Source organism: Oryctolagus cuniculus, chromosome 12, assembly GCF_051225735.1.
Source record: "Oryctolagus cuniculus isolate XC-2025 breed Fujian yellow rabbit chromosome 12, ASM5122573v1, whole genome shotgun sequence".
NCBI classification, from domain to species: Eukaryota; Metazoa; Chordata; class Mammalia; order Lagomorpha; family Leporidae; genus Oryctolagus; species Oryctolagus cuniculus.
In genome coordinates, this window is record NC_142878.1 from 115,729,829 (window position 1) to 115,801,327 (window position 71,499).

The window sequence follows — 71,499 nt, forward strand, 5'->3', positions numbered from 1 at the left end:
ACAAACCAAAGAGAAATTGTTTATTGATATTTCTCATTTCTAAAGTAAGTGCACTCTGAAGTCCCTTGTATGTTGATTTTCTACCAGTGTCTTGCATCAATCTCTTTGCATGGTCTGAGCATCGTATGCAATGTTCATCTGTGAGACAAAACCTCTGCATCACATGTCTTTGTGAACACTTGACTCTCTTTTCAGCAGGAAGCATGGACTCGTGTGTATACTCTTGTCCATGCTTCTGCCATTCTTTCTTGGGCTCATCCTAATTGGGCATTTACCACCGTTCTAGGGACACTTCCTGTATGGTCACTAGCAACCATGAGTCCCGTAGCACCGCCTCAGCTCCTGACTTGTCCAACCTGCTGCAGCCCTGGAGCTGATGCTAAACTTTTGGTTGCCTAATAGTAACTATTGTAAAGGACTCAGCCTAGGTATTATCCATTGTGATCCAATATTGTTGTTTCAAAATATTTGGCATAGCATTCCGTATGTTTTCCTTTAAGAACTCCCCCTCCCTCAGACCCTTTGAGTGCACCATAGTCTATTATGACACATGTTCAACCATTGTGTTGCTCTACCATTTCCAAATGAATATCATTCTTTACAAAACCTGATTATTTTTGCTTTTGAGATTGCCATTGTCCTGGGGATATCACAGAAAACCTGGCCAGGTGGCCCAAGGCATCATGTTCTCTCCCAAGAGGCCCCTTCTTTTCCTACATGCCCCAGACAGGTTCCAAGAGGCCTGACTGCTGGCCTTGGAGTTGTCACTGAGATCATATGTGAAGTGGGGGCCAGGATGAGCTCATTCTGGTGTTGAAGGTGCTGACCTTTTGAAAGGATGAGAGGTTGTTCTCTAGTCACTGAGCTGCAAGGGGCATCTCTACTCCTAGATTCAATTAATCCATAGCCTGGGGGAGAAAAAAACAATTTCCTGCAGCCTCAGGCCCCCATAGGCAAAAGTCCCTTCTGGCTCAGTCATCCTGCCCTCCCTGTGTACTCTCAGAGCCTCCAGAGGTTTTGTGGGGAGTCTCAGAATATCCTGATGCTGGTCAGTGGTGGTGAGGCAGGCCTGAGAATGGATCTTAGGCACCCAGGGTGTGGGGCTGTGTGAGTGGGCAGAAATGAGTGCAGGCATCCTCAACTCTAGCCAAGTACAAAGCACTAGAGAGAATCCTCTTCCTGGATCCAGGCCTTGGGGAGCTCCGGGCTGGTCTATGTATCAGTGTGTGCAAAGCTCATGAGTATTCACGTGGGGCCCAAATCACCTCATTGTTAGAGAAGTAACACCAGTAACTGGAACATCTCTTCTATGTGGTGTGGATACCTGTTCATTTGTCAGGCACCCCCCAAGTGGCACCTGGAGACCTGGCTTGGACTGGAAGCTGAGTATGAATTCTTGGTTAACAACATCCAGGTGCAGAATGCAGTTTCTCTCTGAATAAAGGAGAGAAGATAAAAATTTGGATGGGGGAATGAAGTAGCAGGGTAAGACCCTTCAAGCTAATCAAGGGTGGGTTATCAGGTAACTAACTAACAGGAGCTACCCTGCAGATTCTCTCTGGCAGGTGTGTTCCTGCAGGGCTCCTGGAGCTACATCCAGGCCTGCCTGTCCTCAAAGAGGCACCCCTGGGCCAGAGTGCAAATCTTGAGTTTTAATCCACATTCTGAGGCAGCCCCTGCTTCCCCCCTGAACTTAATTGTTACTGTGGATTCATTCTGAGAGGAGGAGCGTGGTGGGGGCAAGAGGCACGGAGTCACCACACAGATCCCAGGAGTTGGGTGAAAGCGGGTGAGAGGCGAGCAGCCTGCAGACTTATTTATTTCAGTTGGTACAACAGCTTATATAGTCGAAGCAGCCAATCCAGTCAAGGGGCGGTTTATGCCCTAACCAATCATAGCCCATTGCCAGGCAGGCTCCATTGCCATGTGGTTTCCAAAGCCATCCAATCACAGGCTATTGCCAGGCAGGCTCTGTTGCCAGCAGCCATCTTGGCATGGCCTTCTTGTTCCACCACATTGCCCCCTTTTTGTTTATTTTCTTTTTTTTTTTTAGAAAAACCAAGATGGAAGAATGTTTAATTAAAAATCGCATCACTTCAGATAATACTCAGGCAATTTTTAAAATGTTCTGTTTCTGCCAGCACAGGAGTGTCTCCTTGGCACTAGGTAAGAGAAGGGGCCACATTCTCACCTTATAGTCTCCTCTGTTTGGTCCACTTCACCGACTTAACCAGGGAAGGAGGGGATGGTGACGTTGTCTACTATCAAATTCTCCTCCCCACAGCAACATAAATAATTGCTGTGGGCAAGAGTGAGCACACACCAAGTTCATCACCTGTCTCTATCTTGGTAAGTAAGGCTTAGTCTCATCCCAGGGGCATTGGAATTAAAACAAAATAACAAACAAAAGGAGCAGACCAACTGCCCGCTTCTCTTCAGTGAATATTCTGGCCGGCAAGCCAGGGAAGTGTCCTTGAAGCAGGTGTGCCGGCCCTCTGCCCAAAGGCCCAGCAAAGCAACTCTGACAGACTGTTGAGGCCACACATATGTCCACATTTCTTAGCTATTTTAGAGAAAAAGGAACTTTGGCCTGAATGTTAACTATACCTCTTGTACACATTTCATTTTAACATAAATAGAAATATATTATAATCCATTTAGAAATTCAGAAAAGGTTTAAAAAAGAAAAAAAGAGAAAACTGTCCCAAGCATCCTACTCCAATATAGTTTACACTCATCTCTTGGTATATTTCTTCCAGGTCTTCATACAAGGTATGTAAATATCACAGGGTATTGGCAAGTTTATAATTTTCAATGGAATTTCTATCAGTATTACCTCATAATTATAAATACAGTTATTGACAGTCTACCTAAAGGGTCCAAGTTACATTTTATAATTAATGTAAACATTTCTCAGTTTGGGGGTAAACTGTTTCTAAAATTTTGCTTTAATGGAACTGCAACTTCAGCAGTGTGGCTCTGGGTAACTTTTTAGCTTTTCTAAGCTTCTGCTTTTTTTTTTCTCTTTCAAAACATATAAATAATATTAGTGAGCATTAGACTTTCATGATAGTTAAAATAGATAATGCATTCAAAGCAAGTCATATGTCATAAAACATAGGCTTCTGCTGAGTAAATAGTGGGTACTAGAGGTTAATTTCTCATTGGATTTTCTTGGAAGAAATATCTGCATACAAGGCAGAAACACATGAGAAAGGTAAGGATGCTCCAGTCTTTCATTTGGGAAGGAGATTCCACTGGGAATGTTAGTGGAGAGACAGTCAATACTGCCACAGCGAGAAGCCCAGGCGTGACCAACCTGGTCTTTGCGAGGTCAGGGCCATTTCAATTTTAGAGGTAGTGGAGTTAGAAGTACACTCACAAAAAGTATGGTCTTAGAAACTGTACATTTTAAACATGCACATTTAACAAAGTAACAAATTAAGAAAAACAACAGAAGTCAGAATAAGGGTGGCAGCCGTGGCACAGCGGGTTAAGCCACCTCTGGTGATGCCCACACCCTACATAGGAGTACTGATTGGGATCCCTGCTCCTCTGCTTCTAATAAAGCTTCCTGTGAGGTAGCAAATGGTGGCTCAAGAGCTTGGGCTCCTGCCACACTTAGGCCAACCCTGGCTGTTGGGGACATTTTTGGGGGATGAACCAGAAGATGGAAGGTCTCACCCTATGTGTTTGTGTTTTGCTCTATAGCTCTGCCTTAACAAGTAGATGAAAATAAAAAAATAAGAGTAAAGGCAACATAATAGCTTCTGTACAAAGCACTGGTTCTTAACTAGCACAATTCTGCCCCTTGCCAGGGAATATCTGGCAACGCCAAGAGGTATTTTGGGTTGTTACACCTGGAAAGGAGTGGTTAGGAGGCCAGGCTTGCAATGCACTGGGCAATCTGCAGCACAAAGACTTACTAGGCCCTGCTATGGTTTCTTTTTTTTTTAATCTTTTATTTAATTAATATAAATTTCCAAAGTACGACTCATGGATTACAATGGCTTCCCCCCCCCATACCATCCCTCCCACCCACAACCCTCCCCTTTCCCACTCCCTCTCCCCTCCCCTTACATTCACATCAAGATTCATTTTCGATTATCTTAATATACAGAAGATCAGCTTAGTATACCTTAAGTAAGGATTTCAACAGTTTGCTCCCACACAGAGACATAAAGTGAAAAATAATAGATGATTTTTTTTAAATGATGATGAAATCAGATCAGACCTATTGTCATGTTTAATCCCAGTGAGAGTCAAGTTGGGAGTTGATAATTTTTTTTTTACAGAAGATCAGTTTAGTGTACATTAAGTAAAGATTTCAACCGTTTGCACCCCCATAGAAACACAAAGTGAAATATACTGTTTGAGTACTCGTTATAGCATTAAGCCTCAATGTGCAGCACATTAAGGACAGAGATCCTACATGAGGATTAAGTGCACAGTGACTCCTGTTGTTGACTTTACAAATTGACACTCCTGTTTATGGCATCAGTAATCTCCCTATGCTCCAGTCATGAGTTTCCAAGGCTATGGAAGCCCCTTGAGTTCTCCGACTCTTATCTTGTTTAGACAAGGTCATAGTCAAAGTGGAGGTTCTCTCCTCCCTTCAGAGAAAGGCACCTCCCTCTTAGAAGACCTGTTCTTTCCACTGGGATCTCACTCACAGAGATCTTTTTGCCAGAGTGTCTTGGCTTTCCATGCCTGAAATACTCTCATGGGCTTTTCAGCCAGATCCGAGTGCCTTTAGGGCTGATTCTGAGGCCAGAGTGCTATTTAGGACATCCGCCATTCTATGAGTCTGCTGAGTATCTCACTTCCCATGTTGGATCACTCTCCCCTTTATTTATTCTATCGGTTAGTGTTAGCAGGTACTAGACTTGTTTATGTGCTCCCTTTGACTCTTAGTCCTATCATTATGATCAATTGTGAACTGAAATCGATCACTTGGAATAGTGAGATGGCATTGGCACATGCCACCTTGATGGGATTGAACTGGAATCCCCTGGTATGTTTCCAACTCTACCAATTGGGGCAAGTCAGCCCGAGCATGCCCCAAATTATACATCTCTTCCCTCTCTTATTCCCACTCTTATGTTTAACAGGGATCATATTTCAGTTAATTTTCAACACTTAAGAATAACTGTGTGATAATTGCAGAATTAAACCAGTCATATTAAGTAGAACAGACAAAAAAAATACTAGGAGTGATAATGTATTAAGTTGTCCATTAACAGTCAGGGTTATGCTGATCAAGTCACCGTTTCTCATAGTGTCCATTTCACTTCAGGAGGTTTCCTTTTTGGTGTTCAGTTAGTTGTCACCGATCAGGAAGAATATATGGTATTTGTCCCTTTGGGACTGGCTTACTTCACTCAGCATGATGTGTTCCAGATTCCTCCATTTTGTTGCAAATGACTGGATTTCGTTGTTTCTTACTGCGGTATAGTATTCTAAAGAGTACATATCCCATAATTTCTTTATCCAGTCTACCGTTGATGGGCATTTAGGTTGGTTCCAGGTCTTGACTATTGTGAATTGTGCTGCAATAAACATTAGGGTGCAGACCGCATTTTTGTTTTACATTTTAAACTCCTTTGGGTAAATTCCAAGGAGTGGGATGGCTGGGTCGTACAGTAGGGTTATCTTCAGGTTTCTGAGGAATCTCCAGACTGATTTCCATAGTGGCTTGACCAGTTTGCATTCCCACCAACAGTGGGTTAGTGTCCCTTTTTCCCCACATCCTCGCCAGCATCTGTTGTTGGTAGATTTCTGTATGTGAGCCATTCTAACTGGGGTGAGGTGAAACCTCATTGTGGTTTTGATTTGCATTTCCCTGATTGCTAGTGATCTTGAACATTTTTTCCTGTGCCTGTTGGCCATTTGGATTTCCTCTTTTGAAAAATGTCTATTGAAGTCCTTGGCCCATCTCTTAAGTGGGTTGTTGGTTTTGTTGTTGTGGAGTTTCTTGATCTCTTTGTAGATTCTGGTTATTAACCCTTTATCTGTTGCATAGTTTGCAAATATTTTTTCCCATTCTGTCGGTTGTCTGTTCACTCTCCTGACTGTTTCTTTTGCAGTACAGAAACTTCTCAATTTGATGCAATCCCAATAGTTGATTTTGGCTTTGACTGCCTGTGCCTCCCAGGTCTTTTCCAGAAATTCTTTGCCTGTGCCAATATCTTGAAGGGTTTCTCCAATGTTCTCTAATAACTTAATGGTGTCAGGACGTAGATTTAGGTCTTTAATCCACGTTGAGTGGATTTTTGTGTAAGGTGTAAGGTAGGGGTCTTGCTTCATGCTTCTGCACGTGGAAATCCAGTTTTCCCAGCACCATTTATTGAATAGACTGTCCTTGCTCCAGGAATTAGTTTTAGATCCTTGATCAAATATAAGTTGGCTGTAGATGTTTGGATTGATTTCTGGTGTTTCAGTTCTGTTCCATTGGTCTATCCATTTGTTTCTGTACCAGTACCATGCTGTTTTGATTACAACTGCCCTGTAGTATGTCCTGAAATCTGGTATTGTGATGCCTCCGGCTTTGTTTTTGTTGTACAAGATTGCTTTAGCTATTCGAGGTCTCTTGTGCCTCCCTATAAATTTCAGCACCATTTTTTCCAGATCTTAGAAGAATGTCTTTGGTATCTTGATTGGTATTGCATTGAATCTATAAATTGCTTTTGGGAGAATGGACATTTTGATGATATTGATTCTTCCAATCCATGAGCATGGAAGATTTTTCCATTTCTTGGTATCCTCTTCTATTTCTTTCTTTAAGGTTTTGTAATTTTCATCGTAGAGATCTTTAACGTCCTTGGTTAAGTTTATTCCAAGGTATTTGATTGTTTTTGTAGCTATTGTGAATGGGATTGATCTTAGCAGTTCTTTCTCAGTCATGGCATTGCTTGTGTATACAAAGGCTGTTGATTTTTGTGCATTGATTTTATATCCTGCCACTTTGCCAAACTCCTCTATGAGTTCCAATAATCTCTTAGTAGAGTTCTTTGGATCCTCTAAGTACAGAATCATATCGTCTGCAAAGAGGGATAGTTTGACTTCTTCCTTCTTAATTTGTATTCCTTTGATTTCTTTTTCTTGTCTGATGGCTCTGGCTAAAACTTCCAGAACTATGTTAAATAGCAGTGGTGAGAGTGGGCATCCCTACCTGGTGCCAGATTTCAGTGGAAATGCTTCCAACTTTTCCCCATTCAATAGGATGCTGGCCGTGGGTTTTTTATAAATTGCTTTGATTATATTGAGGAATGTTCCTTCTATACCCAATTTGCTTAGAGTTTTCATCATGAAAGGGTGTTGAATTTTATCAAATGCTTTCTCTGCATCAATTGAGATAATCATATGGTTTTTCTTTTGCAGTCTGTTAATGTGGTGAATCACATTGATTGATTTGCGAATGTTGAACCATCCCTGCATACCAGGGATGAATCCCACTTGGTCTGGGTGGATGATTTTCCTGATGTGTTGTTGTACTCTATTGGCCAGAATTTTATTGAGGATTTTTGCGTCTATGTTCATCAGGGATATTGGTCTGTAATTTTCTTTCAGTGCTGCATCTTTCTCTGGCTTAGGGATTAAGGTGATGCTGGCTTCATAGAAAGAATTTGGGAGGATTCCCTCTTTTTCGATTGTTCTGAATAGTTTGAGAAGAAATGGGATTAGTTCTTCTTTAAATGTCTGGTAGAATTCAGCAGTGAATCCATCTGGTCCTGGGCTTTTCTTTGTTGGGAGGGCCTTTATTACTGTTTCAATTTCTGTTTCAGTTATGGGTCTATTTAGGTTTTCTATGTCTTCATGGTTCAATTTAGGTAGATTGCATGTGTCCAGGAATCTATCCATTTCTGATAGGTTTTCCTGTTTGCTGGCATACAGGTCCTTGTGGTAATTTCTGATGATTCTTTTTATTTCTGTGGTGTCTGTTGTTACGTTTCCTTTTTCATCTCTGATTTTATTGATTTGGGTCTTTTCTTTTTTTAGTTAGTTGGGCCAATGGGGTGTCAATTTTGTTTATTTTTTCAAAAAACCAGCTTCTCGCTTGGCTGATTTTTTGTAGTGTTTTTTTGGATTCAATCCTGTTAATTTCTTCTCTGGTTTTAATTATTTCTCTTCTACTAGATTTGGGTTTGGTTTGCTGCAGTTTTTCTAGGTCCTTGAGGTGCGCTGAAAGCTCATTTATTTGGTACCTTTCCAATTTCTTGATATAGGCACCTATTGCTATAAACTTGCCTCTCAATACTGCTTTTGCTGTATCCCATAAGTTTTGATATGTTGTGTTGTTATCCTCATTTACTTCCAGAAAGTTTTTGATTCCTCTTTTGATTTCTTGAATGACCCAGTGTTCACTCAGGAGCATGTTGTTCAGTCTCCATGTGTTTGCATACTCCCTGGGGTTTTCTGAGTTGCTAATTTCCAGCTTCATTCCTTTATGGTCTGAGAAGCTGCATGGCATGAATCTAATTCTTTTAAATTTGCTGAGACTTGCTTTATGGCCTCGTATGTGATCAATCCTAGAGAAGGTTCCATGCACTGCTGAGAAGAATGTAAAATCTTTAGATGTAGGATTGAAAGTTCTGTAGATATCTGTTAGATCCATTTGGGCAATAGTGTCAATTAAATCTGCTGTTTCCTTGTTGATCTTCTGTCCGGATGATCTATTTCTGAGAGTGGAGTATTGAAGTCCCCCAGTACTATTGTATTGGAATCTAAATCTCCCTTTAAGTCCCTTAACATATCTTTTAAATAGACCGGTGCCCTGTAATTAGGTCCATATGCATTTATAATAGTTACATCTTCCTGTTGAATTGAACCCTTAATCATTATATAGTGTCCCTCTTTGTCTCTTCTAACAGTTTTTTTTTTTTTTTGACAGGCAGAGTGGACAGTGAGAGAGAGAGACAGAGAGAGAAAGGTCTTCCTTTTGCCGTTGGTTCACCCTCCAATGGCCGCCGCTGCAGCCGGCGCACCGCGCTGATCCGATGGCAGGAGCCAGGATCCAGGTGCTTTTCCTGGTCTCCCATGGGGTGCAGGGCCCAAGCACCTTGGCCATCCTCCACTGCACTCCCTGGCCATAGCAGAGAGCTGGCCTGGAAGAGGGGCAACCGGGACAGAATCCGGCGCCCCGACCGGGACTAGACCCCGGTGTGCCGGCGCCGCAAGGCGGAGGATTAGCCTATTGAGCCACGGCGCCGGCCCTCTTCTAACAGTTTTTGTATTAAAGTTTATTTTGTCTGATATTAATATGGCTACACCTGCTTTTTTTGTTTCTGTTGGCATGGAATATCTTTTTCCAACCTTTCACTTTCAGTCTGCATGCCTCTTTGTTAGAGAGATGTGTTTCTTGTAGGCAACAAATAGTTGGGTTGTGTTCTTTGAGCCAGTCAGCCAAACGGTGTCTTTTAACTGGAGAATTCAGACCATTAATGTTCAATGTGACTATTGACACATAGTGACTTTGCCCTGCCATTTTCCCGGAAATATTTTCTAGTATATGCTTTGAGCTTCCCATGCTCTTTTACTGGTAGGTGTTCTTCCTTTAGCTTCTTTCATATTGATGGCCGTGTTTCTGTGTTTCTGAGTGTAGCACATCTTTAAGTATCTTTTGCAGGGCTGGACGAGTGGCCACAAAGTCTTTCAATTTCTGTTTGCTATGAAAGGTCTTTATTTCACCTTCATTCACAAATGAGAGCTTGGCAGGATATAATATTCTGGGCTGGCAATTTTTCTCTCTTAGCACCTGTGCTATGTCTCACCATTCCCTCCTAGCCTGTAGTGTTTCTGATGAGAAGTCTGCTGTGAGTCTGATTGGAGATCCTCTGAGAGTAATCTGACATTTCTCTCTTGCACATTTTAGGATCTTTTCTTTATGTTTCACTGTGGTAAGTTTAATTACCACGTGTCGTGGTGAGGATCTATTTTGGTCATGTTTATTGGGGGTTCTATGCCTTCAGGAACTCCTAGAACTCGAATGTTGGTTTTTTTAATAGTATCCTGTAGATTCCCAACAATATTTTTTAGATTTCTAATTTCCTCTTCTTTTCTTTGGTTTGACTGTATGTTTTCCTGTGCTCTATCTTCTAAGTCCGATATTCTCTCTTCTGCTTCACCCATTCTGTTTTTAAGGCTTTCTAATGTGTTTGTCATTTGATCTATTGAGCTCTTCATTTCATTTTGATTTCTCTTCACTATCACACTTTCCTGTTCTACTAGTTTCTGAGTTTCATTTTGACTCTTCCTTAAAATTTCATTTTCACGAGAGAGATTTTCTATCTTGTCCATTAAGGATTTCTGTAGTTCAAGGATTTGCTTTTGAAAACTTCTAAATGTTCTTATCATAAATTTTTTGAAATCCGTATCTTGCATTTCTTCTATCTCATCATCTTCATACTCTTGGCTTGGGGTGTTTTGCTTATTTGGAGGCATCATAGTGTCATCGTTGATCTTGTTCCCTCGATTTCTGTGTTTGTTACTCGGCATAGTTAATTCTTCTTGTGTCACTGTGAGTTTTTTTTTTTTATTTTTTTATTTTTATTTTTTTTATACTGTGTCCGTGTTAAGTGGACTGCCTGCTATTGGAGGAGCCTTGGAGGCTTGAGATGGGTGCAGCCTGAGAGCTCTGCCTGGTTCTTCCTGGTTAAGGGTGTGCGAAGGTGACACCCTCAGGTTATGCGTGGTAAATCTCTCTCTTTTTATTTATTTATGTATTTTATTTATTCAGGGGGTAAGTAACACCGCACGGCATGGCTGTGCAGAATTGATGGTATTTCGCTTTCAGTCTTTGGCTTCTACCCGCAGAGTCCCAGAGTCCCTTTAGGCTCCTCTGGACTCCCACTGGGTTGCCTAGGCTACTGAATTGTAGTGACTCAGTTCCTTAGCTCTCCCCCATTGATATGTAAATCCAGAGAGGGGGCCTGCTCTTTGTCTCTTGGGAATTCTTCAAGCCTTGCAGCCTTGCAACCTTTGCAAGGTTAGGGGGAAGAGAAACCCCGAAGCTTTTTTTTCCTTCTTTCCGGTAGTGAGTTTGCTGCACTTTCCGGCCCCCCTCTAGATTCTGACCCCCGTTTCCCCACCAATGTCTCGGGTTATTGAGCTCACCTCCCCTTCCAGCGCCGATGTGTGGACTCAGAGCCCTGAGCGTCCCAAGTCTCCCCGCTGTTGTCTGTGTGGCATGCACTCCCCTTCGAGCACTGGCGTGCAGACCCTGGGGCTTCCGCGGCTGGGTCCCGCAGCTTGGCTTCCGCGCGGTGGGCGACCTTGTTCTCCCAGTAGGTCCTCCGATTCACGGCCACTGGATCCAGAAGAGTTTCCCCTGCAGTATTTTCCTGGTTCTTTTTTCTGCGGCTACCGTAACTCCCCTTTTATTAAACTAAATTTTCCCAGACTATCGGTGCGTGCCCTCACTATTCCGCCATCTTCCCCTTTTTGTTTATTTTCGAGCAACAGGAGGCATGATTCTTGGCCATACCATTGTTGACCCCGTTTCCATGTGGTCTCCGTTCATGGCTGTGCCTGTCTTAGGTTGTCCGCCAGGGGATCTTACCCGTCATTGACTAACCAGCACTCAAAACGGGAGACCATAGGAGTGCTTGCTCAGATGGGGGTAGGAATGAGGAACAATGGTAACCGCATGCAGGCTGTGGGCCATTTGAGTGGCTGACCAGAGCTAGTGGGGGTATAAAACAGTAACAAATATGGCTATGGGCAGTTCCTCAGGGTAGGATGATAGGGCAGTAGCTTGACAATTGGTAGCAGGTGCATCCACTAACAAGGTGGACTCTGTCTTGTTCAGCTAGTTCTGGTTGACTATCAGTTGCAGGCTTGATGTTTCTGGCTGGTACCCAAATGGGCTATCCCACATTCTCTGGATAGACACAAGCATATCCTTGGCCCTTGGTCAGCAAAAGCCTTTCTATGGGTGTTGGAATCCAGGGCCTGAATTCCACATCTGCTGCTACATTTAGGGCAAACATGCAGGTGGGATGGGGTCTAGCAGCTGCTCTGAGAGCCTGGGGTACCTGGGAACTGCCACAAACATGGGGACCCTCACTGGGTGCAGATGGGATGACCTCACATGGGTTATTGCCTCAAGGTCATCTAAGTTCATCCCATGGGTATCTGGGGGGTGTCTAACTAGGCATTGCTGCGTTGTCTGCTGACACGTCATTTTCACTGTCAGAGCGCTCTCTCCCTAAGTCATCAACTGATGTCTGTGAGACAGGGACCTGGAGTGACAGGCTCTCATCACTCACAGATTCATTATGTTTGGTCATCTGTGTGGGTTTCTGAGAGGGGGTATCTTTCCCATGTTTGAGTGCTTAAGAGCAGAACGGCACGCCAACTCTAGCCAAAGGAAAGACACGCACAGCACTGCTGCCATAACAAAACAAATTCCTAGCACCTCAGTGGTTGATGGCATTATGCAGGGGTTCCCTACGTTAGACAGACAGACAGTGGTGTATCAGGTCGTACGTTTGTCCTGTGCTTAGTGGGAGACTTCCTTGATTCGTTAGGTCAAGGCCATATGCTCACACGGTGTCTCCGGAGCGTCAACTCTCTCAAGGGAGGGTAGATGACTTGGTTCCAAATTCTGGGATGATCAGTCCCTTATGTGAATTCACCAGGTGAACTGAAAGTAAGAGGAGCTGAGAAGCGGCGTACACTTCTGGGCGATGTGTGCTTACCCTGGGATCACTTAGACCGAGAACAAGGACAAGGAAAGGGGCGTAGGAGGGGGTTTTGTGCTCACCCTCACAGAACCAAACAGCACACAAAACACCGAGGGGCCTACTTGCCAAAATCAAGGGAGGACCTCACCGAGTCCGACACACTGTCTCTCTCTCAGTCACGTTGGTGCCAGATGTTGCTGTGGATTCATTCTGAGAGGAGGAGCGTGGTGGGGGCAAGAGGCACGGAGTCACCACACAGATCCCAGGAGTTGGGTGAAAGTGGGTGAGAGGCGAGCAGCCTGCAGACTTGTCTATTTCAGTTGGTACAACAGCTTATATAGTCGAAGCAGCCAATCCAGTCAAGGGGCGGTTTATGCCCTGACCAATCACAGCCTGTTGCCAGGCAGGCTCCATTGCCAGGTGGTTTCCCAGGGAGTTTCTGAAGCAATTCCTGAGTAACTGATGCTTTCTTGCCAGCAGCCATCTTGGCATGGCCTTCTCATTATACCACACGATCCCTTAAGGGTGCAGGGGCCCCGACATGTGGTGCCAGTGCCCCCCGAGCCATGAGGGTGCCAGCATCCCCAGCCCCATGAGTGTGCCTGAACTACCAACCCCATGAGGGTGGCTGCTGCCCCTGACCCTGTGAGGATGGCTGCCACCTGACCTGGTCAGGGTGGCTGTGGCCACCGACCCTGTGATGGTGCCCATGCCCCCTGACCTGTGAGGGTGCCTCTGTCCCCCGACCCATGAGGTTGCCAGTGCCCGCCAACCCCTGTGGTGCCAATGTCCTCCATCCCCCATGAGGATTTCTGAGCCCACCCAATGGGGAGAGGTTGTCTACATGCCCCCCCACACAGTGGCAGTCACAGCTACCCCCAGCCCTCCCCCACCCCAACCACAGCCCACAGTTGGGCCTTCCTCAGTCTTCCTGGGCAGACAGAACTCCAGGAGGCTCCCGAGCTGTCTTTCAGAATCCCTCTCAGTGCCCCCTGAGGAGAGTCAGCCAAGGTAGGCACCTGCCACTCTACCTGCCTCAGGACCGCATCTGCCCCACTGCACCAGCCCCACACTGGGGGGGCGCCCCTGGGATCTCAGGGCCAGGCCCCTCCCTCTCCCTGCAGCTCCAGACTCCCTCTTTCCTGTTTCTGTCCTTGGGCCAGCTGGCTCTCTCCTCTTCCTTCCCAGGCAGCCTCGGGACTCAGTGTTGCTGCCCAGGGCCTCCGTGGCTGAGCCTGGGGGTTCTCGGGACAGGATCCACACCACTGGCAGAGAGGCCAGGGAGCTTGTGGTTGATGGTGTAGGGGCTGGGAACTTGGGGGGTGTTGTTGTGGAACAGCCAGAGGTCTTTGAACTTCCTCCTGGGCGTGCCACACCTGCCCCAATCTGAGTTGTGCTGCTGGGGGCAGGGGGCAGGGAGTACTAAGCCCCCCAGCCTGGGAGCCCCAGCACAGGCCAGAGTGAAAGGCCGGGGGTCACCTCGTCCCTTGGGTGTGCAGTTGAGAGTGGCCGGGGGTGAAGCCTTCGGTTGCTTGATGACCTCAAAGCCTGAGAATCCTCTGCACCCATCAGCCCAGGTGAGGCGGGGACACACAGCCTCCTGCCTCCCATCTGGGCATTGTCACACCTGCTACTGGCTGAAGGCAGGGTCCTCAGCCCCAGATGAAGCCCCGTAGCCAGGACAGGTCAGCTATTCTGAGTTCCGCCCGGCCGGGCCGCAGAGTTGGCCTAGGGCCCCACCTACCACTCTTTGCTGGCCTCTGACTCTCCCTCTTCTGCTTTTCCCCAGCAGGGAGGGCCCAAACTCGCCTCCATGACCTGCAGCCTCCAGACCAGCCGAGGCTCCCTCTTAGATTTATGAGTCTGTGGCCCCCTGCCCGCCCTGCCTCCTCAGGGTCCCCTCAGAGGACTCCTGGGGTTTTTGAGTACCCGAGGGGCCTCCAGCACCCCCTCCAGCCATCTGTTTTAGCTGCACGCTCCTGGTTCAAGCAGGGTTCTTCCTCCTGTCTTTCTCCATCAGGCCTGCTGGCTGCCACGTGAGCCTCCCAGGCTAGTGCTGGCCCTGGCCAGTGGGTCCAAAGGCAGGGCCATCAGTGAGGAGGGAAGCCCGAGAGGGCCAGGCAGTGTCAGGACTGTGGCACTGCTGCCTGGGAGGTGAGTGAGAGGTGGCATGAGTGGCAGGGGAGGCCCTCTCCAGCCTCGACTCCCCGGAAATTCTGGTCATCTACTCCAGCTCCTCCTCCCATCTTTCTTCCCCTTCCTGTCCATGGCCTTTTCCAGAAAGCTCACCCACATGCCCACCTGCTGCTGCTTCCCACCTCCGCCCTGCCCACCAGTGCCATGGCCTGGCTGCTCTTGCCTTACCACCTGTCTCCCTTCTCTCTCTCTGCTGTTCTCTCTGCTTTCTCTCCCACTGCCAGCCGATTGGGTCAGGCAAGGCCGTCCCATCCTGAGAGCCCCAGGCCCCCCTTTGACATCTAACCAGATCCTTTCTCTTCCTCGGAGACCTCCCTTTGCCAGTCTGTCCAGAGAGCTGTTCTGTGACTTGACAGTGGCCCCTCAGCCCCTAAGCCTCCCCCTCATCTGTGACTTTCTGTTGTCTGGTGAGCTCACACCTCCAGGCATGACCTTGGTGAAAATTTGTGCCCCTCTGCGGTCCTACTCCTGCCCTGTTCTATAAATATAAATACTCATAAATACACACACACACACACACACACACACGTGGCAGTGCCCCTGGAGTTGCAGTGTAAGGAGACCAGCCTGGAAGAGGCCTCTTCACCCCACTGAACGCTCAGCACAGCACAGAGGCTGCCCACTGCTGGCAGGCCCTGCTGCCCTGTGCAGTGCCCACCCGCAGCAAAGTAAACCCTGGGCCCTGTGACAAAGCTGCTACACATGGGCCAAGCAGTATGGCTCTATCTCTTTATTTCAAGATAATAACAGGAGCCACATCACCATGGTGCCACAACCCTATCTCTGCCTCTTTCCTGGGCCAAGTTTCCCAGCCCCAAATAATTATTATGACCTCCTCCTCATTTGCGAGCTCCAGCCTCAGCTATGATACAGGGGAGGCCCTACCCCCAGCATATACAAAATATACACAAGTACAATATGTACGTGGGGGTGGGGGTGGGGAGGCCCACTGGAGGCAGCCTCTTCCCCTCATCAGGCCTAGAGTTAGCCCCAACTGTCCTAGGGCCTGACAGAATGCTGCCTACTGCCCTGCCCCAAAGTGCCTCCAAAGAAAAGGGAGTCCCCTGAATGCCTGCCTAGCCTGCCTCGGCCCTGCCTGGCTGGTGTGCCTCTCTTAGTAAGGGGACAGGCGCCCCTGCATCGCCTGCTCCAGCCTACCCTTTGAGGGCTGTTGACCGTGCCTCCCAGCTGGCCTGCCTGGGGGCACAGGCACGGAGTAAAGAGCTGGACCACGCCTGGCCTACCATGAGCGCCACCTGTGGTAAGCACCCGGCCTCCCATTAGCCTCAGCTTGCCCAGGCCACCCTGCAATTTGGGACCAGGAGCCCAGAGAGGACCCTCATCCTATTGTGCCCTCCTCGCCCATATACCCTTACCCATGATGCCCTGGCCCAGAAGTGACCCTTACCCATGATGCCCCTGGCCTGGAAGTGACCCTTGCCCATGATGATGCCCCTGCCCCGGAAGTGACCCCTGCCCAGCGATGCCCTTGCCTGGGTGCCCCCGCCCAGCAATGACCCTCAATCAGATGCCCTCCTCGCCTGATGCCCTCATGTCCATGCCTGCTGATGCCCCCATGTGATGTTCCTGGCCAGATTATGCCGGCCAGGCTGACACTTAGCCCCAAGAGGGGCGATGAAAACTGCCTGGCTGACTTGCCCAAGTGGTTGAGCATCCCCTGTTCTTGGCTGTTCTGGGGGCCACACAAATGCTGCCTGTGTTGGTCATGGCCTCTAAAGATGGAGCTGGAAATGAGGAGGCCCCAGGAGCCCCCGGGGTCCTCCAGAGAGGCAGCCTAAAGAGGCCTTTCTCTCCCCATCAGGGGTTCTGGCTAAGGAGGGAAGGGAACTGGGAAGGAACGGCAGGGGATAGGGTGGCTAGCAGGGGTGCAGTGGCAAGGATGGGGTTGGGGCTCTCCGGGCTGACGGCATCTGGTGTTTAGACGATAATTTCGTCATGCTCGTCAGCCTGGTAGAAGAAGGGGATGCAGTGGTTGGTGCCCAAGCCTGGGCGCTCCCAGGGGTTCTGCATCTCCTGTGGCTGCTTCCTGAGCTGCTGCACAGTAGGGTGCTGCTTGTGCAGCGCCTTCTTCTCAGAGTGCAGCTGTTTGTAGGCGGCAACGTGCTGCTGCAGGTGGAACAGGCACTGGTCGCGCTGTTGGTGCAGACCCTGAGCCTTCTGGCTCTTCAGCTCCATCTGCGGAAGACCAAGGCGGGTGGGGGGAGCATGAGGGCAGGTGGTGGCTTGCTAACTGATTCCACTGGTTGCAGGGGAGTGGCGCAGAGCCCTGCGTCTCCTGCACCCAGCCTCACACCTCATCCCCTTCTTTCCCATCACTTTAATTTGAGGCCACACACGAGAGGGAAGGCATCATCTTTAGGGGAACACTTGTGCCTAATACTTTACATGCACAATCTCAGCTCATCCTCAACACCTGTGTAAGGAAAAAATGCTAAGTTCCTTTGTCAGGAATCTGAGGCTTAGCAAAGGGTAGCTAAGGTGGGTGAAACGCCTCTCGTGGGACAATGATGTCCAGGCCTGGGAGGATCCCGGGGCTACCAGCCCTAAGAGAGGCAGGACAGTCGATATGGAGGTCACCTGTCACTCCAGACTGGAGCGGCCTCCCTCCTGGGCCTAGCACTGCCCTCCCCAGAGACTTGTCCCCATGGCCCAGTCCTTCACAGTCAGGCTGAGCATTACCGTTTCCTTCAGCTCCCCCAGCTTCTCCTGCAGCTGGCCGAGTTCCCTGGCCAGCTCGTTCTTGATGTGCTGCTCTGACTGCAGCGAGAGGGTGAGCCGCATGTTGTCATTGCTCTGCACAGAGAGAAGCAATCCGTTGCCACCCAAAGCGGCTGCATCCGGATCCCAGCACCAGGTGTCCGCCTCCCATAGTGCCTGGAGGGCTGGAAGCTCAGCCCCTCTCCTCCGACAGACATTTGAGCAGGGTCCTGGCTCACAGGGCACCTGCCTAGGTCATCACCGTCCCCTTTGGTGGCGGGGGAGTGAAGGCCCAGAGGGAAGTGTTTTGTGCCAGAGGCCTTGCCCAGGGAGGCCGAACGCACCAGTCTCACGAAGCCATCCTGCAGCTCAGCCAGCTGCTCCTTGAGCTCCCAGTTCTGCAGGAGCACGCGGCTGATGGTCACGCGGTCGCTCTGCTTGCGCTCCTCGGCCTGGCTGCCCCACAGCTCCACCTCCCGCTCCAGCTGCAGCAGCCGCTGTTCCTGCTGCTGGTTCAGGCGACTCAGGCCTGCGTTGTCCTGCACCTGGGCCTGCAGCTGTCCCGCCAGGCTCTCCAGCTCCTTCTGCAGCTGCTCAGCCTGCGCCTGCAGCTGCTGTTCTGCCTCCGACGGCCCCGTGGGGGAAGCTGGGGACTCTGGGGTGGGAGGCTCAGCTGAGAAAGGAAGCAGCCATCAGGGGCCCTGGCCTCTGGGTTTTCAAAAAGCTCCTGTCTTGGTCCTTAGCTCCTCAGGCCAACTTCTTGCCCCCACCCCGGTGCTGGCTTTTTGGCTAACAACTTTCCATATTCAGATGGTCATTACCCTTCCAAGCCAGGACACAGAGTGCTTGACCGTGCATGGTGGACAGTGGGTACACCACCCCTATTTACAGATGAGGTCACCTATGCTCAAAGAGATAACAAGACTTGCCATCCACCGGCACAGACCTGCTTCCCTCTGCCACAACACCCCTCGCCGGGGCACCTGACACCCATCCGGCTCCCAGGCCACCTCTGCCCCTGCTTACCCATCTGGCTCTTGAGCTCGACCACGGTGGTCTCCAGCTCCCGCTTCTCCTCCCTCAGCGTGCAGAGCTGCCCAGAGCACAGGGAAAAGAGCCATGAGCAGGGGCCACTGCCTCCCTCTGCACCGACGCTGCCCCCAAAACCCAAACACGCAGCCACCTCTGGCTGCAGGCCTCAGCAGGTGCACTTGCTGTACTGTGCAACTTAGGAAGCAGCAGGGGACGGCCTCCTGGGATCCCGACACCCACACAGGAGGTCTGGATTGAGTTTCAATCTCCTGGCTTCAGCCCTGGCTGTTGAAGGCATTTGGAAAATGAACTAGTGGATGGAAGATCTCCCTCCATCTCTGTCTGCCTGCCTCTGCCTTTCCAACGGAAACCGAGATGCTTAAATACACATTTTTGAAAAGCTGTATCACTGAGATTCTGATTGTGTAGGTCCAGGCAGGGACTCTCTCTGCAGAATTCTAGCAATTTCTGGAGGATTCTAGGGCAGGACCAGAATAAGGATTCAGAATTTCCATCTCTTGGCTGGGGGCCTCCCTGACAGTCCCTGGGGATGGTGGCCCCCGCGGGCTAGGGCTGGGGCTCCGTGGGCTGCAGCCTCTTACTTGTTGCAGCAGCAGCTCAGACATTTCCAGCTTCTTCTGCAGCTCCTCCGTGCCCAGCTGCAGGGTCTTCTTTTCGGTCATGAGGACTCGAAGCCTCTCTTGGAGCTCAGAGTTCTGCTGCTTCAGGTCCTCATTGTTTTTGCTGTAGTGAGAGGAATGAGCAAACAGAGTGGACCACTTTGGTGACCAACCCACCTTTTGCTGCACCTGCCAAGAACCTTGGTGTTGGAGGGGTCCCCAACAATCAGGTCACTCCCGTGGCAGGCCAGAGAGAGGACCTGAGCTGCCTGAGGCCATCGCATGAGCTGGTGGCACAGCTGGGACCAGAGCTTGGCTCTGCACACGTCCCAGCCTGTACAGCCACTTCCTCCTCATGCTCCCTGGCACCCCTCCCCTCGTCACCTGTACTAAGGTCCCCCAAACTCCTCCCGCCACCTTCCCCTTCTTACTTGTTCTTGTATAACAGCAGTTTCAGAGCATCTCGCTCTTTGGTCAACTCCTTGGTGTGCTGCAAACACAGAAAAGCTACGTCAGATCTCAGGGACCCTGGAGGGGGAGGGGGTGGGGTGCAGACACAGCAGCCGTGCCATGAGCAGACACAGAAATCACATTACTTTTTCCGCTTGCTCCATAGTTTCTTGGTTCTGTTGTTTCTGTGGGGAGAGTCAAAGAAGGGAAGGTGACTAAGGATGTCCCCTCTACTCCACTCCCAGAGCAAGAGGGGGTGGGCAGGGGGCCAGGGCGGGATGGGCACGTTCTCAGACCCTATGGGCACAGGACCTGTCCCGAGGCTCCCAAGGAAAGAGCATGTGGGTCTTTGCTGGTTTTTGCTCACAGCTGTGGAACCGCGTCTGAATCGGGATTCTTCTTAGGGGACAGTAAGGTGAGCCTCCAGAAACGGAATGTGAGAAAAGACGGGCCTTCCACTAGGTTTGGATTTACAGGGGTGTGCGCATCGTTCGACAGCTCAGCACATGTTACATAGGGGTTGGGGCTGCTCTTAACAGCGGGGATACAGGAATGAAAAGCACAGGTAAGATCCCTTCTCTCCCTAAGGTTGACGTCCCAGGGAGCCTGGAAATCTTGGATTCTTAGAGCTAAAAGAGACCTTTGACAACTGCCATTTCAACCTCCTTGGGAAACTCAAGCCCAGGGTGGAGAGGTGCTTGTCCAAACTCAAAGCTCAAGTCAGGGCCTGAGTCAGGGCAGGGACATGAGGCTCGTGGCCAGCGCTGAACGAGAGGCCACAATCCCAGGGCCAGTGTGGCCAGGGTGCAAGCAGGGGTGTCTGGAGAAGAGAGGAGGCGGAGAGGGCAGTGACAGGACGAGAGCCATGCTGCATGCTCCATGCTCTGGGGTCCCTCCAGCTGAGACCTGGCCCACCCAGCACCCCACTCTCCCTCGGCACCAGGGGGCCCCCAGCCCCTTTCTTCAGAGCCCATGGGGAAGCGGAAGCCCAGGGTGGGCAGCATGGAATCAGGGGACCCCACTGGGCTCTTACCAATTCCTCTATGGTGTTACTGAGCTGTTTGTTTGTTAGATAGCTGGAGTCCAGGGCTACTGCCAGCTCTTGGTACCGGCTCTGAGGCGCATGCAGAGAGGAGGAGTTGCAGGAGGGTTGGGGGAGAGGTAGAGAGAGCAGTCATTAGGGCTGGTGGGGGGGCATGGGCTATCTCAGCTGGCAGTGGGGCACTCAGCCCCCGCTGTGGGAGAAGGGGGGGGCTGGCCCTGCAGAGCCACTCACCTCCAGATCCTTCATGTAGGAAGATGTGAGGCCCTCTCCACCGATGTAGGACGTTGACTAGAACAGACAAGAGCTCCCATGGAGACGCTACGTCCTCTACCGCCAAGTCCCTACCCTTGGACTACTTCTCTACCCCACCTCCACCTGGCAACTCCTCTGCCCAGCTTGGCCTCTTCCTCTCATCACCCTCTATGCCTACCCTCAGACTACCTCTCCACCCCACCTCCACCTGGCAACTCCTCTGCCCAGCTTGGCCTCTTCCTCTCATCACCTTCTATGCCTACCCTCAGACTACCTCCCCCCCCCACACCTGGCAACTCCTCTGCCCAGCTGGGCCTCTTCCTCTCATCACCCTCTATGCCAGCTTCTCCTGGGTCTCATCACCATCCCCCTCCCTTCCCTAGTGATGCTCTCCCTATGCTTCCTGCGCTGAGATACATTGTCACCGTTCTCATGGCCATGTCCTTCATCTGTATGGCTTCCAAGAAGAAGCCATCACCCAGCCTGCCCAACACGGCCCAGCAGGTCAGTCTATTCCAGGATCTCCCCATCTCTCAGGAATCCCAGCCTCCATTTCTGTCCTTTCCTCTCTCTCCTCCCTTCCTGAGTCCCAGTGTCTGGGGTACCTCGGAGACAAGACCATTGAGCTGCTGAGCAGGTTGACACAGGCTCTCCGTGGAGGACAATGTCCTAGGGACAGACACACAGAGGTTAGGGGTGCAGGGGCTTGATGCAAAAGAGGTCCTTGGGCCGTGGCCTGCCCTCACTCCCATGGCTTAGGGACTGCTGCCCGCACAGGAAGACACTCACTTGGTCTCATCTATGAGGACAGGGCCATAGTCAGCATCATGGATCTGAGGGAGAAGAAAGAAACAGTGATCACCTGATTTCCAGTAAGAACCACCCAGGGGTGGCAGGGGCCCAGCTCCTTCCAGCAACCTGCCACTGCCACAAGCTCAAGAGAAAGCCCCGCCTTGGCCTCCCCCACCCCAGTGCCGGGAAGGGTGCTTGGCATTGGGAACCAAGCTGCGGGAAGAAAGGAGAAGAGAAGGCACAGCAGGCGCAGTCCTCTGGGAAGGGAGATGGTGCAAGCATACGGGGGTAGCAGGCACAAGGACAGAGGCACAAACCTGAGTTGGTGCCATGCTAGTTAGACTAGCGCCAGGGGACGCTACACCTCCAGGTAACACGGTGGCATCAGCAGAGGGTGGTGCAGGAGCAGCGCGGTCTTTGGGCACCTGTCAGGGAACAGAGCAGGGGGTTAGGGGGCCATGCAGGAGAGGAGGTGCCTCGCTGCCATGGACACAAGGGCGCAGGGCAGGTAGGAAGATGTTGTAGCAGTCAGAGTGACAGTCACACATGCTGGGAACCACAGGGGTTGTGGGAATGGCTTGCCCAGGCTTGGGGACACGTGGCATCTTTTCAGGTGGCCAAAGCTCAAAGGAAGGGGGGGCTACGACCTCCGTGGACACGAGGCCCTGGTTCTCCCTGGACCTCTGCAAGGGCTCTGACCTCCGGCAGCCACAGCAGGCAGAAGGAACGGGCACCAACATCAGGGAACACGGCAGTGTTCTTCTAGAAAGCCAGTCTCTGCCGCACAGTGACCCTAACTCTAGGCCCCTGCTGGGCCGAGGCTGCTGGTGGTGATGGGGCTCCCTCCAGGTAGCTCTCTGCCGCTGCCCTCTCCTGCTCTCCGCCCTTTCTCCCTGCCCTCCTCTCTGCCTCAACCATCAGCTGCATTTCTCTGATTCAGGCCTTTCCAAGGAGAAATGTTGCCCAAGAAGCCCCTCCCTGCTTTCTGGAGATAAAATCAACCACAGCCGCCTCATGGGCATACCTCTCAGCCCAATCCCGCAGCTCCAGAAACACCTACTCTACCAAAAGAAGCCAGGAAATCACAGGTAAGACATCTGCTCTTTGACTTGGCACATGGAGGTCATGGCGCCTCATTGCCAGAAAAACTGCTAGGGAACAATGTGGGGATCTAGCACTTGGAGCCATGGAGAAGCCTCTCCTCCTTCTCCCGCAGCGGGACCCCCTCCCTCGGCCAGCCCCATCCAGCTTCTTCCCAGGCTCAGGCCTAACTCTCGGTCCAAGCATCTGGCTCTAGAGACCACCTCATGTCAGCAGGCCAGATGGCCTCACACAGCCAAGATGGCTGAACAAGTGACAGTAGCCAGAGGAGCTGAGTGGAGGCAGGCAGTTGCTGGCTGCTCTCTGGACCCTTCAGCCCTGGCCTCTGAAAACCCCAATCGGCTGCCTCCTTAGAGTCCAGGCTGCAAAGCCTACAGATGAGGATGAGGCGTGCTGAGTCTGCAGTTTTACCGTGACCATGGCCTGGAACCCACCGCCCACAGCGATTGTTGTCCTCAGAACCCACTGTTGCCTTGACAACGTCTGTGACTGCATCTATCAGGTAAGAGCAGCGGGCCAGGCATGAGACTTTAGAGAGGCTGCACTCCCAGCCATGGACCCAGGTCCCTCTTAGCATCTTAGTTCCCACTGAGCTCTATTTTAGACACAGAAACAACAGGGGAGTGAGGAGAGCACTTCTCTGAGCAGTTTCCTTGACTTGTTAGGTTTATTTTATTTATTGGAAAGGCAGAGTGACAGAGAGAAAGGGAACTCAGAGAGAATCTTCCATCCATTGGTTCACTCCTCAAACGGGCACCATGGGCCAGACTGGGCCAGGCCAAGCCAAAGCCCAAGAGTCAGAAACACCAATCAGATCTCCCACATGGGTGCAGGGGCCCAAGCACTTGGGCTACCTTGTGCTGATTTCTCAGGCACATTAGCGGGGAAGTGGATCAGAAATGGAGCAGCTGGGACTCAAGCACTCATATGGATGCCAGTATCATAGGAAGTAGCTCAACCCACTGTGCCACAACACCAGCTCCTCTGAGCAATTTTAAATATAGGTACCGTGGCCAGTGCTGTAGTTTAGCAGGTAAAGCCACCGCCTGCAGTGCCAGCATCCCATATGGGCACCAGTTCAAGTCTCGGCTGCTCCTCTTCTGATCCAGCTCTCTGCTATAGACTGTGAAGGGAGCAGATGGCGGCCCAGGTCCTTGGGCCCCTGAACCCATGTGGGAGACCTGGAGGAAGCTCCAGGCTCCTGGCTTCCGATCAGCCTAGCTCCGGCCGGCGCAGCCCTTTGGAGAGTGGACAGCAGATGGAACACTTCTCTCTCTCTCTCTCTCTCTCTCTCTCTCCTCTGTAACTCTGCTTTTCAAATACATAAATAAGTAAATAAAAATTGAATCTATGTATCGTGATTATTTTGTGAACAACCAATTCACAATTCTAAGTCTTAAGGTGGGAGCTTAGCCTAGGTGTCGGGATACCAGATGAGAAGGCTACACCTCGCTTCAGAGTGCCCGAGCCTGATGCCTAGCTCCAGCTCTAACTCCAGCTTCCTGCTCATGCCAACCTAGGGAGACACGGTGATGGCTCAAGTACACTGAGCTCCTAGAAGTCATATACACAGCTGTCAGGACTTCTCCGTGCCTGGGCCCTGCCCAGACTATGCCACTTGGTGTCTCCTCTGAGGCCATAGAGTGAGTCACGGCCCCTGGCCAGACCTAACTGGGTGGGAGCAGCCATGATGGTTGACCAGCCACCTGTCCCTTTCCCCAGGCCCATCTCTGGATCAGCCCTGCTACACTGGCTTGGCTGAAGGCCCTGGGGCAGTTAGACAGGAAGTGCCAACATCATCTGCAGGTTATGGCCTACCTAGCCCCATGTGCCTGTGCCCTGCCCCTCCCCCAACCCAGGCTCCCTGCAGCCCTGAAAGGTGTTCTATGACCTCACAATGCTGCCTATGACCTCTTTGCTCCCTCTGCCTCCCCCACTCACCACGTGGATGAATATTACCCACTTTTAATCTTCACACTGGCCTCAAATGCCACCTCCTCAAGCTGCAAGTCCATTCGGAACCCACCTCCCTCACCTAGCCACGCAGCTGGCCTATTGCCGCCTTTCCCCTGCCCCTCTCAGAGGACTCTGTCACCCCCACGGTGTCTCCTGTCTTGTTCTTCTACTTCCACCACTGTGCAGCCAATGCCTTTGCCGTCCACGGGCCCAGTGAATACGGTTGAGCGTCCCATCTGATTTGTCAAAGAGATGAGGGGCAGGCAGAGTGTCCTAGCACTGGTCTGTCTGGGTAGCCTCACATCCTTGCTGGTTAGTTCCTCTGAAAAGCTGACCTCCATCCTTGCGATTATAAAGCCAATTCATTTTCTCTTAATTCTACCTTCTCACTCTCAAACCAAAATGGAATTCATCAAGTTGAAAAATCACTCACTTCCATCTGGTCTACTTGCCCAGAGGGCAAAATGTAACAGAGTTTGTATTTTTTCAAATATCTCCTGGTCTGACCGCACCGGGCATTCAAAGCCCAAAACCCCACAGACCTGCTCTGAAAGTTATTCCCAAATTACCGAATCTTTGAGGTGTGCCTTACCCTCTCCAAGATGATAAAAGACACGAGGGAAGGGAAAAAATGCAATTAACCAAGCAGGGGAGGAAGCAGACATAAGCAGGCCGAGGGTTAATGGCAGCAACATAAAACAAGCCAGGGGCAGAGGCTCCCCCAAATGAGACAAGCCTCAGGGACATGCACACCTGCGAGGCAGCAAGCCAGAGAGGGGGTCTCGGCACTGCCTCCCCTTCCACTTGTCCTATGGGGCAGCGCTACCCCATCGGAACGGTTAAGGTCAGACACCAGCACCTTCAGTATGGCCTGCATCTAGAGGCGGTGAAAAGGGGAAAACAAGGGCAGGGGAAGACACAGAGACGTGGCTTAGAGAGAGGCGAGGATGTCGGGGAAGGAAGAGGTGGAGTCAGGAAACGGAGGCTGAGGAAGAGCAGAGATCCACACCGTGGCCCCCCAGGCCATCCTCTCAGACTGGCCATTGCTGCCTCACCAGACAGAGGGAAAAGTCCCCAGGCCCCAGAGTCACATGAAGCGCAGTCACTGACCAGCACGGCTCTCAGACCCTCCCCCAGACACGACCCCCACTCTCCATGTTAAAACCAGACTTCTGCAGAAGGGTTCTCTTGAACAAGGGAGGCTACAGCTCAACAATTAGAAGACACTGTTCCAATCCAATAATATCTGACAGCCTGAAACTGAAGCTCAGGGGAGGCTGTGACTTTTCTGAGGTCACCCAGAGCCAAGGCCGAATCCCAGTGCCTGGGGCTTCCTAAGGGGACAGCCTGATGGCCAGGCTGCTCTTGCTGACCTGGCTTTTCCTGAGGCCAGGGATGAGGAAGTCGCAAATACCAGCGACTATGAATGTTACAAGACCCTGTATTCTGGATTAATATGAGAACAGCAAAAACTCTCAAACTTTGTGAGTAAAACATCAGCCCTATCTGTTTCACAGATGTGGAGAGAGAGGCCCAGAAAGCTTGAACAGTTTGCCTTACATCATATCCCTAGCAGAGGGAAAGGGAGCATTCAAACCCAGAATCCTTGACCAGTAGCTAACACTCCCTTCCACCATCTTCCACTGTCCTCTGGATCCCCAACCCCCCACCCCCCATTGCCCCTTAGCCCCCGAGCCCCCAGCAGCCTGTCCAGCCAAGACTCACATCCTCAGTTGAGTGACAACCCCGAGAAGTGGTTGTCTCAGGGCTACTGCCGTTTTTAAGGTTTTTCTTCTTTTTTCCTCCTGCAGGACCACCAGGCCTGTTCTTCCGCTGATACTCTCTTAACTGTGGAAAGGAAAAGCAGTTGATTCTCTGGAATGCCCTAAGCCCCTGCGGTCACATCCTACTTCACAGTGTTCACAAGAACTCTCATGTCCACCACTGACTTCATGCCACTGACAACCCTTCAAGGGGCTGGAATGATCAGTTAACCTCTGAAGAACTGACAACATGGCTTCAATAAAAGGGAATGATGGAATTTAAAATCAGCTTCCAACTCTCACTTCTGGGGTTCTGCCAAGAATCAGCAGCTGCTGGGAGCAAAACCAGAGGTAGAGGTAGAAGGTTAAACATTATGGGGTCAGGAATTGTACTTTGTGTGGTTTGGAAACAAGACATTGGGTCCTTTCTTCCATATCAGAACCTCACAGAACTTCGAGGGGCACCCCGAGGAACCCTGGACACCGAGGAGAAAGAGTAGAACCCAGGCATTATTCCAGCCAAGGGCCCATTATGATGTCTTGACAGGTTCCGTCCCAAGCCACAGGATGGCCTCACCAAGCTGCTCCCTCGCTCCTCTGTGGCAGTGCCCTCACCCAGCTTCAAAAACTCCCCTGGGGAGGGTTCAGGCTATAAAGTTTAGTCTCCCAAGGTCTGTTTCACAGACGGTCACACAGCTGTCACTCCAGAGAGCCTGAGTGTGGGGCACTCTGCTCCCAGGGTCAGGGAAATTGAATGGGAGCCTGAGAACTCGCACACCCCCCAAAGTCTCTGGAGAGTAGAAACCTGGGGGAAAACCAAACCAGTTTTCCCGCGGTCACCCAGAAACACTGCCCACACTTCCAGCTCCCCGGGAACGGGACACATCTCACTGTCAGTGTCCGAGCTGAGGAAGGGGGTCCCCAAGTCCCCAGTCCCCTTGCAGGCGGAAGCCGAAAGGGGGTGAGGACTTAGGGGACTGGGCCGGGAGATCAAAGCCCGAGCTGGAGGTAATGCCAGTCCCCAGGGGGATTTGACCTCACTACATCCCACTCTGCCCTACCCACGCTCTGCGCAGGGGGAGGTGGGGCACAGGGTAGGGACCCGAGTCCTTGGAGACTGAGCCCACAGACCCCAAGGAGGTCCGGCTTCGGGAGGCCAGAGGTGAGGTCTGAGGCTGGGCCGAGGAGCCCCAGGAGCCAATGGCCCAAAGTCACCCAGGGGCGACAAGCCAGGGCGGGGGCTGGGTGCTGAGGGGGTGGTGCTGGCTGAGAGGACTTGGGTGGGGGAAGCCAAGGGGCGCTCGGGCTCGACCCGAGTGTCTGAGGAGCCGCACAGACCCCGCCACGGACCGACAATCAGACGGGCAGTGGGCTGGGCCGGGGGGCGCGACCCGATGTTTTACCTTTTTCTTGGCCGCAGCCAGTTTGCTCTGTCGAGTTTCCTCCGACATCGCGGGGCGGGGAGGGGTCGGGGGGAGGGGGGGCCACATCACCACGATCCCGGCAACCAATGCGAATTGCTCCCAGCAGCTACCGCGCAGATGTGTGACTGAGCCAGGAGACGCCCGTTCAGGGCAGAACTAGGCGGGGCTGGGTGGGCGTGGTCGCCACACTTCAAGCCCATTGGTCAGTGAGAAAGATGAAACAAAGAAGGGCGTGGTCCGAGGCGTCAAAATGGGAGCTGCGCGTGCAGCTGTCACCGCCCACTCTGGGGGCGGGGCGATTTCCCTTGGGTGCGCGCGCAGCTTTCTCTAGTTAGTCTGCGGACCCCAGAGGCCGCTCTCCGGCCCGCGCCCTGGACCCCCTTTCTCCACAGGCGCCCCCGAACCGGGGCCTTCGGAACCCAGGGCTCAGGAGGTGGGCGGAGCGCAGAGCAGGGGACACTGCATCAGTTCACGAGCCCTTTCTGACTCCTCCCAGATGTGCCCCAGACGTTCTGTTTCAGAAATCCCCTCGGGGGTCCCTTTCACGTCCTCCATACACTGCCCCTCTCACACCCAGCCCTTCCTCGAGGGGCCCCACGCTGATCCCGAAAGCGCGTCTGTCCCCGCCCAGCTGGATCCAGTCGGGTGCGCCCAGTTCCCGGCGGCTCCTCCTCCCGCGCCCCCACGGGCTCCCTTTCCCCTCAGAGCAGCTCCGGGGCCTCAGCCTCTCCCACGCTTCCCTCCAGGGCTGAGCAGACCCGGCCGCAGCTGCCGCGGGGCCTTCCGGTCACGGTGAGTAGCCCGCGCCCCCCCGACCCTGTGCGTGTGCCTGCGCCCCCCGACCCGTGAGGAAGTCTGTGCCCCCGACCCATCCGTGTGCCTGCGCCCCCCGACCCGTGTGGATGGTTGCAGACCCCATCCCGTGAGGTTGTCTGTGCCCCCCGACCCGTGTGTGTGCCTGCACCGCCCAACCCCATGAGTGTGCCTGCGCCCCCCTATCCGTGAGGATGTTTGCGCTCCCGAACCGTGAGCATGGCTACGGACCCAGACCCCGTGAGGATGCCAGCACCTCCCGACCCCGTCATGGTGGCTGCACCCCCGGACCCGTGAGGAAGTCTGTGCTGCCAGACCTCGTGCGTGTGCCTGCGTTCCCAGATCCGCGCGGATGTCTGCGCCCCCAACCAGTGAGGGTGCCTGCGCCCCCTGACTCCGTGCATGTGCCGGAGCCCCCGGACCCTGTGAGGATTTCTGTGCCTCCCGGACCGTGAGGGGGCCTGCGCCCCCCGACCTGTGAGGAAGTCTGCGCCCCCCAACCCCATGAGTGTGCCTGAGCCCCCCGACCAGTGAGGATGTCCAGGCCACCGAGCCGTGAGCATGGTTGCGGACCCCGACCCCGTGCGGGGGGCTGCAGTAGACATCAACCCGTGAGGGTGCCAGCGCCTCCCAACCCCGTGAGGGTGCCAGCGCCTCCCAACCCCATGAGGGTGGCTGCACCCCCGACCTCTTGAGGTTGCCTGGGCCCCTCGACCCGTGAGAGTGCCAGCGCCCACCGACCAGAGAAGATGCCAGCACCCCGACCCTGTGAGTGTGCCTGGGCCCCCAACACTGTGAGAATGTCCGTGCCCCCCGACCTGTGAGGGTGCCCGTGCCCCCTGACCCGTGAAGTTGCCAGCGGCCTCCAATCCGTGAGTGTGCCAGCACCCCCGATTCTGTGTGGGTGCCAACGCCCTCCATCCCGTGAGGATTTCTGAGCCCACCCAATGTGGGGAGGATGTCTATGTGCCCCCCCACACAGTGGCAGTCACAGCTACCCCCAGCCCTCCCCCACCCCAACCACAGCCCACAGGTGGGCCTTCCTCAGTCTTCCTGGGCAGACAAAACTCCGGGAGGCTCCCGAGCTGTCTTTCAGAATCCCTCTCAGTGGTCCCTGAGGAGCGTCAGCCAAGGTAGGTACCTGCCACTCTGCCTGCCTCAGGACCACATCTGCCCCACTGCACCAGACCCACACTGGAGGGCACCCCTGGGATCTCAGGGCCAGGCCCCTCCCTCTCCCTACTACAGCTCCAGACTCCCTCTTTCCTGTTTCTGTCCTTGGGCCAGCTGGCTCTCTCCTCTCCCTTCCCAGGCAGCCTCGGGACTCAGTGCAGCTGCCCAGGGCCTCCGTGGCTGAGCCTGGGGGTTCTCTGGACAGGATCCGAACCACTGGCAGATGTGGGTGCCTGTTGCTGTTGATTTCTCAACAATGTTGCAGTGGATTCATTTCTGAGAGGAACAGCGTGGTGGGGGCAAGAGGCGCGGAGTCACTACACAGACCCCGGGAGTCCAGTGAAAGCAGGCTTGAGGTGAGCAGCCGGCAGACTTGTTTATTTCAGTTGAAACTACCTCTTATATAGCCAAGACAAGCCAATATGGTCAAGGGGCAGTCTATGCCCCATCCAATCACAGCCTGCCAGGCAGTTTCCAAAGCCATCCAATCACAGCCTGCCAGCAGCTTCCAAAGCCATCCAGTCACAGCCTGTTGCCAGGCAGTTTCCAAAGCCATTCAATCACAGCCTGTTGCCAGGTGGGTTTCAAAGCCATTCCTGAGTAACTGATGCTCCCTTGCCAGTGGCCACCTTGGCATGGCCCTCTCATTCCACCACACCAAGCCATAACAAAGAGCTGGATCAAAAGTGGAGCAGCTGGGACTCAAACCGGTGCCCATATGGAATGCTGGCACTGCAGACAGTGGCTTTACCTGCTACACTACTGTGCCAGCCCCAGAACAAGCATGTATAACACAGCAAGTTAGAATATTGGATTTTGAATATGAATTCACATTAGGATATGCTTTATATTGTAGGAGTTTATGGATAGAGGTTATGGGCAAACACAAGACTTGTGTAGGTAAGTTTTACATAGATACTTAGGCATGAAGATAAATTTTTCATTACCTACACAATCATATTATTGAAAAATAAAAATAGAGATAAAGGATGGAAAAAGAAAGCAGAGGAGTCATATGTGATTTTTTTTCAGGGCCCATATAAATAGTGACACTTTGGCAAGGGATTTTTCATGAGATTGTTTTAAGGAAGAAATTTTTCTGAAAAGGAAACTCAAATGTAGCACACACTTATTTTCTATGATATTTCTGCTTAAGCAAAGTGCTTATGCATGTATTACTTTCTTGTAAATTCAAAATTACCGGACAGTTCATCGGGAAAAACAACAGGAGAAAGTCAAAAAATTGATTTAGAGTTCACTTTTCTTTTACAATGTAGACTGACAAAATATTTTTAAAATAAATGTAACCCTTAATATTGTAGAAATATTGCCATATTGCAAATGTGTGAAATATGGGAAATACTTATAAATAGTAAAAACACAAAAAGACACACACACACACATAAACTGTACACATACTAGGGTCTATTCTTATCTTTAGGGGGAAAGGACTCAAAGATAAATGTCTCCCCAGTTTTTTAACTCAGAACTACTCTCAGTGGTTCACACATTTTACTGATGAGTAAACTTGCTTCAAGTTTTCCATGAATAGAAATTGAGAAATTTGTCAATTGTACTCTATGGAGCATGTAAGTGACCATACCATAAACTCTCAAATGCAATGGTGTGTTGGAGTTCTTTCCTGGATATTGTTCCTGACCTTGTGGGCAGTGAGAGCCACAGGAGAGTTAAAGGTACTTCAACTGACAGATCTGTTACTTGGAGGCTCCACAAGGAATCAATGACATCTTTGTGCAACTTGAGGGCTTGGCTGCTCCTCTTCTGATTCAGCTCTCTGCTATGGCCTGGCATAGCAGTAGAAGATGGCCCAAGTCCTTGGGCCCCTGCACCATGTGGGAGACCTGGAAGAAGCTCCTGGCTCCTGGCTTCGGATTGGTACAGCTCCAGCTGTTGTGGCCAATTGGGGAGTGAACCATCAGATGGAAGATCTGTCTCTTTCTCTCTCTCTCTCTCTCTCTCTCTCTCTCTCTCTCTCTGCCTCTCCTCTCTCTGTAATTGAGACTTCCAAATAAATAAATAAATCTTTTTAAAAAACTGTCAAATAACCCAGCTTACAGGTCTTAAGAGTACCTGAAGATGTAGAAAGAGAGAATGGAATAGAAGGCCTATTTTTGTGAAATAATCACAGAAAACTCCCCCAATTTGGAGAAAGAAAAGGATGCCAAGTACAGGAAGCACATAGAACACATAAGAAACATGACCTGAAAGGATCTTCACCATGACACATTGTAGTCAAACTTTCCACAGTAAGGCATAAAGAAACATGTTCGTATGTGTTTTCTGCTGTAATCAATTTCTAAAGTGTATACACTGACAAGAAGAACTACACAAAGTACAGTCATTGAACAAGGTATATCTCCTGAGAGGGGCTCCAGGCGGCTCAGCCAGTGCTACTGTTTGTGTTTCCCACACCGCAGGAGCCCTCAGGAGGATGCTAGGACTCCGGTATGCAGTGGGGTGGCCGTCAGGACCACGGGGTGGTGTGCAGTCCCCGCCTGCAGCTTCTTTGAACCCTGGGGCATCAGCTTTCCAATCTCTGTGTGGTGAGGAAGAACTTGAACTTACTGTATGACCCGATTTCCTTGAGTGAGGCAGCAGATCTCAAGCAGGCCTCTCGGCGTAGGGGTCTGGGTCAGTTTTCTTGTTGCTAATCGTGCAGCAGCACAGGCTCGGTGTGTGAGAAGGAAGCAGTATTATTGACCTCATGGTTTTGGTGCAGGGTCTAGGGGCAGCATCCGGTGATGATCTTCTTGCTGGTAGAGTCCTGGGGTGGCACAGAGACCAGCGGACAGACAGAAGGGGTGCAGAGGGGGCCAATCCAAAGTGGTCTATGTTGCGGTCCCCTAGGGATAAGGCGTTAATCCATGAACACATGAATGGATTTATCCTGATCACTTCCTGCAGGGCCTCACCTGTTCTCACTGCTGAATTTCTCATCACTGGATTAACTGTGCCCATGAGTTTCAGAGGGGATAAACCATGTTTAATAGAGAGCATGCAGGCTTGCAGGAGGTCCCTAAATTTCCAGGTCTCCTCCCACCACCTAGTTTTGAGATTTAGTGCTTCTGCCCCTCATGTGGAAGAAGGCACCCTTTCTTAGGGCTTTCAAGGAAAGAAGGAAAGGACTTCAAGCTTTTCTTCCTACTAGGATCACCTATTATTTTCATTGCTTGCAACCTCATCTGATTTTCTGAATCACGAACATGATTATTGCCTGAGTATTACCAAGAAAATCTTACAAGTTGTCATGTGACATGCTAGAAAGGACCCGTGTGTGTTGAATGTCCTTATGTACTTCTGTTGCCATGTCAGGGATTTTGTGCCTCAAAAAATGTTCCCAAGGTCGTATGTTTATATTTGTTTTTGACAGGCAGAGTTAGACCTCGAGAGACAGAGAGAAAGGTCTTCCATCCATTGGTTCACCCCCCAAATGGCTGCTATGGCTGGCATGCTGCGCTGATCCAAAGCCAGGAGCCAGGTGCTTCCTCCTGGTCTCCCATGCGGGTGCAGGGCCCAAGCACTTGGGCCATCCTCCTGCCTTCCTGGGCAGCAGCAGAGAGCTGGACTGGAAGAGGAGCAACTGGGAATAGAACTTGGGGCCCCAACCGGGACTAGAACCCAGGGTACTGGCACTGCAGGCAGAGGATCAGCCAAGTAAGTCATGGCGCCAGCCTATGTACTTTTTTTAAGCAGTTCATAGTGAACAACATTTTCATTATTTTCAGTTCAGGAGAGCCAAAGTGTTATCTTGTAGTTTTTTTTTTTTTTTTAAGAATAAGCTAAGAAAAATCCTGTAGTACTTATAATATACAAATGAACTATACTATTAGATATAAATTAAATGTTATATTTTTATGAAGATAAATGCCTAGTAATAAAAGCAAATTTTAAGTTTATTGATTTATAGAATTTCTCTTTTGGAAGGGAACCTTCAATATCAGCCATTTTCATTCAAATTATAATATTTTTTCACTTTTAAGCAATCTCTGGTGTTATTAAGATTTCTTCACTAAACTTACACATTAATAGAATTATCTTAAAATACATTATTAATTACTTAAATACATTAATATAACACATCGGAAAACAAGTCTTACTACCTGCTATTGATTATAGTTATCAGAAGTATTAAGATGTTGTCACAAATTTGAAACAAATAATTGTTTTGTCTCTGAAGTGATTTTTCAGGAATAATGAATAATGGAAATCTATAAGAGATGTTTGGATAACATCTGCCTCATGGACAATTCATAGAAATATAGTTATTTATCTCTAGTTGTAGGCTTAATTTTGAAGTTATCATTTTTATGGCAATTGTGATAATACAAATGACCACAAACCAAATAATAAAATAATTGAAATTCCTATACTTTGAGAAAATGGATAGCTTCTGTTAATGTACCAAACATAATTTTTCTATACTAATTTATTAGAAACATTTCAAAAATATTTCTTTCAATTTGGGGAGAGGTAAAATAATGAAAAAAATCAAAATTTCTGAAAATTAAAGTATTTGCATTTAATTTGTTCATTTTCTGCCTCATCACCAATGTAGTTCTTTAATTGGATAGAAAAAAAGTAGATTCAGAATCTACATTTGTTGACCACTAATAACAGAGTAGGGCAGTGAAGCATCATTAGCCCAATGAAACTTACAGGATTTCAGTGGTGGGGAAATCAGGACTCTTTCTGAATTTTGTTAGGGAAATGTGTTCTCATTTTATGTGGAGCTGTCTACTTTTGGTATTTTTATTTTAATATATATTTTAAAGTTTCAGCAGAACTCAGCACTAGGAGTGTCTACCTTATTTTTTGGGGAAAAATCTGACTAATTTTTAAGAATGGGGCATCAATATTGTTTCATTTTCTCAGTTTTGAATATAGTGTGTCATTCTGTGAAAACCACCTTGCCAGTGTGCTTTTTGTTTAGTTTGCTTTTTAAGTGCAAACTTGAAAGTTTTACTTATAAAAAGTGACCTTTATGTTTTTCCATATGATTGACAGAGCTTTTACCCAGTTATCTTCATTGTATGACAATAAATCTATTCAATAAAGATTAACAAATGCATTAAAAGTGCAAATAATCACTATGGTATGCTTGCTGGTTTTATTTATGATGATGTATTGATCATCTCTGTCAGGTACTGTGATAGATATGTCTATTGGAAAATATAATTTCATTTCCCAAAAAGGCAAGCAAGTTAAAACCCTTCTGCAATTATGAAGTCATCCTCTGATAACTTACTGATTCATTTCTTGGTGTCAAAATCAAGAACCAATTATCTGTTTGACTTGGAGATATTAGGTCCCTGTGGTACTATGAAGAAAATTATTTAGTGCCTTTCAGCTAGTGAAATGATGATTGGTGGGTCTGTTTGTTGAACAAAAAGGGGGAGGGGAAGAGCACACATTAGCTATAAGGCTGTAGCTATCTCATTGGAGGTAGTCATTTCAGTCTTTGGAATTAATTCTAGAATTTAATGATAACTTTAAGTTTGTGTAAAAAGTGGTTAGTAAAAAATTTATTTACCTCATTATATAAACATAAGACTATGTTTTAAAACCTTCTTTCCCAGCCAAGATACTAATTTTAATACAAAATGGGAAAATATTCAATACAGTGTCTCCTTTTGGAGGCTTCCTACAAGTGAAAGCAGATTTGTGGGGGATGATTGAGTTTTGAGCAACTTCCTTGCTTCCAAGACAAAACCCACATTGCCTTCGTCTGTCCCTAAAGTGCCAGACCCAAGCTACTTTTAAGAAGCTACTGTACTCCACCTGCCTTGGATGAAGCAAGCAGCCCCTTTGCTACCAGAATTCCCCAGAAACAGCATGGGCATTTTCCATGGTAGAGACAGCCCTTGTGAATTCTGCAACTGCAGGAGCTCTGGAGCTCTACTTGCTTGCTCTGTACAATATAGAGAAATTCTCACGGCCTCATATGGCCGTGAGAACCAGTAGCATCTCATACAGAATTCCAGAGTACCAGAACTAAAGAGGCCTCTTCTGAAACTCTAAGCACATGGTGCTGGAAGGCAGGACAGTGCATCATTTTTGCATGCCTTGTAGGCACAAAGGAAAGTTCTCTCCAATATCTGAAGCTCTAGGATTGCTGCTGCTTGTGTTATAAACCCTGGAATAACACTCATCTGTGGGAGTGATACAATCCTATCTTTGTATGCTTCAGGCTGGAATTCAACCCTGGAATAATTGGCAGTCAACCTGAGAGACCTGGATAAGGACCCCACTGTATCCCGTATCTCCAGGGCTGTCACTCTGTGTACTGTATTTCAGAGAGTCATGTAAATACACCTAGACCCTAGGGAATGGAGCCTATAAGCATTCCAGTGCTCCAGACCCAGACCTGCTGATACACAACCCTCAGCATAAACTGTATTCACCCTGTAGGACTCAGGGAATGTCTCCTTAACATTTCCCAGCTTGGGACTTGAACTCATGATGCTAAATTTCTGGGTATTAGTCAGGCTAACATATCAGGATCTGGGGAATGTCTTATCCACATAGTATAGTAAAAAGGCCATAAATTTTGCTGCCACAAACTCCAGAAATATTCATATTTGCCTGGTAGAAAAGGGTAGCATGACCAGAAATGTGGATACGGACATCACAAACCCCAGTATGGCTGACAACTCTAGGGACTAAGAACCTATGGAAGCTCATGCCACTTCAAAGTCATACTGTAACATCCACAAAAGGCTGAAGAACGGAAACCTGTGGCACATGTAGACAATGCTGACACTGATTACTAATGAAGAAATCAAGTCTCAAAAACTTCAAAAGATTGAAATCATACCATGCGCCTACCTTCTCAGACTGAAATCAATCTAACTAGACATCAATAATAATAAAAAAGGGCACTGGAAAGTTCACAGGTACATGAAAATTAAACAACATGATGACCAATGCATCATTTTAAAAAATTAAAAAGAGGTCAGAAAATTTCTTAAAACAAATGAATATGAAAACACAACATATCAAAGCATAGAACACAGCAAAAGCAGTATTATGAGGAAATTTTATAATGACAAGTGCTTACATTTAAATTTGAAAGATCTTAAATAAATGGTCTAATGCTGCATCTCAAAAACCCAGAAAAAGTGGCCAGCACTGTGGTGCAGTGGTTTAACACCCTGGCCTGAAGTGCTGGCATCCCATATGGGCACCGGTTGGAGACCCGGCTGCTCCACTTTCTATCCAGCTCTTCTTCTTCTTCTTTTTTTTTTTTTCTTTTTGGACAGGCAGAGTTAGACAGTAAGAGAGAGAGAGAGAGATAGAGACAGTTATAGACAGTGAAAGAGAGAGACAGAAGGGTCTTCCTTCTGTTGGTTCACTCCCCTATTGGCTGCCACAACTGGCACTGTGCCAATCTGAAGCCAGGAGCCAGATGCTTCCTCCCAGTCTCCCATGTGGGTGCAGGGACCCAAGCACTTGGGTCATTCTCCATTACCCTCCCGGGCCACAGCAGAGAGATGGACTAGAAGAGGAGCAACTGGGACTAGTACCCGGTGCCCCAACCAGGACTAGAACCTGAGGTGCCAGCGCCACAGGTGGAGGATGAGCCAAGTGAGCCATGGTGCCGGCCTCTATCCAGCTCTTTGCTATGGCCTGGGAAAGCAGTGGAATATGGCCCAAGTCCTTGGGAACCTGCACCTGTGTGGGAGACCTGGAAGAAGCTCCTGGCGTCAGATCGGCACAGCACTGGTCGTTATGGCCAATTGGGGAGTGAACCAGTGAATGGAAGACCTCTCTCTCTGCCTCTTCTCTCTGACTTTCAAAAAAAAAACCAAAAAACTCTGACTTTCAAAAAAATATATAAATCTTTAAAAAAAAAAACACAGAAAAAGAAAAACAAGCCATAGGCAAAAATTAGCAGGGCACAAGAAAAAATAAATATAAGAACAGTCATAAATGAAATTGAAACTAAAAGAATATTAGAGATATAAAACAAATAGCTGGTTCTTTAAGAAGATAAACAAAATAGAAAAGCCTTTATCCAGAGTAACAAAAGAAAGAAGAAAAAAACCTCAATAAATAAAATTTGAGAAGAAAAGTAGATGTTACAGTTGATACTACAGAATATGATGGGTCATAAAAAGCTGCTATGAACTGTGTGTTAACAAATTAAAAGCCTCAAGTAAATTCCTGAATATGTGTAACATATTAAGATTAAACAAGGAAGATATAGAAAATATAAATAGGCCATAGGAAGAAATACTACTGAAGTAGTAATTAATAAAAGTTTCCCAACAAAGAAAACCCTAAATTCTATAAAACATTTAAAAAGGAATAACTCAAATACTCTTCAAATTATTGCAAAATATTTTAGAGTATACAAAACTGTAAGGGGCCAGCACTGTGGCAGAAGCAGGTAAAGCCCTGGCCTGAATGCCAGCATCCCACGTGGGTGCCACTTTGAAAATTTGAAGCCTGGCAGCTCCACTTCAGATCCAGCTCTCTGCTAATGGCTTTGGAAAGCAGTAAAAGATGACCCAAGTCCTTGGACCCCTGCACCCATGAGGAAAACCCAGAAGAAGCTCCTGGCTCCTGTCTTAGGATTGGCTCAGCCCTGGCCATTGCAGCCATTTGGGAAGTAAACCAATGGATGAAAGACTCTTTCTTGCTCACTCTTGCTTTTGCTATTTCTCTTACCCCTCCCCTACCTCTGTGTAACTTCCTTTCAAGTAAATAAATATTTTTTAAAAAGAAAACTATAAAATACTTTTCAGAAAGCTGGCATTACCAATACCAATACCAAAGACACAGCACAAAAAATAAAACTACAGACCAGTATGCTTAATGAACATAAATGCAGAAGTTTTCAACAAAACATTAGTAAACCAAATCCAAAGCTACACCAGTGATTATACATAACAGTAAGTTTGATTTCATCTAAAGATGCAAGGGTGATTCAACATTTGGAAATAAAAAACCTTATAAATCACATCAACAGAATGAGGGAAAAATCATGTGAGCATTTTAACAGACACAGAAAGCAGTTGATAAAATCGAATATCTCTATAATAAAAAAAAACCTCTACAAATTAGAATAAAAAGAACACATCTCAAAATTATAAAGCCTTTATGAGACAGACCAACAGCTACTTTTATACTGAAAAATATAAAGCAGAAATCACTTCTTTTCAAATATGGAATAAGAGAAAAATGTCCATTTTTCACCAGTCTTATTCAGTATATTGTTGGAAGTACTAGCAAGAACATTTTGGAGGGAAAATAAATAAGGTAATTAAAATTGGAAAGTAGTAATTCAAAATCGCCATATTTGGGGCCAGCTCTGTGGCATCGTGGGTAAAGCCACCGCCTGCAGCATGAGCATCCCATATGGTCACCAGTTGGATTCTTGGATACTCCACTCATGATCCACCTCTCTACTGATGCACCTGGGAAAGCAGCAGAGGACGGACCAAGTGCTTGGGCCCCTGCACCCATGTGGGAGACTTGGATAAATCTCTAGCTCCTGGCTTCAGACTGACCCAGGCCTGGTTGTTGCAGCCATTTGGGGAGTGAACAAATAGATGGAATATTTCTCTTTCTATGCCTTGCCCTCTCTGTAATTGCCTTTCAAATAAATAAACTTTTAAAATTAACATTTGCAAATTTCATGATGTTGTACCTGGATGAAAACCAAGCACTACAGCAAAAAGCTGTTAGAATTTATAAATCAGTTCAGTGAAATCACAGTTACAAAGGGAGCAAACCAAAACAGTAGGATTTTTATGTACCAACAATGATCTCACTGAAAGAGACATCAGGTTTGAAATCCCATTCACAATATCACAAACACAATCCAATATTTAGGAATAAATTTAACCAAAGAAATGAAAGATCTCTACAATAAAATTTATAAAATATTGATGAAAGAAATCATCAAGGACATAAAAATGTGAAGATATTTCTTGCTCATGGATTGTAAGATTTATTGTCATTAAGAATCTATAGCATCTTAAGTATGCATTCCGTGCAATCTCTGTCAATATACCAATGACATTCTTTATAGAAGTAGAAAAACAATCCAAAAATATGTATTAAAATACCCAAAATAGCAAAGTAAACTTGAGCAAAAAAGCAAAAACAAAAATAAAAACATGCTGGACATACACAGAAAGACTAATACCACAGGTTCTCCTTCATATGTGGGAGCTAAAATCACCAAAAAGAAATGCCTGTATATATTTTGATGAAAATACAATGTTTTCTCAAACTTCGTTTAAAATCTTTGTCAAACAAACTGATAGGAATTATGTACTACTGTATATTTTTTTAAATAACACTTGAAGATATTACATAGATTAGTCCTTCCTTGTTTCATTTCTCGTATGGGTATGCATTTTCTAGTCTGTCTGTGTCCTTTAAAATTGTTTCCTATTTGTGTCTTCTTTGCTTTTTTTTTGGGTGGGGAAGGGTTTTTTTTATTATTTTTTATTTAATGAATATAAATTTCCAAAGTACAGCTTATGGATTACCATGGCTTCCCCCGCATAACGTCCCTCCCACCCACAACCCTCCCCTTTCCCACTCCCTCTCCCCTTCCATTCACATCAAGATTCATTTTCGATTCTCTTTATATACAGATCAGTTTAGCATACATTAAGTAAAGATTTCAACAGTTTGCTCCCACACAGAAACATAAAGTGAAAAATAATAGATGATTTTTTAAATGATGATGAAATCAGATCAGACCTATTGTCATGTTTAATCCCAGTGAGAGACAAGTTGGGAATTCCTAATTTCTTTTCTTTTTTTTTTATTTTACAGAAGATCAGTTTAGTATATACATTAAGTAAAGATTTCAACAGTTTGCACCCCCATAGAAACACAAAGTGAAATATACTGTTTGAGTACTCGTTATAGCATTAAATCTCAGTGTACAGCACATTAAGGACAGAGATCCTACATGAGGAGTAAGTGCACAGTGACTCCTGTTGTTGACTTTACAAATTGACACTCCTGTCTATGGCATCAGTAATCTCCCTATGCTCCAGTCATGAGTTTCCAAGGCTATGGAAGCCCTCTGAGTTCTCCGACTCTTATCTTGTTTAGACAAGGTCATAGTCAAAGTGGAGGTTCTCTCCTCCCTTCAGAGAAAGGTACCTCCTTCTTTGAAGACCTGTTCTTTCCACTGGGATCTCACTCACAGAGATCTTTCATTTAGGTTTTTTTTTTTTTTTTGCCAGAGTGTCTTGGCTTTCCATGCCTGAAATACTCTCATGGACTTTTCAGCCAGACCGGAATGCCTTTAGGGCTGATTCTGAGGCCAGAGTGCTGTTTAGGACATCTGCCATTCTATGAGTCTGCTGTGTATCTCGCTTCTCATGTTGGATCACTCTCCCCTTTATTTATTCTATTGGTTAGTATTAGCAGGTACTAGACTTGTTTATGTGATCCCTTTAACTCTTAGTCCTTTCATTATGATCAATTGTGAAATGAAATTGATCACTTGGAACAGTGAGATGGCATTGGCACATGCCACCTTGATGGGATTGAATTGGAGTCCCCTGGTATGTTTCTAACTCTACCATTTGGGGCAAGTCAGCTTGAGCATGTCCCAAATTGTACATCTCTTCCCTCTCTTATTCCCACTCTTCTGTTTAACAGGGATCACATTTCAGTTAAATTTCAACACATAAGAATAACTGTGTATTAATTACAGAATTAAACCAGTCATATTAAGTAGAACAGACAAAAAATACTGAGAGGGATAATGTATTAAGTTGTTCATTAACAGTCAGGGCTATGCTGATCAAGTCACTGTTTCTCATAGCGTCCATTTCACTTCAACAGGTTTCCTTTTTGGTGTTCAGTCAGTTGTCACCGATCAGGGAGAACATATGGTATTTGTCCCTTTGGGACTGGCTTATTTCACTCAGCATGATGTGTTCCAGATTCCTCCAATTTGTTGCAAATGACTGGATTTCGTTGTTTCTTACTGCGGTATAGTATTCTAAAGAGTACATATCCCATAATTTCTTTATCCAGTCTACCGTTGATGGGCATTTAGGTTGGTTCCAGGTCTTGGCTATTGTGAATTGTGCTGCAATAAACATTAGGGTGCAGACCGCTTTTTTGTTTGCCAATTTAAATTCCTTTGGGTAAATTCCCAGGAGTGGGATGGCTGGGTCGAACGGTAGGGTTATCTTCAGGTTTCTGAGGAATCTCCAGACTGACTTCCATAGTGGCTTGACAGTTTGCATTCCCACCAACAGTGGGTTAGTGTCCCTTTTTCCCCACATCCTCGCCAGCATCTGTTGTTGGTAGATTTCTGTATGTGAGCCATTCTAACCGGGGTGAGGTGAAACCTCATTGTGGTTTTGATTTGCATTTCCCTGATTGCTAGTGATCTTGAACATTTTTTCATGTGCCTGTTGGCCATTTGGATTTCCTCTTTTGAAAAATGTCTATTGAGGTCCTTAGCCCATCCCTTAAGTGGGTTGTTTGTTTTGTTGTTGTGGAGTTTCTTGATCTCTTTGTAGATTCTGGTTATTAACCCTTTATCTGTTGCATAGTTTGCAAATATTTTTTCCCATTCTGTCGGTTGTCTCTTCACTCTCCTGACTGTTTCTTTTGAAGTACAGAAACTTCTCAATTTGATGCAATCCCAATAGTTGATTTTGGCTTTGAGTGCCTGTGCCTCCCGGGTCTTTTCTAGAAACTCTTTGCCTGTGCCAATATCTTGAAGGGTTTCTCCAATGTTCTCTAATAACTTGATGGTGTCAGGTCGTAGATTTAGGTCTTTAATCCATGTTGAGTGGATTTTTGTGTAAGGTGTAAGGTAGGGGTCTTGCTTCATGCTTCTGCACGTGGAAATCCAATTTTCCCAGCACCATTTATTGAATAGACTGTCCTTGCTCCAGGAATTGGTTTTAGATCCTTGATCAAATGTAAGTTTGTTGTAGAAGTTTGGGTTGGTTGCTGGTGTTTCTATTCTGTTCCATTGGTCTATCCATCTGTTTCTGTGCCAGAACCATGCTGTTTTGATTACAACTGCCCTTTAGTATGTCCTGAATCTGGTATTGTGATGCCTCTGGCTTTGTTTTTGTTGTACAAGATTGCTTTAGCAATTCGAGGTCTCTTGTGCCTCCATATGAATTTCAGCATCATTTTTTCTAGATCTGAGAAGAAGGTCTTTGGTATCCTGACTGGAATTGCATTGAATCTATAAATTGCTTTTGGGAGAATGGACATTTTGATGATGTTGATTCTTCCAATCCATGAGCATGGAATATTTTTCCATTTCTTGGTATCCTCTTCTATTTCTTTCTTTAAGATTTTGTAATTCTCATCGTAGAGATCTTTAACGTCCTTGGTTAAGTTTATTCCAAGGTATTTGATTGTTTTTGTAGCTATTGTGAATGGGATTGATCTTAGCAGTTCTTTCTCAGCCATGGCATTGCTTGTGTATACAAAGGCTGTTGATTTTTGTGCATTGATTTTATATCCTGCCACTTTGCCAAACTCCTCTATGAGTTCCCATAGTCTCTTGGTAGAGTTCTTTGGATCCTCTAAGTAAAGAATCATATCATCTGCAAAGAGGGATAGTTTGACTTCTTCCTTCTCAATTTGTATTCCTTTAATTTCTTTTTCTTGTCTGATGGCTCTGGCTAAAACTTCCACAACTATGTTAAATAGCAATGGTGAGAGTGGGCATCCCTGTCTGGTGCCAGATCTCAGTGGAAATGCTTCCAACTCTTCCCCATTCAATAGGATGCTGGCCGTGGGTTTTTCATAAATTGCTTTGATTATATTGAGGAATGTTCCTTCTATACCAATTTGCTTAGAGTTTTCATTATGAAAGGGTGTTGAATTTTATCGAATGCTTTCTCTGCATCTATTGAGATAATCATATGGTTTTTCTTCTGCAATCTGTTAATGTGGTGAATCACATTGATTGATTTGAAATGTTGAACCATCCCTGCATACCAGAGATAAATAATCCCACTTGGTCTGGGTGGATGATTTTCCTGATGTGTTGTTGTATTCTATTGGCGAGAATTTTATTGAGGATTTTTGCGTCTATGTTCATCAGGGATATTGGTCTATAATTTTCTTTCAGTGCTGCATCTTTCTCTGGCTTAGGGATTAAGGTGATGCTGGCTTCATAGAAAGAATTTGGGAGGATTCCCTCTTTTTTGATTGTTCTGAATAGTTTGAGCAGAAATGGGATTAGTTCTTCTTTAAATGTCTGGTAGAATTCAGCAGTGAATCCATCTGGTCCTGGGCTTTTCTTTGTTGGGAGGGCCTTTATTACTGTTTCAATTTCTGTTTCAGTTATGGGTCTATTTAGGTTTTCTATGTCTTCATGGTTCAATTTTGGTAGATTGCATGTGTCCAGGAATCTATCCATTTCTGATAGGTTTCCCTGTTTGCTGGCATACAAGTCCTTGTAGTAATTTCTGATGATTCTTTTTATTTCTGTGGTGTCTGTTGTTACGTTTCCTTTTTCATCTCTGATTTTATTGATTTGGGTCTTTTCTTTTTTTAGTTAGTTGGGCCAATGGGGTGTCAATTTTGTTTATTTTTTCAAAAAACCAGCTCCTCGTTTGGCTGATTTTTTGTAATGTTTTTTTTTGGATTCAATCATGTTAATTTCTTCTCTGATTTTAATTATTTCTCTTCTTCTACTAGATTTGGGTTTGGTTTGCTGCAGTTTTTCTAGGTCCTTGAGATGCGCTGAAAGCTCATTTATTTGGTACCTTTCCAATTTCTTGATATAGGCACCTACGGCTATAAACTTGCCTCTCAATACTGCTTTTGCTGTATCCCATAAGTTTTGATATGTTGTGTTGTTATCCTCATTTACTTCCAGAAGGTTTTTGATTTCTCTTTTGATTTCTTGAATGACCCAGTGTTCACTCAGGAGCATGTTGTTCAGTCTCCATGTGTTTGCATACTCCCTGGGGTTTTCTGAGTTGCTAATTTCCAGCTTCATTCCTTTATGGTCTGAGAAGCTGCATGGCATGAATCTAATTCTTTTAAATTTGCTGAGACTTGCTTTATGGCCTCGTATGTGATCAATCCTAGAGAAGGTTCCATGCACTGCTGAGAAGAATGTGAAGTCTGTAGATGTAGGGTTGAAAGTTCTGTAGATATCTGTTAGATCCATTTGGGCAATAGTGTCAATTAAATCTGCTGTTTCCTTGTTGATCTTCTGTCCGGATGATCTGTCTATTTCTGAGAGTGGAGTATTGAAGTCCCCCAGTACTATTGTATTGGAATCTAAGTCTCCCTTTAAGTCCCTTAACATATCTTTTAAATAGACCGGAGTCCTGTAATTAGGTCCATATGCATTTATAATAGTTACATTTTCCTGTTGAATTGAACCCTTAATCATTATATAGTGCCCCTCTTTGTCTCTCTTAACAGTTTTTGTATTAAAGTTTATTTTGTCTGATATTAATATGGCTACACCTGCTTTTTTTTGGTTTCTGTTGGCATGGAATATCTTTTTCCAACCTTTCACTTTCAGTCTGCATGCCTCTTTGTTAGAGAGATGTGTTTCTTGTAGGCAACAAATAGTTGGGTTGTGTTCCTTGAGCCTATCAGCCAATTGGTGTTTTTTAACTGAAGAGTTAAGACCATTAATGTTCAATGTGACTATTGATACATAGTGACTTTGCCCTGCCATTTTCCCGGAGATATTTTCTAGTAGATGCTTTGTGCTTCCCATTCTCTTTTACTGGTGGTTTTTCTTCCTTTAGCTTCTTTCATATTGATGGCCATGTTTCTGTGTTTCTGAGTGTAGCACATCTTTAAGTATCTTTTGCAGGGCTGGATGAGTGGCGGCAAACTCTTTCAATTTCCATTTGCTATGAAAGGTCTTTATTTCACCTTCATTCACAAATGAGAGCTTAGCAGGATATAATATTCTGGGCTGGCAATTTTTCTCTCTTAGCACCTGTGCTATGTCTTGCCATTCCCTCCTAGCCTGTAGTGTTTCTGATGAGAAGTCTGCTGTGAGTCTGATTGGAGATCCTCTGAGAGTAATCTGATGTTTCTCTCTTGCACATTTTAGGATCTTTTCTTTATGTTTCACTGTGGAGAGTTTAATTGCCACTTTTCGTGGTGAGGATCTATTTTGGTCAGGTTTATTGGGGGTTCTATGAGCTTCCTGTACTAGGATGTCACTGTCCTTCTCCAAACCTGGGAAATTTTCTGCTAGTATCTCACTAAAAAGGCCTTCTAATCCTTTCTCTCTCTCCATGCCTTCAGGAACTCCTAGAACTCGAATGTTGGTTTTTTAATAGTATCCTGAAGATTCCCCACAATATTTTTTGGATTTCTAATTTCCTCTTCTTTTCTTTGGTTTGACTGTATGTTTTCCTGTGCTCTGTCTTCTAAGTCCTATATTCTCTCTTCTGCTTCACCGATTCTGTTTTTAAGGCTCTCTAATGTGTTTGTCCTTTGATCTATTGAGCTCTTCATTTCATTTTGATTTCTCTTCACTATCACACTTTCCTGTTCTTCTAGTTTCTGTGTTTCATTTTGATTCTTCCTTAAAATTTCATTTTCATGAGAGAGATTTTCAAACCTGTCCAATAAGGATTTCTGTAGTTCAAGGATTTGCTTTTGAAAACTTCTAAATGTTCTTATCATAAATTTTTTGAAATCCGTATCTTGCATTTCTTCTATCTCATCATCTTCATAATCTTGGCTTGGGGTGTTTTGTTTATTTGGAGGCATCATAGTGTCATCGTTGATCTTGTTCCCTCGATTTTTGTGTTTGTTGCTTGGCATAATTAATTCTTCTTTCAACACTGTGCGTTTTTTTTTTATTTTATACTATGTCTGTGTTAAGTGGACTGCCTGCTGTTGGAGGAGCCTTGGAAGCTTGAGATGGGTGTGGACTGAGAGCTCTTCTTGGTTCTTCCAGGTTACAGGTGTGCAAAGGTGACACCCTCAGGTTATGTGTGGTAAATCTCTCTCTATTTATTTATTTATTTATTTATTTATTTTATGTATTTATTCAGGAAGTAAGTAATACCGCATGGCTGTGCAGAATTGATGGTATTTAGCTTCTGATTTCTGGCTTCTACCCAAAGAGTCTGTGCAGGCTCTGTTTCTCCTCTGGACTCCCACTGGGTTTCCTAGGCTATTGAATTGTAGCAACTCAGTTCCTTAGCTTTCCCCTGTTGTTATGTATATCCAGAGTGCTGCCTGCTCTTTGTCTTTTGCTCACCTTTGCAAGGTTGTCGGAGAGAGAAACTCGTCTGTACCAGTACCCCCCCACCTTTTTTCCTTCTCTCCTGTAGTCAGTCTGGTGAACTTTCCTGCTCCCCTCTAGATTCTGACCACCATTTCCCCACCAATGTCTCGGGTTACTGAGCTCACCTCCCCTTCCAGCGCCGATGTGTGGACTTGGAGCCCTGGGCGTCCCTGCTCTCCCCGCTGGTGTCTGTGTGACATCCACTCCCCTTCCCGCCCTGTCGTGCAGACCCTGCAGGTCCCGTGGCTTGGCTTCCGCACTGTGGGTGACCTTGTTCTCCCAGTAGGTCCTCCGAGTCACAGCCACTAGATCCAGAAGAGTTTCCTCTGCAATTTTTTCCTGATTCTTTTTCTGAGGCTACCGTAACTCCACTTTTATTAAACCAAATTTTCCCAGACTATTGGTGCACACCCTCACTATTCCGCCATCTTGGCTCTGCCCTCCTATTTGTGTCTTCTTTGTACATAGCAATTCTGTTGATTAGATGGATAGATAGATATGTCTCATTTAAAATAATTTTTAATGTTTTTCTTTATTAATTTGAAAGGCAGAGTTACAGAGAGAGAAAGAGGAGAGAGAGAGAGAGAGAATCTTCCATCTACTGCTTCACTCTCCAAATGGCTACAACAACTAAACTAGGCCAGGCCACAGCCAGCCAGAAACCAGGAACTTCTGGTCTCCCACATGGGTTCAGGGGTCCAAGAACATGGGGCATCTTCCACAGCTTTCCCAGGCTATTAGCAGGGAGCTGGATCAGAAATGGAGGTACCAGGACTCAAACTGGTACCCATTTGGAATGCTGGCTTTGCAGGCAGTAGCTTTACATGCTATGCCACAATGCCAAGCCCTATATTGATCTTGTACCTAGCAATCTGTGTCATTTCATTTTTCAGTAAAGGTCGAGGTATCATAGTACCTGATTCAAAGCATATTACAAAGTTTCAGTAATAACATAAAATTGTCAAATAGATCAATGGAAGAAAATAAAATGTCCAGAAATCACTTCATGTGCATCCAGGCAACTGATTTTTGACCAAAGTTCCATAGAATGTACATTTAAAAAGGGGTAGTCTTTTCAATAAACAGTTCTTCAAAACTAAAGTGTGTGTGTGTGGTATTAACCTTTCATTATATATAAAATCAACTCAAGGTGGATCAAAAACCTAAATTTAAGGTTTTAATCTATGGCTCTGAACTTTCTGAAAGAAAATATAGGGGGAAACTCTCCAAGATATTTGTGTAACATGATGACTTCTTGGATAAGACCCCCAAAACACTGACAAATGCAGAACTAGACAAATGAATTTATATCAAACTCAGAAGCTTCTGCACAGCAAGAGAAGCAATCAGGGAGTTAAGAGAAGTCTGAAAAATTGGGAAAAAATATTTGCAAGCTCCAACAAATGGTTAATATGAGAGTATATCCGTAACTCAAAAATCAATCCAGTTTAAAAATGAGCAAAGAGGGGCTGGCACTGTGGCACAGCAGGTTAACACCCTGGCCTGAAGTGCCGGCATCCTATATGGATGTCAGTTCGAGACCCAGCTGCTCCATTTCCAATCCAGCTCTCTGCTATTGGATGGGAAAGCAGTGGAAGATGACCCAAGTCCTTGGGCCCCTGCACACATGTGAGAGACCTAGAGGAAGCTTCTGGCTCCTGGCTTCAGATTGGCACAGCTCCAGCCATTGTGGCCAATTGGGGAGTGAACCATTGGATGGAGGACCTCTCTCTCTCTCTGACTCCCTGCCTCTCCTCTCTCTGTGTAACTCAGACTTTCAAATAAATAAATACATATTTAAAAAATGAGCAAAGGACCTGAATAGACAGTTCTCAAAAGTATAAATGCAAATGATCAACACACACACTCACACACACACACATATATATGCTCAATAATGTTAGCTATCAGGGAAGTGCAAATTAATATCACTTCACCCTTATCACAATGAATATTATCCAAAAAGGAGAGAGCATTAATATGCTGGTGAGGATATAGAAAAAGTAGAATTTTGTACACTGTTATCAGGAGTGTGCTTTATACAGTCACCATTGAAAACAATATTGAGATGTCCTAGAAATCTAGAAATAGAATTTCCATATGATCCAATGATCCCAACACTGAGTATTATCCAAAATATTTAAACTCATTGTATCAAAGAGATTCTTCTCCACCATGTTTATAGCAGAACTGTTCACAATAACCAAAATATGGAATCAACCAAATATGCTTAATAAGATGAATGGATAAAGAAAATGGGATATATATTCACAATGAACTATTATTCAACTATAAAAAGAATGAAGTCCTGTCATTTGTAGCAAAATGGGTGCTACAAATAAAGAACATAACATTGAGTGAAATAAGCCAGACTCAGAGACACAAAAACTGCTTGTTCTCCTTTGCATGTGGAAGTTAATATTAAAAGAAAAACTTATTCTGAACACAGAATGTTAATTGACAGACTCTGGGCTGGGTGGAAGAGATAAAAGAAATTTGGGTTAAAAAGTTTATAAACATAGCTGTGGTTCATTAATTGTGATAAGTATATAAGTATAATGATATGAGATATTATTAGGGGATATTAGATATTATTAGGGGATAAGGGGCCAGAGATATGGGGAAATTTGTAATGTACCACAAAAATTTTGAGGGAAAGATGTCTATATCTGGAAATATTCTATTAGAACCTTTAAAAATCAAAGATAAAGTTAAAATTCCAAAAAGTCTAGAAAAAGTAAAAAATAACTTGAAAATGATGAATTATCAAATGAGTCTAAGACATTTCTAAAAATATGTGTATAATATGGTAGCCAGGAACAGTTGTAGTATTGTGATGGAGTTGGAGACCTCATAATAACAAAGCCAACCAAGATGGCCATGGGATTCTACTGCTAAGATTGACTTGCACTAGGATGTTAATATACAGGTATTAGTATTAACTACAATTTATAAAACAGATGAAAAAGCATGTGGATGATATGAAATAAATAAATGATGATCACTTTGAAAGATGTGAGCAATTTTGTAGGAGCAATATAGAGTGACCAACAGATATAAATGAAATTGTTGAAAACTAAACAATTACAATATATTAAGAAAGAATATACATTAAAAATTTTCACAAAATTTAAAAATCCACATCAAATACTATTATAACCATGAAGGAAAAGTGTCAGTAACTTGAATTAAACTATTGACACTTTCAGAAATCAAATATAAATGTCATAGTTCTGGAAAAATCCATAATTGCCATCAAATATGATACTTGGAAAGGGAGAATGACCAAATTTGCCTAAGAAGTCTCTGAAAAATTGTATACATGAAAATTGTCAGAAGAACTTATGCAATTTTGTGGCCAATGAAAGTTTCTTTAAAAACAAAATACAACCCTGTCGGAATAAGATTGAAGTCAGCAAACTCAAAAGGCTTCCATAGCCTTGGAAACTCATGACTAGAGCCTAGGGAGATTACTGATGCCATAAACAAGAGTGTCAAGTTGTTAAGTCAACAACAGGAGTCACTGTGTACTTACTTCTCATGTGGGATCTGTCCTTAATGTGTTGTCCAATGTGAAGTAATGCTATAACTAGTACTGAAAAAGTATTTTACACTGTGTGTTTCTGTGTGGGTGCAAACAGATGAAATCTTTACTTAATATATACTAAATCTATCTTCTGTATATAAAGATAATTGAAAATGAATCTTGGCCGGTGCCGTGGCTCAATAGGCTAATCCTCCACCTTGTGGTGCTGGCACACCAGGTTCTAGTCCTGGGCAGGGCGCCGGATTCTGTCCCGGTTGCTCCTCTTCCAGGCCAGCTCTCTGCTGTGGCCAGGGAGTGCAGTGGAGGATGGCCCAAGTGCTTGGGCCCTGCACCCCATGGGAGACCAGGAGAAGCACCTGGCTCCTGCCTTCAGATCAGCGTGGTGTGCCGGCCACAGCGCGCCAGCCGCATCGGCCATTGGAGGGTGAACCAACAGCAAAAGGAAGACCTTTCTCTCTGTCTCTCTCTCTCACTGTCCACTCTGCCTGTCAAAAGAATTCATAAAAAAAAAAAGAAAATGAATCTTGATGTGAATGGAATGGGAGAGGGAGTAGGAGATGGGAGGGGTCAAGTGGGAGGGAAATTATGGGGGGGGGAGCCATTGTAATCCATAAACTGTACTTTGGAAATTTATATTTACTAAAATAAAGTTAAAAAAAAAATACAACCAAGATGGCCTCAAGTTCACAGTGGTTAGATTAGCTTTAAATGGGATACCAAGGATACACATGGGTAATATAAGCTCAAACACACACACACAAAATAAATACATAAAAAGAGGATCCAGGTGTTATGAAATAAAATACACTGTGACCAGGGTAAGTAGCAATTATTTTCTAGAAGTAATAGCAGAATGACAAGCAAATATGAGGGAAATTACTGGAAATGATAACAATTACCTTAAAAAAGGAAAATGAAATAATTTTCACAAAATGTAAATCAAATGAAGATCATACACTTATCAGAGAAATCTTTAAAATAGATGGATTTTTAACTCATTCTATTGAAACTTTCATATATTAATGGGAAGTTTAGAATTTCATGAAATATAAAAAAGAACCTGAAAAGAACCTAAAAAAGTACCTGAAAAGAATGACTATCATGTGGGTCTAAAATGTCTCTGAAAACATGTGTGCATGATGGTTGCTAACACAACTTTTAGAATTTTGATGGAGTTCATGACTTCATAATGAACACTTAACCAACATGGCCATGAATTCACAGTGGCAGGTCTGGAATACACTGGGATATGAAAGAAAAATACAGGTGATGGTAATCTTAAAGACAGTAATAAAAACATGTTGGATTTTTATGAAATAAAATGATTACTGTGAGTAGAAATGAGCAATTCAGTAGGAGCCATAATAAACAGACAATGAGATAATGGGAAAGCTAGTGAAAAATAGACTATTATAATACATTAAAAAAGAAATATTTTTTAAAAAACAATAAAATTATAAGTCAAAGATTGTGCTGCTTATTAGAATTAACTCAAAATATGTTAGCTTTTAAATCTAGTGAAATTTAAAGTTCCATAACAATCAAGAAATGTACTAAGTATATTACCTGGTACTTGTGAATGACTACATTGGACAAAGATAGCCCTGAAAAATTTTGTATATGAACATCATCAGGACAACTTATAGAACTCTGAGGAAGCTGATGACTCAGCTTCACAGTGTAAGTACTGCCTTCAGCTAAGATACTAAAGATGCTCATAAGTGATATGTCTAAATTCAAAGAAAAGAAAGTTTAAAAGTGATACACACCTTACGATATACAATATATTGTCATTACTGCGAAAAGAAATCAGTAGCTTGGTCAGAACTATAATAAAATGACAGAGATAAAAGGGAAATTGCTGAGAAGTAGCTCATTATAATTACATTTAAAAAACAACCTTTTCTGTAAATGTAAATTAAAGATGGTATCAATTAAGGGAATCTTAAAATGTGCCAGTATTTGTAACTAGTCTTTCACAGCTTTTTTTAAAAAAAAGATTCATTTATTTACTTGAAAGAGTTACACAGAGAAAGAAAGAGAGTCAGAGAGAGAGAGAGAGAGAGAGAGAGAGAGGTCTTCCATCCACTGGTTAACTCCCCATTTGGCCACAGCGGCCAGAGTTGCGCCAATCTGAAATGAGGAGCCAGGAACTTCTTTTGGGTTTCCCATGTGGGCCATCTTCTACTGCTTTCGCAGGCCATAGCAGAGAGCCGGATTGGAGGAGGAGTAGCCTGGACTGGAACCTGCAGCCATATGGGATGCTGGCACTGCAAGTGGTGGCTTTACCCACTATACCACAGCGCCGGCCCCTGCCACAGCTTTTAAAGCCCAAAGATGGGGCTTGGCAGTGAGGTCTTCAGCAGAGAACTCCAGACACATGAACCTTTCCTTGGCTGTGTTGGAATTGCTTTAAGGAGACATCAATGACTCTGCCAAGTATGAGATGTTTACATTTCAGAATGGAGGTGTTCAAATTTTATGCAAATACCCCGAGATTGTCCTGCAATTCAAAATGCAGCTGCTGACAGGGAGACAAGTCCTCTGTGACCTTAGGCAGGCAAAGGAGAGTGGAAACACGGTGTCCATTAAGGCTCTGAAATTCTGTCAATATTAGTTATTCAACAACAGTTTCTCTTTTTTACTATATAATTTGGACAGTTCTCATGCCAGCTATTACTTCTGCAAACTATCAATTTTTGACCCTCCTCCTTTTCAAGTAGAGATTCTCAGAGGAGAATATTTGCATATTTATGGATCACAAGCTCTGTTGCCAGGTGAAGTTCTGGTTACCCATAGGATGTGCAGCTTTTGCGGTAGTCTACATTTTTGAATGCATATTTATTTTTCGGCTTACAAAAGAGAAATATCAATCAAGTGTGCATGACCCGAATAGTGAGTACGTGTTCATAGCAGCAGTGAACACAGCTAAAAAATCTGCACTGACAGAACTCTCAGGCACCTGGGCATGGCACACATTGGTCGGGTCTCCTCAACTTGAAGTGAGAGAGTCCCTTGTTTCCTCGACTAGAGTCCGACTTGACTTGATTGGACCACATCCATCTCCTGCTCATGTTTTGTTCATTCTGCACCAGTGACTCTAAAAGCCAGCAGGATTTGCACAGATTTCCTTGGTGCTGCTGCTTTCTCAGAATAAACACCTTCTTGCAACTAGCTTTATAGAAAGCCCATCTCATATGCACTCAACAAACAAACCTCACTGGGAAGAAATCCCTTTGTCTAGGCCTAGTTTTAGCAATGCAGTAAAACAACTCTTTTATTTTTTTTCTTTAAAGCAGCCATTTTTTTTCTTTAAAGCACAGCCAGCACTGTGCTGTAGCAGATAAAGCCGTCACCTGCAATGCCAGCATCCCATATGGGTTCTGGTTCAAGTCCCAGCTGCTCCATTTTCAGTCCAGCTCTCTGCTATGGCCTGGAAAAGCAGTAGAAACTGGTTCAAGTCCTGAGCCTCTAAACCCATGTAGGAGACCTGGAAGAAGCTCCTGGATCCTGCCTTCGGATCAGCTCAGCTCTGGCCATTGTGGCCATCTGGGGAGAGAACCAGTGGATGGAAGACCTCTCTCACTGTCTCTCTCTCTTTTTCTGTCTCTCTCTCTCTCTCTCTCTCTTTCCTCTCTCTCTCTCTCTCTGCCTCTGCCTCTCTGTAACTCTGCCTTTCAAATAAGTAAATAAATCTTTTTAAAAAATACTATCAGGAACATTCAGATACTTAGTAAAAATCTGATCGAGTTTTTAGGTTAATAAATTCTCCTTGATTTTGGCCAGCACTGTGGCTCACTAGGCTAATCCTCCGCCTTGCGGCGCCGGCACACCGGGTTCTAGTCCCGGTCGGGGCGCTGGATTCTGTCCCGGTTGCCCCTCTTCCAGGCCAGCTCTCTGCTGTGGCCAGGGAGTGCAGTGGAGGATGGCCCAAGTGCTTGGGCCCTGCACCCGCATGGGAGACCAGGAGGAAGCACCTGACTCCTGGCTTTGGATTGGCACAGCGTGCTGACCATAGCGGCCATTTGGGGAGTGACCCAACAGAAGGAAGACCTTTCACTCTGTCTCTCTCTCTCTGTCTAACTCCACCTGTCAAAACACAAAAAAGACAGTTACTTTAAGCCTTTGTCTAGTAAATATAACACCTGGGCTTCCTAACAAGATTTTCTGAGAACTGCTTTTTTTATCTCTATATTTATGTGTTATGTCTTCTTATATTTACTGTTTTCCTTTTATATTTTTTGAAAAACCCACATTATGAATAGTATAATGTGTAAACTCTAAGAATTACATTCTATATCCACTTAACAGGGCTTGTTGTTGCTGCTGTTTATTTTAGCCAACCTTCCTGGAATATTCTTTGTATGTTAACCACTTAAATCTCTGTTAATTTTGTTAGTGTATAGCTAATTATCAGACAAAAATTTTCTTAAATTTCTTAAACTACTTATTACCCTATTATTATTTTCTTAAATTTCTTCAACTATTTGTTACCCTATTAAACTCTGTGTGTGTGCTGGCACATGCTTTTATTACTACAGAGTAAACAGCTCTGCCTTAGCAACCACTTCCTGTTTGCACACTCCATCAAGTCCAAACAGAGGTGAGAGTTCTATGGCTGCTCATTTTCTCAGTCTGCAAAAAAACTGCACAAATGTGTGGCCTTCTAGATCTCTGGGAACATTTAGAAGATTTTCAAAGCCCACTATAGTTATCTCATTTCCCATATTTTCACTTTACATTTTTTGGTCAGCCTTTTTTTGGCCTCAATTAGAATCATTGTCTTGGGCAGTTATAATGTTAAACAATTGCTTCTAATTGTTTTCAAAAAGTATGACCAGCAGTGAAGTTTTTCTCACAGAGTGTGCACTGAGTCAGGTCAAAGACATGCCTTGTAAACACTGCTTTTCCAGGGAGCTGTCAGTCAATTTAAAGAGCAACAGCTCTCTGAGGATGGGCCTTCTTGGAAGCTCTATCCTCATTTTGCCTTTTCCACTAGCTGCTGGGCTGCTGATTTTCACAGCTATTACAAGGCAATTAAAGGCTAATATTTCAAGATTACTATGGAGCTTAGGAAATGAATATGAAAATAAGGCAAGTTAAAACACCACAAACCTTATTGTTCCTATTGAGATTCAGCATTTTTCTTGAATAACTACCCCCTCAGATTGTTGTCGTCCTTTGGTTGAATTCCAAAGGTCTCAGAAAGCTGATTTGGATAATATTACCGTGGTTCTTGTTGGCTTAACAAATGAACAGGTTATCAGAGGCTCTTATTCCTATATTTCAAAAGTGCTTCACATTATTCATATTTAATGTATTATTTCATGTTTATTTACATTGTATTGGTCCTCTTTGCAATAATAGGCTAAAAGATTCACATCAGATACTGTGCATTCATAATTTCATACTACATTCAAATATTTCCATTAATGGGTTAAAAGTTATTTTGTTTTAGATTTACCCATTTGGAAGGCAGAAATAAAGAATGAGAGAAAAGAAAGAGCATGCTCCCCTCCCCTTGTTCACTCCTCAAATGTCTGCAGCGGCTGGGAGGCCAAAAGCTGGAGCCAGGAACTCAATCCAGATCTCTCAGTGGGTGGCAGGAATTCATCCTCCAGAATCTGCATTAGCAGGAGGCTGGAATGAAGATCTAGAGCTGGGAATTAAAGTGAGTTACTCCTATATGGGATACAGGTAAGTTTTTTTTAAGATTTGTTTATTTATTTGAAAGGCAGAGTTATAGAAGGAGAGAGAATGGCCAGAGCTGGGTTGATCTGAATCCAGAAGCCAGGAACTTTTTCTGGGTCTCCCATGTGGGTGGGGGGCCCATGGACTTGGGCTATCCTCCACTGCTTTCCTGGGCACATTATCATGTAGCTGGATGGAAGTGGAGCAGCTAGGACTCAAAATAATGCCCATATAGGAGGCTGGTGCTGCAGGCAGTGGCTTTACCTACTACACCGCAGCAGTGACCCTGGATACAGGCATTTTAACCAGCATCTTAACTGCCAAGCCAATTGCTCACTCTAGGAAGTTAGTTTTTGAAGTCTTTATGTATTGCAAATACCCTTAGCAAATTATTATATAGGTTGCACTTTCTTCCATCTAAGATAAAGCAATACAGGCTATTGTTATCAAAAAAATATTATTCAGTTTACTTGAATGGATTAGATTCAGGAAATAAGAAAGTTCAAGGTGCTATGATAAGTGCACAAATTTGGAGCATTTCCATAGTCACAGTAGGTATGGGAGAAAGTGTGTGGATGGTGGCAGGCTGTCAGCAAAATCTTTCTAGTAGAGGTGATATGAATGTTACTTTGCAGTAGGAGTAAAAGTCAATTAGGAAGACCTGGGGTGTAAAAGCGGGAATCAGGAGAATTAGGTTTTCCTGGAAGAGCAAATGGCATGAAAAAATAAAACAGCATGGTCTGCTTTGAGCACTAAGTGTTGTGTTGTATTGATGCAATAGAAAATAGTGCAACTGCAGTGTGCTTTAAGCTGCCTCTTACATATCACTTTGTTTTTTGACAGGCAGATTTAGACAGTGAGAGAGACAGAGACAGAGAGAAAGGTCTTCCTTTTTCCATTGGTTTACCCCCCAAGTGGCCACTACGGCTGGTGCGTTGTGGCAAGCACGCTGTGCTGATCTGAAGCCAGGAGCCAGGTGTTTCCTCCTGGTCTCCCATGCAGGTGCAGGGCCCGAGGACCTGGGCTCCTGGGCCACAGCAGAGAGCTGGACTGGAAGAAACGCAACTGGGATAGAATCTGGCACCCCAACCAGAACTAGAACCTGGAGTGCCAGCACTGCAGGTGGAGGATTAGCCTAGTGAGCTGCGGCACTGCACATATCACTATTAAAACTACTAGCAGGGTTGGTATTATGGCACAGCAGTGTAAGCCTTTGCCTGCAGTGCTGGCATCCCATATTAGTGCTGGTCCCTGTCCTGGCTGTTCCTCTTCACATCCAGTTCTCTGTCTTGGCCTGGGAAAGCAGGAGAAGATGGCCCAAGTACATGGGCCCCTGCACCCATGTTGGAGACCTGGAAGAACATCCTGGCTCCTGGCTTCGGACTGCCTCAGCTCTAGACATTGCAGCCATTTAGGGGGTGAACCAGTGGATGGAAAACCATTCTCTCTGTCTCTGTCTCTGTCTCCCTCTCTGTAACGCTACCTCTCAAATAAATAAATTTTTGAAAATAAATAAATAAAATCATTAAAAAATACCAGCATGGCTGATATCATATATAAGGTAATGAGTAGCAAAAGATAAAAGTCAACATATTGTTTTACATTTCATGGAATAATTTCAGTTACTCTTAGATTCTGAAAAGCAATGTAACTTGAAAACTTGAACATTCTATTAACAAGCATTTTACTACTGAGAATTAATGCAATTTGCTTTGTAGTTTTATATGCCTAAGTTGAAATGTTCATTTTCAATCACTGAAAAGTTTAGAGCAGTGACAAACCTATACCATTCTGCACTGTTTTCTGAGAATGACTGCACACGCTTCTACAAGTTTGTGTCATACAATAATGCTTTTTTAAATGCTACTTAATGAAAAGTGAATATAAGAAAACTCTTAGCTTACTTCTAATTTCACTTTTTAAAAAAACACCAGAATATATAAAATTCCTATTACATGTTTATAAAGAGTATTTATAGATTGTTACCTCAGTTCCTTATTTTTCCTTCTATAGTTTTACCTACTTCTCTGTGGAAGACAGACTTTCAATTATCTATCACAATGTTTTTATTTATGTGTCCTGTATTCCACAATATTTCAAAAATTCTCTTTCTCACCCACCTTAAGAATAAGATAGTTCATATGAAGAGAAGTAGCTCATGTTGGTAACCCCTTTATGCAGACTTAATTCTTTTTGCTCATTCAAATAATCTTGGGCAAAGGTTTATGAACTAGAGTCACACTGAGGAAAGGTCCTCTCCAGGCCTGTGAATATCCACTGCCATGGCTGTACTGGCTCTCCCCATCTGTTGGTTTCAAGCCAATATATTCAATATGGTACTGATTCAGAGAGTAGGAGTGAATACTATGTATAATGACAGTAGCTCCATCACTGGGCATTTTTATAATTTGAATACAGTATATCATGACTACTGGGGACTAAGAAAATATAACCAAATAAGAATACATAAATAAAATTAGTTTTATTGAGATGTTAAATCCATTATTTTACTGTTCTCCCTGCTTTTCACTTCAATGTTCCATTTCTAACGTGCCAAAGTATAAACACTATATTTGTTAATTTTTGGAATTATCTAGAACAAATGGTTGTTTTTTTAACTTTTATTTAATAAATATAAATTTCCAAAGTGCAGCTTATGGATTACAATGGCTTCCCCCCCCCAATAACTTCTCTCCCACCCACAACCATCCCATCTCCTGTTCCCTATCTCATTCCATTTACATCAAGATTCATTTTCAATTCTCTTTATATACAGAAGATCAGTTTAGTATATATTAAGTAAAGATTTCAACAGTTTGCACCCACATAGAAAGAGAAGTGAAAAATACTGTTTAAGTACCAGTTATAGCATTAAATCACAATGTACAGCACATTAAGGACAGAGATCCTACATGAGGAGTAAGTGCACAGTGACTCCTGCTGTTGACTTAACAATTTGACACTCTTGTTTATGGTGTCAGTAATCACCCTAGGCTCTTGTCATGAGTTGCCAAGGCTATGGAGGCCTTTTGAGTTTGCTGGCTCTGATCTTATTTAGACAAGGTTGTTGTCAAAGTGGAAGTTCTCTCCTCCCTTCAGAGAAAGGTACCTTCTTCTTTGATGACCTGTTCTTTCCACTGGGATATCACTTGCACGGATCTTTCATTTAGGTTTTTTTTTTTTTTTCCAGAGTGACTTGGCTCTCCATACCTAAAATACTCTCATGGGCTCTTCAGCCAGATCCAAATGCCTTAAGGGCTGATTCTGAGGCCAGAGTGCTGTTTAGGACATCCACCATTCTATGAGTCTGCTGTGTATCCTGCTTCCCATGTTGGATCATTCTCTCCCTTTTTTATTCTATCAGTTAGTATTAACAGACACTACTCTTCTTAACTTGATCCCTTTGACTCTTAGTCCTATCATTATGATCAGTTGTGAACTGAAATTGATCACTTGGACTAGTGAGATGGCATTGGTACATGCCACCTTGATGGGATTGAATTGGAATCCCCTGGCACATTTTTAACTCTACCATTTGGAGCAAGTCAGCTTGAGCATGTCCCAAATTGTACATCTCCTCCCTCTCTCATTCCCACTCTTATATTTAACAGATCATTTTTCAGTTAAATTTCAATACCTTAAAATAATTGTGTGTGAATTACAGAGATCAATCAATAGATTTAAGTAGAACAAAAAAATACTAAAAGGGATAAATTATAAGTTGTTCCTCGACAGTCAGGAAAAGGGCTGATCAAGTCACTGTTTCTCAAAGTGTCCATTTCACTTCAACAGGCTTCCTTTTAGGTGCTCAGTTAGTTGTCACCGATCAGGGAGAACATATGATGTTTGTCCCTTTGGAACTGGCTTATTTCATTCAGCATGATGTGTTCCAGATTCCTCCATTTCGTTGCAAATGACCAGATTTCATTGTTTTGACTGCTGTATAGTATTCTATAGAGTACATGTCCCATAATTTCTTTATCTAGTCTACTGTTGATGGGAATTTAGGTTGATTCCAGGTCTTAGCTATTGTGAATTGAGCTGCAATAAACATTAAGATGCAGACCGCTTTTTTGTTTCCCAATTTAATTTCCTTTGGGTAAATTCCCAGGAGTGGGATGGCTGAGTTGTATGGTAGGGTTATATTCAGGTTTCTGAGGAATCTCCAGACTGACTTCCATAGTGGCTTTCCCAGTTTGCATTCCCTGCAACAATGGGTTAGTGGCCCTTTTCCCCCACATCCTTGCCAGCATCTGTTGTTGGTAGATTTCTGAATGTTTGCCATTCTAATTGGGGTGAGGTGAAACCTCATTGTGGTTTTGATTTGCATTTCCCTGATTGCTAATGATCCTGAATATTTTTTCATGTGCCTGTTGGCCATTTGGATTTCCTCTTTTGAAAAATATCTATTGAGGTCCTTGGCTCATCTCTTAAGTGGGTTGTTTGTTTTGTTGTTGTGGAGTTTCTTGATCTCTTTGTAGATTCTGGTTATTAATCCTTTATCTGTTGCATAGTTTGCAAATATTTTTTCCCATTCTGTCGGTTGCCTCTTCACTTTCCTGACTGTTTCTTCATTTCCATATATAGCTAAGAAGTCCGATCTATGAATTGTTAACTCAACTTTCTATCAACTCAGAACACCCTGGAGCTGAAACACAACTTCAATTTGTTTTTGGCCCTATTTCTATGAGTTTTTTGACTATTTTTTTCATGCTATTAGGGAACAGTAAAAAAAATCTTTCACTACAAATATATCTCATAGTTAAGGGAGTTAGAATTCAAGTCAATAAGTACTTCTTAAATATAAGATTCAGTAATGTATTAAGTATAAACATAGTTATTCATAAAGCAATAGTTACATGTAACTGTATATCATGTGTAACTAGTTTAAAATCTCATTAATTATTCAAAACAGGGGCTGGCATTGTGGCATAGAATGTAAGGCTGATGCCTGCTATGCTGGCATCCCTCATGGGTGCTGGTTCAACTCCTGGCTGCTCCACTTCTGATCCAGTTGCTCTCTAATTGCCTGGGAAAGTAGCAGAGGATGGCTCAAGTGATTGGTCCCCTGCACTCATGTGGGAGACCCAGAAGCATCTGGTTCCTGGCTTCAGTCCAACCCAGCCCTGGCTGTTGCAGCCATCTGGGAGAGTGAACCAGAAGATGGAAGACTTTCTATCTCTCATTCTTTCTCTCTCTCTGTGTAACTCAGACTTTCAAATAAATAAATTTTAAAAAATCTTCACAACAATCCAGTGAGGTATAAATATTTGTCACCAATCAACAGGTGAATAAGATGAATTACAAAACCTCTAAGTGATAGTGGTAAACTTGAACCTAAAGCCATTCAACTCCAAAGACTGCCTCTTCAGACACTATACTACATTTTCATATTCATTTGACTTTATAATCTATATGTGATTTCAGGTATAAAGTTTTAAAAAGATTTATTTATTTGAAAAGCAGAGATACAAAGAAGAGATAAAAAGACAGATAGAGATCTTCCATCCCCAAATGGCTGCAATGGCTGGAGCTGTGCCAGGCCAAAGCCTGGAAACTAAAGCTTCTTCTGGTTCTCCCATATGGGTGTAGGGGCCCAAGTACTTGGGCCATCTTCCACTGCTTTCCCAGGCACATTAGCAGGGAGCCAGATGGAAAGTGGAGCAGCCTGGACTCAAAACAGATTCAATATGGGATGCCAACACTGCAGGCAGATTTTGCCACAGCAAACCCTGACCCCCAGGTATAATTTTTTAAATCATGATTTTTACAATAGCACTACGTTCACATGATTAAAAAGTCAATAGCGGGCGAAGAAGAATCCTAAACTGAGAACAATAAGCATACCCAGTACTTAGATCATGATTTCAAGCATTAAACAAAACTAAGATTCCTTAGAGAAAATGCATATTTGAAGGACTAAGGCAAGAAATGTTTAAAATAAGCCTGCAATATCTCATTATACCAGAAAATAAGAAAATAATCAAATGACAATGGGGAGATTCAGAGGAACAAAGAGGCTTCTACTGGCTAACCTTGGGAACAATAGGGCATTAAAATAATGTGAAATCACTAGGTTCATACTGATACAGTTTTTTTAAAAGGAGAGAAGGAAAAGTTTTTCCCATAGCATAACACCAACTAATTAACAAAGAAACATTAAAACTAGAAAACAACATTTGGCTTGTATCATTTCATAGATTTAGTCAAAAAGCATCAGTATATAATGGTACTTCAAAAGTTTGTCAAAAACAGAAATAAAAGACAAGTTTATTTTCTGTGCAAAAATTTTGAAGCTTATGATGTTATTCATGATGTACATTTTCCACAAATATTTTGCAGGACATTCATATATATTTACAGAGAGAGAGGGGAGGGAAGGATGAAAGGGATTAGAGACAGTGGGAGGATGCTAAAAAACAAATATGGCAAAATGTTAACTTGGGCCATCTACTGCTTTCCCAGGCCATAGCAGAGATCTGGATTGGAAGTGGAGCAGCCAGGACTTGAACCTGCACCCATATGGGATACCTGCACTGCAGGTGGCAGTTTTACCCCCTATGCCACAGTGGTAGCCCCAAAAATTGCCATTTGTGAAAACATATGGAACTGGAAATGATTATGTTAAGTGAAATAAGTCAGACACAGAAAGACAAATACAACGTTAGATCAATTTTAATATAATCTAGAGAAGGGGTATGGTATGGAGTTATAGAGGAAATAGATGGACCATGTGTTGATAATTATGGAAACTGTTACATAATATAATGAAAAGATTTTAAACAGTCAATTATACATTTTTAAAATAAAAAATCTTACCCTCACTCTTACCATTTTCATATTTCCTACAAACTCATCCCAACAGGTAACTGTTTTATTAGTTGCTTTCTAGTTTCTTTACAAAAACATATGGAAATACAAATATATATTTTTATTTCTCCACTCTTCTTCCAAAAGGTAACAAACCAAACACATTGATGTCACTTTGTTTCCCCCCTCCCCACTTTCATGTATTCTGGACATCTCTCCATACCATTTATACAGGTCTATTTTGTGTGTGTGTGTGTGTGTGTGTGTGTGAGAGAGAGAGAGAGAGAGAGAGAGAGAGAGAGAGAAAGCTCATAATTTATTCAACCAGTCCCTTACCACTGGAATCTTATTTTGAATCTTGTATTCCTCCAACAATACTACAATAAATACCTTGTATAATTCTATTATTTTTGACCTGTGCAGATTTTGCTCTAGGGCAGATTACCAGAGGGGATTTGATGAATCAAAGATATGCTTGGCAGATTTTACTAGATTTTTTACCCTTTCTCCCACTGATATATGAGAGTGCTTATTTCCTCACAGCCTTGACAACATAATATATTATTGAACTTTTGTGTGGGTTTTTATCCATCTGATAGATGAAATATTTTGTCTCAGTATTTTTTCATTTGCATTTTTTTCTATTCGTGGGCGATATAATTGCTATTTCCACTACCTTTCACACTAGAGGATCAGTATTATCTCCTAACTTATAAGTACCCACCTATGTCTTTGACTTACTTTCCTCCTTACCTCTCCAGAATTCTCTATCCCTTCAATACCTTTAATATCTCCCCTGCTCCATTTCCTTTCTTGCTAAGTTCAAGTATTTATCTTCATTTTTTGGGAAGATGTTACAATCCAACAACATGGTATAAAAGGCAAACCATGAAAAGCATGTTTTCATAATTTGGTTTTTTTTGTTGTTATAATTTGAATATGAACACTGCCCACCCTTAGAATAGACCACCATCCTCACCTTCTTAGGAATTCCTTCAGCCACATTCAAGGCATACAGAAGCATACGTGGATACATTCCTTTCCATAGATAGATTCAAGTGGCAACATACTGCTCAGTTAAGGTAATGCCAGCTGCTGTAGTAACTTAACCCAAAGTCTCAGTAGTTTCACACAATGAAAGTTTATTTATGCACTCGCATGGCCGTCTGATGGTCAATGGGCAGATTTCCCTGTGGACTTAAGGGGCACGAGTCTGCCATAGTCTAGCATCTCAGTGTTTACTTCAGCATCACATTCACCAGGGTGGCTGCAGGAGGAATGGAAGGAAAAGATGAAACTAACTTAATGACCTGGCCCAAAGTCACCAGATCACTCAGCAAATATGCCCTTGGATATAACAGTCTTTTTAGATGTAAGAAAGGCTGGGAAATTTAGTAGCTGGCTGTGTACTTAAAATATGGAAGCATAACATAAATCTTTGGAGCTATTTGCCTCCTAAATGTATATTCTTTACACTGCTTTACTCCGTGGTGTGTTTTTTTTTATTTTATCTTTGAGATGTTTCCAATAATTCATATAGGGCTGATCCATTTTAAAACCTTCTTCAATGGGGCTGGTGTTGTGGCATAGCGGATTTAAGCTGCCACTTGCAACACCAGCATACCACATGACTGTCAGTTTGAATCCTAGTTGCTCTGCTTCCAATCCAGCTCCCTGCTAATGTGCCTGAGAAGACAGCAGAGGATGGTCCAAGTGCTTGGGCCCCTGCACCCACGTGAGAGACTTGTATGAAGTTCCTGGGTTCTGGCTTCAGTCTGGCCCAGCACTGGCCATTGTGGCTATTTGGGGAGTGAACCACCAGATGGAAGATCTCTCTCTCTCTCTCTCTCTCTCTCTCTCTCTCTAACTCTACCTTTCAAATCAATAAAATAAATCTGTAAAAAATGCTTTTTAACAGCTGCATAATACAGGCATTTCTAGCTGAACTAGACTTTCACCTACTCTACAAGATTGCAATAAATACAGATAATTTTGCTAGAGACAGTTCTGAAGTACTTCATTTTCTGATGGTCCAAGTCCTTGGCCCCTGCAATCATGTGGGAGACCCAGAAGTTCCTGGCTCCGGCTGTTGCAGCCATCTGGGAAATGAACCAGCAGATGGAAGACTCTCTCTCTCTGCCCCTCCTTCCACTGTGTAACTCTGACTTTCAGATAAGTAAATAAATCTGTAAAATGTTTTTATCTTTCATTGAAAAGAGGTTCTATTTATTATCCCTGGTAGGCAATAACTCAGGATGAATGTAGAATTTCTTATGTATATGTTAATACTCTGAATGTACACTATATAGTGCTAAGCACTTTGTCAGTGGACATTACAGAAATAAAGCTGCCTACCGTTGATTTTATATCAGGCTTTTATTAACACATACTTTAAGGGGCTGGCGCTATGGTGCAGTAGATTAATCCTCTGCCTGTGGCACCGGCATCCCACATGGGCTCCGGTTGTAGTCCTGGCTGCTCCTCTTCTGATCAAGCTCTCTGCTATGGCCTGGGAAAGCAGTAGAAGATGGCCCAAGTGCTTGGGCCCCTGCACCCATGTGGGAGACATGGAAGAAGCTCCTGGCTCCTGGCTTCGGATCAGTGCAGCTCCAGCCAATGCGGCCACTGGGGAGTGAACCAATGGAAGGAAGACCTTTCTCTCTGTCTCTCCTTCTCACTGTCTGTAACTCTACCTCTCAAATAAATAAAATCTTAAAAACAAAACAAAACATGTTTTAAAATATTTCTGGGTCATGCATTTTGCATTGTAATTAAAACACCATTTGGATGCCTGTATCTCAGATCCGAGTTCCTTGAGTTCAAGTCCCAGTTTCATTTTTAATACAGTATCCTGCTGACATACATCCTCACAGGCAGCAGATAGTGAATGAAGTACTTGGGTTCCTGCCACCAACATGGCAGAACCAGATTGGGCTCAGACTCCTGGCTTTGGCCTCAGCCAGCTCACAGGCATTTCAAGATTGTAGCAGATGAATGATGTATCTCTCTGTCACTGTTTCTCTGTGTATCTTTGTGTTTCCAATACATAACTAAATAACAGTGTTTAAAATATATTATATTAGGAATTAAAATTTTCTATATGTGCCCAGAAATTAAGTTCTAATTAGAAAGGGAAAAATTTAAGATGTATTTCTTTTTTTCCTTTTTTTTATTTAATAAATGTGAATTTACAAAGTGCAACTTTTGTATTGTTGTGCCCCCCCAACCTCCCTCCCTCCCTCCCGCGGCCCTCCCCTCTCCTACTCCCTCTCCCATCCCATCCTTCATCGAGTTTCATTTTCAATTACCTTCATATACTGAAGATCAACTTAGTATACACTAAGCAAGGATTTCAACAGGCTGCACTCACACAACCACACAAGGTATAGGGCATTGTTCGACTAGTAGTGTTGTTTTTAAGTTTCATAGTAAAACACATTAAGGACAGAGATCCTACATGGGGAGCCTGTACCCAGTGACTCCCGTTGTTGATTTAACAATTGACACTCTTATTTATGACATCAGCAATTACCCGAGACTCCTGCCATGAGCTGTCCAGGCTATGGAAGCCCCTTGAGTTCACCAACTCTGAACTTGTTTAGTCAAGGCCATATCACAGTGGAGGTTCCTTCCTCCCTTCAGAGAAAGGCGCCTCCCTCCTTGATGGCCCGTTCCTTCTGCTGGGGTCTTGTTCACCAGGAACTTTCATTTAGATTGCTTTTTGCCACCATGTCATGGCTTTCCATGGCTGTGAGACTCTCATGGACCTTTTAGCCAGATCCAAATGTCCCAAGGGTTGATTCTGAGGCAGGAGTGCTGTTTTGGGCATTTGCCATTCTATGAGTCTGCTGTGTGTCCTGCTTCCCCCGCAGGATCATTCTCTCCCTTTTAATTCTGTCCTTCATTATTTGCTTACACTGGTCTTATTTGTGAAATCTCTTTGACACTTACCCTATCTTTTTGATTGGTTGTGTATTTATACTTATCACTTTACCAAGTGCACTGGCATTGGTACCTGCCTCCTTGGTAAGATTGAGCTGAAATCCCCTGGCACATTTCTAGTTCTATCATTGGAGGTAAGTCCGAGTGAGCATGTGCCGACCTATATATCTCCTCCCTCTCTTATTCCCACTCCTATGTTTAACAGAGATCACTTTTCTGTTAATTTTTAACACCTAAGAATGATTGTGCATTGATTACGGAGTTCAACCAGTGGTCTTATGTAGAACAAACAGAGCAACAACAACAACAACAACAAAAATACTAAAAGGAATAAAATAGTAAGTTGTTCCTCAACAGTCTAGACAAGGGCTGATCATGTCATTGTCTCTCATAGTGTCCATTTCACTCCAATGGGTATCATTTTAGATGCTCGTTTAGTTGCCATCGATCAGGGAGGACATATGATATTTGTCCCTTTTGGACTGGCTTATTTCACTCAGTATGATGTTTTCCAGCTTCCTCCATTTTGTTGTAAATGCCCGGATTTCATTGTTTTTTACTGCTATATAGTGTTCCATAGAGTACATATCCCATAGTTTCTTTATCCAGTCATCCGTTGATGGACATTTAGGTTGATTCCATGTCTTAGCTATTGTGAATTGAGCTGCAACAAATATTGAAGTGCAAATGGCTCTTTTTTTCTCCCCTTTAATTTCATCTGGGTATATTCCAAGGAGTGGGATGGCTGGGTCCTGTGGTAATGCTATATTTAGGTTTCTGAGGACTCTCCAAACTGTCTTCCATAGTGGCTTTACCAGTTTACATTCCCACCAACAGTGGATTAGTGTCCCTTTTTCCCTGCATCCTCACCAGCATCTGTTGTTGATTGATTTATGTAAGCCAATCTAACTGGAGTGAGGTGAAACCTCATTGTGGTTTTGATCTGCATTTCCCTGATGGCTAGGGATCCTGAGCATTTTTCATGTGTCTGTTGGCCATTTGGATTTCCTCTTTTGAAAAATGTCTGTTAAGGCCGGCGCCGTGGCTCACTAGGCTAATCCTCTGCCTTGCAGCATCGGCACACTGGGTTCTAGTCCCGGTCAGGGCACCGGATTCTGTCCCGGTTGCCCCTCTTCCAGGCCAGCTCTCTGCTGTGGCCAGGGAGTGCAGTGAAGGATGGCCCAAGTGCTTGGGCTCTGCACCCCATGGGAGACCAGGATAAGCACCTGGCTCCTGCCATCAGATCAGTGCGGTGCGCTGGCCACAGTGTGCCGGCCATGGTGGCCATTGGAGGGTGAACCAACGGCAAAAGGAAGACCTTTCTCTCTGTCTCTCTCTCTCTCTCACTGTCCACTCTGCCTGTCCAAAAAAAAAAAAAAAAAAAAAAAAGAAAAGAAAAAAAAAGAAAAATGTCTGTTAAGGTCCTTGGCCCATTTTTTTATTGGGTTGTTTGTTTTGATTCTGTGGTATTTTTTGATCATTTTATAGATTCTAGTTGTTAATCCTTTATCTGTTGTGTAGTTTGCGAATAACATCTCCCATTCTGTTGGTTGCCTCTTCAATTTCCTGACAGTTTCCTTTGCTGTAAGGAAACTCTTCAATTTGAGGTAATCCCATTTATTTATTTTATCTTTGATTACCCATGCCTCTGGGGTCTTCTCCAGGAATTCTTCACCTGTTCCAATATCTTGCAGGGTTTCCCCTATGCTCTCAATTAGTTTCATGGTGTCGTGGCGCATCTCTAGTTCTTTGATCCATGTTGAGTGGATTTTTGAGTAAGGTGTAAGGTAGGGGTCTTGCTTCATACTTCAACATGTGGACATCCAGTTTTCCCAGCACCATTTGTTGAAGAGGCTGTCCTTGTTCCAGGGGTTGGTTTTAGCTCCTTTGTCGAATATGAGTTGGTTATAGATATTTGGATTGATCTCTGGTGTTTCTATTCTGTTCCATTGGTCTATCCATCTGTTTTTGTACCAGTACCAGGCTGTTTTGATTATAACTGCCCTGCAATATGTCTTGAAGTCTGGAATTGTGATGCCTCTGGCCTTGTTTTTATTGTAAAGGATTGCTTTAGCTATTCTGGGTCTCCTGTTTCTCCATATGAATTTCAGCATCATTTTTTCTAGGTCTTTGAAGAATGACTTTGGTATTTTGATTGGTATTTTATTGAACTTGTAAATTGCTTTTGGGAGAATGGACATTTTGATGATATTGATTCTTCCAATCCATGAGCATGGCAGGTTTTTCCATTTTTTGTGTCAGCTTCTATTTCTTTTTTAGTGTTTTGTAATTTTCATCATAGAGGTCTTTGACATCCTTGGTTAAATTTATTCCAAGGTACTTTATTGTTTTTGTGGCTATCGTGAATGGGATTGATCTTAGAATTTCTTGCTTGGCCCTGGCATTATCTGTGTATACAAAGGCTGTTGATTTCTGAGTGTTGACTTTGTATGCTGCTACTTTACCAAACTCTTCTATGAGTTCCAATAGTCTCTTATAGGAGTTTATCGGGTCCCCTATATATAGTATCATGTCATCTGCAAATAGGGATAGTTTCACTTCCTCCTTCCCCATTTGTATCCCTTTAATTTCTTTTTCTTGCCTGATGACCCTGGCTAACACTTCTAGGACTATATTGAATAGCAATGGTGAGAGTGGGCATCCCTGTCTGGTGCCAGTTTTCAATGGAAATGCCTCCAACTTTTCCCCATTCAATATGATGCTGGCCATTGGTTTATCATAGACTGCCTTCATTGTGTTGAGGAATGTTCCTTCTAACCCTAATTTGCTTAGGGTTTTCATCATGAAAGGGTGTTGTATTTTGTCAAATGCTTTCTCTGCATCTATTGAGATAATCATATGATTTTTGTTTCTCAATTTATTAATGTGATGTATTACATTGATTGACTTTCGAATATTGAACCATCCCTGCATACCAGGGATAAATCCCACTTGGTCTGGGTGAATGATCTTTTTGATGTGCAGTTGGATTCAGTTTGCCAGAATTTTGTTGAGTATTTTTGCATCTATGTTCATCAGGGAGATAGGTCTGTAGTTTTCTTTCTCTGTTGTGTCTTTTCCGAGCTTACGAATTAAGGTGATATTGGCTTCGTAGAAAGAATTTGGGAGGATTCCCTCCCTTCCAATTGTTTTCAATAACTTGAGAAGAATGGGGGTTAGTTGTTCTCTAAATGTCTGGTAAAATTTGGCATGAAGCCATCCAGTCCTGGGCTCTTCTTTTTTGGTAGTGCATTTATTACTGATTCAATTTCTTCCATGGTTATGGGTCTGTTTAGATTTTCTATATCTTCACGGCTCAGTTTAGGAAGGTTGTATGTGTCCAGGAATCTATTCATTTCTTCCAGGTTCCCCAATTTGTTAGCACACATCTCTTTGTAGTGGTTTCTGATGATTTTTTTTTATTTCTGTTGTGTCTGTTGTTGCATTTCCATTACTATCTTTGATTTTACAGATTTGGGTCTTCTCTCTCCTTTTTTTGGTTAGTTGGGCAAATGGTGTGTCGATTTTGTTTATTTTTTCAAAGAACCAGCTCCTGGTTTTGTTGATCTTTTGTATTGTTTTTTTTTTTTTTTGGTTTCAATTCTGTTTATTTCTTCTCTAATCTTTAGTATTTCTTTTACCCTGCTGGATTTGGGCTTGATTTGCTGTTGTTTTTCTAAATCCTTGAGGTGCATGGAGATTTCATTTGTTTGGTTCCTTTCCAGCTTCTTGATGTAGGCACCAATTACTATAAACTTTCCTCTTAGCACTGTTTTTTCTGTGTCCCACAGGTTTTGATAGGTTGTGTTATCATTTTCATTTGTTTCTAGAAATCTTTTGATTTCTCTTTTAATTTCTTCGATGACCCACTGTTCATTTAGGATCATGTTGTCCATTCTCCATATGTTTGCATATGGTGTAGAAATTCTTGGGTTGTTGATTTCAAGTTTCACTGCACTATGGTCTGAGAAGCTGCATGGTATAGTTTCAATTTTTTTGAATTTGTTGAGGCTCCCTTTATGTCCTAGCATATGGTCAATCCTAGAGAACATTCCATGTACTGGGGAGAAATATGTGAACTCTGTGGGTGTGGGGTGGAAGGTTCTGAAGATATCTATTAGGTCTATTTGGTCCATAGCGTCAATTAACTCTGTTGTTTCCTTGTTGAATTTCTGACTGGTTGATCTGCCCATTGGTGAGAGTGGGGTGTTGAAGTCCCCTGTTACTATTG

General features: G+C 44.6%; 1 protein-coding gene, 1 long non-coding RNA gene and 1 pseudogene across 2 annotated transcripts; 2 read left to right on the plus strand and 1 right to left on the minus strand.

Annotated features, from left to right (window-relative positions):
* Window positions 1–15,605: 15,605 nt before the first annotated feature.
* On the minus strand, window positions 15,606–28,159 carry LOC127486486 (golgin subfamily A member 2). The gene is made up of 16 exons (XM_089311034.1): window positions 28,012–28,159; window positions 26,571–26,693; window positions 25,582–25,722; window positions 23,265–23,384; window positions 22,106–22,213; window positions 21,786–21,829; window positions 21,602–21,665; window positions 20,976–21,032; window positions 20,733–20,813; window positions 19,846–19,884; window positions 19,681–19,739; window positions 19,115–19,373; window positions 18,624–18,690; window positions 17,942–18,270; window positions 17,580–17,693; window positions 15,606–17,075 (listed from the first exon to the last, which is right to left on the minus strand). Exons 1-16 carry the CDS (start codon window positions 28,096–28,098, stop codon window positions 16,818–16,820), a joined length of 1,950 nt encoding a protein of 649 aa, XP_089167160.1. The 5' UTR covers window positions 28,099–28,159; the 3' UTR covers window positions 15,606–16,817.
* A 153-nt stretch (window positions 28,160–28,312) lies between these two features.
* Window positions 28,313–30,960, plus strand: LOC138844572 (uncharacterized). The gene is made up of 3 exons (XR_011380510.2): window positions 28,313–28,465; window positions 28,779–28,824; window positions 30,158–30,960. It is a non-coding gene; the product is annotated as an uncharacterized LOC138844572 (long non-coding RNA).
* A 5,679-nt stretch (window positions 30,961–36,639) lies between these two features.
* Window positions 36,640–54,020, plus strand: LOC149123254 (inducible T-cell costimulator pseudogene; annotated as a pseudogene).
* Window positions 54,021–71,499: the final 17,479 nt, after the last annotated feature.

What these genes read in the sequence shown, in the direction of transcription:
- LOC127486486 (XM_089311034.1), bottom strand. Translation starts at nt 28,098, where the DNA reads ATGTGGCCCCCCCTCCCCCCGACCCCTCCCCGCCCCGCGATGTCGGAG. An exon ending in GTCCTCATAGATGAGACCAA is followed by an intron (nt 21,666 to 21,785) that starts GTGAGTGTCTTC and finishes GTCTGTCCCTAG; the next exon opens with GACATTGTCCTCCACGGAGA. An exon ending in TCAATGGTCTTGTCTCCGAG is followed by an intron (nt 21,033 to 21,601) that starts GTACCCCAGACA and finishes TGTCTGTTCTAG; the next exon opens with TCAACGTCCTACATCGGTGG.